At 39.7% G+C, this 54818-nt stretch overlaps 1 protein-coding gene across 2 annotated transcripts; it reads right to left on the bottom strand.

The window, feature by feature from the left end:
* Positions 1 to 204: 204 nt before the first annotated feature.
* Positions 205 to 52098, bottom strand: Zc3h6 (zinc finger CCCH-type containing 6). Of its 2 annotated transcripts, XM_028893380.2 has the most exons (12): positions 50963 to 52097; positions 29875 to 30055; positions 29549 to 29671; positions 19142 to 19382; positions 17198 to 17334; positions 12770 to 12886; positions 12097 to 12208; positions 8597 to 8706; positions 6787 to 7040; positions 3718 to 4220; positions 3142 to 3384; positions 205 to 2640 (listed from the first exon to the last, which is right to left on the bottom strand). In XM_028893380.2, exons 1-12 carry the CDS (start codon positions 50992 to 50994, stop codon positions 1160 to 1162), a joined length of 3534 nt encoding a protein of 1177 aa, XP_028749213.1. In that variant the 5' UTR covers positions 50995 to 52097; the 3' UTR covers positions 205 to 1159. The 2 variants fall into 2 exon arrangements, with proteins under 2 accessions (XP_028749213.1, XP_037061106.1); XM_037205211.1 differs by lacking the exon at positions 3142 to 3384 and having other exon boundaries at positions 50963 to 52098.
* Positions 52099 to 54818: the final 2720 nt, after the last annotated feature.

The following is a 54818-nucleotide window of genomic DNA, read 5'->3' as shown; positions in this document are numbered from 1 at the left end:
TCTCTGTGTAGTTTTGGTGCCTGTCCTGGATCTCACTCTGTAGCCCAGGCTGGCCTCGAACTCACAGAAATCCACCTGCCTCTTCCTCCCAAGTGCTGGGATTAAAGGCGTGCGCCACCACCATCCAGCCCAATTTAGAGTTCTAAGCTATGAGGACATTAAATAATTAAAACACAGGTGATCTCTGTTACAGAACCAGTCATGTGAGATCTAAAGACTGTTTATTGGTACCATATACAGTGGAATATACCTGCCATCTCAGTGGGAATTTTTGCTATGCAAGAAAAAATACAGAATCTAGACATTAAAAACATTATCAGCTTAATATTTACTAGTCTCACTTTGAAAATTCTGTTAAAAATTGCCACAGTCATGATGAGCACAATTATTGCAGTTACATCATTTGAAAGACATAAAAATTATGCTGCTAAAGACAAAACAATGAAATACATAATTATCACAATGTGACACAGCAATAAACTCATAACTATTTAATATGAAAAATTAAATTTTAAAAGTTCTGTTAGAGAACTTGGAAATTTTTTACTGTAGCAAAACATTTTATTTATATTCCTTCAGCTTCTATGATACAATGTACAATAAAATACTTTTAAAAGATACAACATTCAAGTGCTTCGTGTACACAAACAGTGTTGCCAGTGCTAATAAAGTGATGCCCTTCAACATGAGCTGAGCTAATGATGGTTTTCACCTTGCATTTTACTTAGCAGTTGGCGCTACACACTAATCAGTTTTGTGCTGACAGAGAGGATCCTAATTAAAATACTGATTCTCAAAATTAATGTATATCATATTGCTTGAAACTAAACAACCATATAAAAGTGGTAATTGTTAACCTAAACAATGATTATGAAATACAACTGGCATATACTTGGGCTGAGTGTTGAGTTCATGATGATTCACTTACAATAAAAGTACTTTTACTAATGCTAACGTGATATGTATTTCTATACTATCTCTTGAAGTTATAAAAATATTATATAAAATACCACAGACTTTAGAGGATATAAGTTCATGTGGTTCTGATACTAGCAGCTGAAAAATGTTTATAATTTAAAAAATAAATAAACTATCGAAGTAAACCAGTTACAAAACAGCGGAGAACTGACAGCATGAAAAGAGCTTAATCACACAACAGCTAACAAAATGGTGATGCGGTTGGGTCAAATGTCTTAAAAACCTCTTTCAGAGATTTGTCATCTGTGTCTCTACTTGGACCATCGTCTGGGCTTGGGCTTGCCTGTCCTGGCTCTCTTGCCTGCCTTGGATCACTGTATGGAGGTCTCATTAAGCCTGTTAAGGCCTGAACAGGAAGACTGTGCACGGCGGCGGGGACCTGAACCGTCGTCTCATCACTCCTCAGAGGATCTGCCTGCATGTCCACTGGCCCCTCAACAGAGACTTCCATGTCCGCAGGAGTTTTCTGTAGCATCACTTCTCCAGGGGAAGGCTCATTTTTATCACTATTTTTTAAACCACTTTTTTCCTGGTTCTCGGCATTTTCTTCTGAAGAAATGCTTGCTAGCTCTGATGAAGACAATGAATGCTTCTCCCTAGGATCATACAAACTAATGCCACTAAGAACTGAACTTGAAGTTCCCAGTGGGAGGCCAGCTGAAGAAGAGAGTTTGGGGGCATATGGAGGAAGAGCCACAGGACCAGCATTGGTAGGTGATGCTGTTGAGGGTTGTGACAGAGCAGGGGTTGATCTGGCTAAGTTTGGGGCATTCTTTGATACATGTGAGTCCTTTATAGTCACCTGATGTGACTCTGCACTGGGCAGTCTGTGAAGCCTAGGGTCAAAATTCTTTTGCAGCCGAGGGTCCCCTAATTTACTTCCTGAACTATGTAAGTCTCCACATTGTTCTAAGTAGCCCTCTCTCTGTGTTAGATTCATTTTGGCTTTGGCTGCTGATTTTGGATCAAGGGACAGGGCACTCTGATGATCACCTTTTGTATTCCATAACCTACTAAGCCTCTGGTCAGCAATAAGTGGAGGCAGAGGTAAATTGATTGAAGATACTGGGTCAGGTTTCGGTAAAGGGACCGGAAGTAAGTCTTCTGGAGCCCACACGATGTGTTTTGCGAAGTTGGGTTTGGATAGGATAATGTCCATTTTAATGTGACTGAACTGTCTTAACTGTGACCTTGGGTCCTGGAGTACCACTCCAGGTAAAGACTCCAAAGGTATCAAGAATGCTTTTTCTCTCAGTTCTCTTTCTGTATCTTCATCATCATCGTCCTTTCTCTTGAGTTTGCGATTCGCACCAGTGTTTGCATGGTGTAAATCAAACTTGGCTCCACTAGCAGCAGAGCCTCCGGAAGCACTTCCGTTCCCTCTTAACTTCCTGGGATCCCATGCAAGTCTAAGATCCACTGGGACAGACTCATGCGGCTTCCTAACGTCTTGCCTTGGGACAGTGCGAAGCCTTGGGTCAACCACTTGACTTCCTTTCCTCTTCTCTCTGGCAAGTCTTGGATCAGTAGGAATGCCAAGCTCCGTGGGAGGGTGTGGCTGACTTCTTAGAGGTCCTGTTTGTTTCTGCAGTGTTCTCAGGATCGACCTGACGCCACTTCCTTCTTCCTCTTCACTGCTGGAGTACCAGCTAACTGGGTCATCTAGATACAGACAGAAGCTTGTGGTTAAAAATAAAGCATTCATATTTGACCTTAAATAAGACTAAAAGCAATACTATTTCTGAACTTCGTATAATCACTAAAAGGGATCCCCACCTATTTGGCTACATGTACTCTTGCCTCTGAACAATAGTGCTGATTCCTCCACTCCTAGTAATGATCAAATTTAGACAGTTTCTATCCAAGTATATTCTCAATGTTTGGTACGGAAAATAGAAGGGCTGATCCTATATCATCTGGTTTTAGATACATGCACAGTAAGACAAACTGTGACTTCAAGTAAACTTTTAGGAAGGATACTCTATCCACCATCCTTTTTTATACTTGTCTAGAAATATAACCTTTGCCAACTGTTAGTTAAAGCCTGTCATGGAAGCCAGAAGCAGTTCTAAGATGAGGGCTACAAGGTAAACTGGAGGGGACGGTGCAGAGGCATTCATTTTCACATCTGAACCTATTTCAAAAGGGAAGAAGCTATCCAACCTTCTTCCTTGCTGGATGCTCTCTGAGGCTGGCTGCCAGCTGGTTCCTCATCCTCTTGGTACCTCTGAGTCAGGCGGATGAAAAGAGCTCTCTGCACTGCAAGAGGGAGCCCCGAAGCAGGCAGAGGGCAGTGCCCCGGCACACTGCTGCTGGGCTCAGGCCCACTCCCAGCCTTAGGGGAGTCATGAGCCATGGGAGGCTGTTGCTGCTGCTGCTGTGCAAACTCTTCCTGCCACATCTCATCTACAGACACAACACAAGAGACACTGTGAGCTCAAACTCCACCAAAGTGTGAGAGGCTGAGTCTCTCCTAATCACCACACTGGATTCCTAAGTTGTTGTATAATTAAATATTTTTTAAAAATTTTAATTCTATTGTTTTAAATTTTGCATTTTTAAATGTTATAAAAAATCTATTGCATCAATGGTTAGCTAAAGTTTTGTTTCTGTAGTTTTGAAGAAATCGAAAACATTTCAAGGTTTTAATTTCATCAATTTTACTTAACTTAAAAATGCATGTTTTAATGAAAAGCAAGTCTTAATATTTTAAATAGAAATTAGTTGCTTCCAACTTACCAGCACAGTTATCGGGTGGTTGAAAATTCTGTGCAGCCTGCTGTGAGTAGTAATCATCGTAGAACTCAGCTGGGACTTGCATGGACTCAGAGTCAGTGTTAAGCTGCATCTCTCCAGGCATTTGCTGGTATAGTGAAGCTGGAGAGCAGTGATTCTCTCTAGGGACTTTCATCACGTGTCCTGGAAAGCTTGGGGAATGATAAGCTCCACCCACAGCTGGTAGTGTGTCTAGCTGAATAAGCCCTCCAGCTTGACTATGAGGGCCTACAATTTCAGATGGACCATGTGGCAAAGGTGGGTTCTCTTGCACTGGTGGACCAGGAGGTCCCACACATGGATGATGGCCAGGGGAGCCTGGGTGCCTCACAGGACTATCACCTCCTTGAGGGACATTAGGTCCTGGGCCTGGACTTGACTCAGAACTGTACATATGCTGTGGACAGGGACTGCCTTCCTGAAACTGTGGTCCTGGTGGTGAGGCACTGTTGTAATATGCTGGTGGTCTGTACATAAAAACAAAACAAAATCAAACAAAAACAGTATTTCAGTTCAAAGCAAAGAGACAAACAAAACTGTTATACTCTCAAATAGACACTAGCTAAAAATGATCTTTTTTTCTTTTTTTTATCCTGTTTTTTTCTTTTATTTTACAATACTTTTCAGTTCTACATAACAGCCACAGATTCCCTTGTTCTCCCACTTCCTGCCCCCTCCCCTTCCCCCCAGCCCACCCCCCATTCCCACCACCTCCAGATCAAGGCCACCCCGAGGACTGAGATCGACCTGATAGGCTCAGTCTGGGCAGGTCCAGTCCCCTCCTCCTAGATTGAGCCAAGTGTCCCTGTATAAGTCCCAGGTTTCAAACAGCTATCTCATGCAGCGAGCCCAGGACCTGGTACCACTGCCTAGATGCCTCCCAAACAGATCAAGCCAATCGACTGTCTCACCTATTCAGAGGGCCTGATCCAGTTGGGGGCCCCTCAGCCTTTGGTTCATAGTTCATGTGTTTCCATTCATTTGGCTATTTGTCCCTGTGCTTTATCCAACCTTGGTTTCAACAATTCTCGCTCATATAAACCCTCTTCTTTTTCGCTAATTAGACTCCCAGCGCTCCACCCGGGGCGTAGCTGTAGATGTCTGCAACCAGATTCCTCCGTCCTTGGATGGGGTTTCTGGCACAAAATGATCTTTTACACTCAATGAGAATCCCGTGTATTTAAGGGATTACTTATTCCACAGCACTGGCAGGTTAAAAGCACGTGTCTCTTGCTTTCATTTCAGATATGGTTTTCTTTCTTTTTGGTTTTTCGAGACAGGGTTTCTCCGTGTATTTTTGGTGCCTGTCCTGGAACTCACTCTGTAGACCAGGCTGGCCTCGCACTCACAGAGATCTGCCTGGCTCTGCCTCCAGAGTGCTGGGATTAAAGGTGTGTGCCACCACCGCTGGCTACAGATATGGTTTTCTTAATTGCTGCTCATTACCAGCTGTTTGGAAAATACAGAAAACTGCAAAGGTAAATAAAAGTCACCTTGAAACCCAGCACTAGGTTTCTCTTTTGTTTTTCTACTATCTAAACATAGAGCTGTGATAGTGATTTCCAATGGAAGCTTATTATGTTGATGGCATACGAAAGACTTCATTTTTAATGCTGACTTTATTTATCATTCCTAATAGTTTTGTCAGTTCATTTTTTGGAAAGAAACTTCCCAGTGATGAATCTCCCATACACTGCTAATCTTGGCGTATTTGTATCTTTCCTTCACTTCATTGCTTATGATATAAAATACACAAAGTGATAGGTGTTCCTACCCTTTTTAAACTTGAGGCAAGCCGGGCAGTGGTGGCGCACGCCTTTAATCCCAGCACTTGGGAGGCAGAGTCAGGCGGATCTCTGTGAGTTCAAGGCCAGCCTGGGCTACCAAGTGAGTTCCAGGAAAGGCGCCAAGCTACACAGAGAAACCCTGTCTCCAAAAACCAAAAAAAAAAAAAAAGTTTGAGTTTAAACTTGAGGCAAAGACTCACTATATGGCCCTTAACAGTGACTTTAAACTCATAACCCGCCTCCTTCATTCTCCTACCCTAGTTCGCTCTCCATCTCTGTGATGAACCTGGGGAAGAAAGGGTTCACTTCATCTTATAGCTCAGTCCATCATGAAGGGAAGCTGGAGCAGGAACTCAAGACAGGAACGGAATCAGACCATGGAGAACATCACCAACTACTGATTTGCCCCTATAGCTTCCTCAGCCTGCTTGCTTGTACAACCCAGGTCCACCTGCCCAAGAGGGGTATCACCCTCAGTGGGCAGTATCATCCCACATAATCAAGAAAATGTCCCTTCAGTCTTGCCTATAGGCCAATGTGACAAAGGCATCTTCTCTAAGGTTTCCTGTTTCAGATGACTCCAGCTTGTGTCAAGCTGGCCAAAAGCAACATACTTCAGAACTCGCAAGTTCTGACATTACAAGCACATTTACCACCATGCTGGTTTTCTTAACTTTAAATGAAATAATCTTATTGGTTCACATTAGTTGTGATGTTTATTCTAGCTTCTTATTTGTCTGCTGAGATGTCATTGCCTCCCTGGGTATTCAGGATTAAAGAATAATAAAAGCAGGGGCCTGGGCACACATTCACTAAAGGATGGGAATCAAGACTGTAATAGCCTTGCTAGAAAATGAAAACTGGATGTGGCTTATCCCGGTTCTTTTCTCTAATACCCGAAGGAAATACTTTCGGAAAGAACCAAACGTACTGGAGACATAGTATCAACCATTTGAAAATGCAAGCTCATCCCCCGGTAGAAGGAATGCCAAAGCCATCCTGGCAGTGCCCCTCGGGGTTACCATACAGCAAAGCTTCTCAAGTCCTGCAAGAGTTCTGCAGAGAGAATCACTGGGGGCAGCAAAGAAGGGTGAGGGCAAAGAGAAAAGGGAAGCAGCAGCTCCCAGCCAGGCCAGGTAACTGCTTCTCTGCCAAGTCCAACCACGTGAGGGACCTGGAATGTCCCTTGGTATCTTAATGTTGAGCTTTAGGGGGAAATGCTGCCTTATTGATGGTTTTAACTTACTTCTTCCCAATTTTATGTGCTAAATCCACAGTAGGTTTTACAACTATTTCAAAAAGAGATGGAATTTTCTTCAAATCGTCAGGAAGGTCTGTCTCAAAATCATCTTCAGGATCAGAAAAGGGAAAGTGCTCTGATGGGGTTGGCAGAAGTCCGACTCCTGGGGGTGGTTTGGGGAGAGGAGTTATGCCACGCTTCCTAAGTTCTTCTAATTCTCTTTTGTCTTCGTTTATAAGTTCTTCATCGGCATTCAACACCTGGACAATTATAAAGGTTAGTACGTCAGAACAAGCTTTCTTCCTCACATTTAAAACTAAAAACCTTAGTAAGCTACTTTTGTTAAAAGAAAAAAAATTAAGATTAACATTAAAGTTTAAATGGATCAGAGATTTTCTATATAACTATTTCCAATATACAGAATGAGATTCGAAATGGTTTAAAGTAGTCAAACACAGAAGGTAATTTAGTCTGGAAACCTCTTTGGTTTTTGGACACATCACAGACACAGACACACAGTCTACACACCTCTTGTATACAATGCACATGGAAGCCTAGCTACTTTACCTGCATGTACGACACATACACAACCCCTCTCCAAATAATGTACCTAGCAACCTCAGAACCCTCTAGTATGCCCACATGCTCGGCTACATATACTTTCATCTCTGAACAATAGTACAGATTTCTCCACTCCAACTAACAAATTCAGACATCTTTTATTCAAGTATATTCTCAATGTTTAATATGAAAAATAGAAGTGCTGATCCTGCATCAGCTGGTTTTAGGTAGACATAGACAAACTATGTTTTTCAAGTAAACTTTAGGGATAACTGTTTATTTACCATCTTATTTATGTTTATGCATAATTGAGTATGTATATGATTAAAATCAGGTATATTATAGGAAGAGACATGAGCAATAAAAAATTATTATATGACTAAACTACCAACCAAAATAGAGAACTATGGGCTGGAGCAATGGCCTAGTGGTTAAGAGCACTGGCTGCTCTTCCCAAGAATCCAGGTTCAGCTCCCTGCATCCACAGGCAGTTCACAACTGTCTGTAACTGTAGTTACCGGGGATCTGACACAATTTTCTGGCCTCCAATGATACCAGGCACACCTATTGTGCATGTATGCAAGACACTTATACAATAAGGAGATATAGCAACAATTTATACTACCATATGCTACATCCTCCTCTTGAGCCCCATGCATGTGACTCATGTCAGTCCTGACAAGTGCCCTCTCAATTCAACTCTGCTCCAAGCAACAAAGTTAACATGCTACTTTGGCAACTTTGTATGTGCCCTTATTTCCTTTTTATCTTTTAAATTAATTAATTTATTTATTCTTCTCTCATATATTATACCCCAACCACTGTTTCCCCTTCCTCCCCTCCTCCAGTCTTGCCCCCCTTCCCTTCCAGATCCACTTCTCTGTTTCTCTTCAGAAAAGAGCAGGCCTAGCAGGGACATTAACCAAACATGACATAACACATTACAGTAAGACTAGACCCTTATTTTCAATCTTTAGATAAAAGGCCAAGTATCTAGAAAAACCTGATCCCTAGCAACAGTTTGGAGTATTGCTCAAAGTAAATTATTTCTTAGTGTCAGAATAGGGATCAGATTAAAAAATTCTCAAATTTCTAGACCAATCATTCTATTTTCTAACAAATGATATTAATAGAAAACCTACAAGAGTTCCTCAATTTCTTAGCAACTTTATAAAATACTCCTTATAAGATATGATTCAAATAAAATCTGAGGAAAGATCTAGCAATCAACCAACAGTGCAAAAGCACTACTCACTTTGTCCAGAAGTTTCTTTGTCTCTTTGGTCAGATCATCATGGGAAAACTTACAGTTGTCTCCTTGGTAGCACTTTGCTCCACTATGATAGAACTTGCAAGGAAATTCACGTAAACAAAAATATTAAGGAACAGGCCAAGTAAAAGCAAGGATAATTGTGTGTGTGCTGATCTGTTTGTGCACATGTGCACACACACGTGCCTGTATACATACATACACACATACATACATATGGCAGAGGTCAACATTGAATGTCTTCCTCTATCATTCTCAACCTTCACTTCTGAGACAGTTTGTCACAGAACCTGGAGCTCACCATTCAGCTACACTGACCCCTGGGGATATGTCTATCTCATCCACCCTCCAGTACTACATACACATGCCACTGCTGGAGATCTGGACTCAGTCCTCATACTTGAATAGTAAGCACTTTACTGAGCCATCATCCCAGGCTCAAAGTCTAGTCTTTTTCATTTGAAAAAGTAACTGATATAAAGATGATTCATTTCCAGATATCTGCTGTATAACATTGTACCTACAATCAACATTTATGTTATACCTTCTTAAAAATTGCTAAGAGACTCTATCTTATATTAAGTCTTCTTACCACAATAAAAAAATGCTAAATCAATACAAACTTGCTAGTACTTGCTATATTGAAGAACTTGTAATCACATCTAATAATATATTTTAGATCAATATTTTAATAATGTAAACATTAAAAAATTAAATTCTTATTCTACAACTACAAATGTACTTTTTTTCATTTTTTAAAAATATTTTTATTTTATAATTTATTTAACTTTACATATCAGCCACGGATTCCCCTGGCCTCCCTCCTCCCACCCCCAATTCCCACCTCCTCCAAGGCAAGGTCTCTCCTGGGGAATCAGCCCAGCCTGGTAGATTCAGTTGGGGCAGGTCCAGTCCCCTCCTCCCACCAAGGCTGAGAAAAGTGTCTCAGCATAGGCCCTAGGTTCCAAAAAGCCAGCTCACGCACTAAGGACAGGTTCTGGTCCCACTGCCTAGGTGCCTCACAAACAGTTCAAGCTAATCAACTCTCTCACTTATCCAGAGGGCCTGATCCAGTTCCAGAGGGGCTCCTCAGCTATTGGTTCTCAGTTCATGTGTTTCCACTAGTTTGGCTATTTGTCCCTGTGCTTTTCCCAATCATGGTCTTGATATCTCTTGCTCATATAATCCCTCCCCTCTCTTGCCAATTGGACTTCTGGAGCTCCACCTGGGTTTGGCCGCGGATCTCTGCATCTGCTTCTACCAGTCACTGGATGAGCAATCTATCATGACAGGGTGTTTGGCCATCCAATCACCAGAGCAGGTCAGCTCAGACACTCTCTCGACCACTGCCAGTAGTCTATACTGGAGTTATCTTTGTGGATTTCTGGGGACCTCTCTAGTACTCTGCTTCTTCCTATTCCTATGGGGTCTTCATTTATCATGATATCTCTTTCCTTGTTTAATAAAAAGCTAAATGGCCGGGCGGTGGTAGCAAACGGCTTTAATCCTAGCACTCAGGAGGCAGAGCCAGGCAAATCTCTGTGAGTTCAAGGTCAGCCTGGGCTAGAGTGAGTTCCAGGACAGGCTCCAAAGCTACACAGAGAAACCCTGGCTCCAAAAACAAAAAAAAAAAAAAAAAAAAAAAAAAAAAAAAAAAAAAAAAAAAAAAACCCGGGGTTGGGGATTTAGCTCAGTGGTAGAGCACTGCCTAGCAAGCACAAGGCCCTGGGTTCGGTCCTCAGCTCCGAGTGGGGAAAAACCCCAACAATTAAAGCCACAGACTGGTTTTACTTGAATTTTTAGAGTCTAATTTCTAAAGAAAATACAAAATTTAGATGTATAGAGGCAATGTACTATTTGGGAGGCATGCATTTGGGGACAACCTGTGTGGCTTTAAAGCCATCTGATATGTTTGGCATGGTGGTGCACACCTTTCGTCCTAATCCTTGGGTGGCAGAGATAGGTGGGTCTTTGTGAGTTCAAGGCTAGAATAGTCTACATCCTCTTGAGCTCTAGGGCAACACAATGTCTCAAAAACAACAAAACCCAAAACAAAACATAATGAGAAACTCAAGGGAGAAAAATCATATGACTAATTCTGGCTAATGCAAAGAACATTGCTAAAATTCAAAACCTTTTTTAAAATTAATAAAAATCTTAGTAAAATATACTTATTTTGATTTAAATATATATATGTTAACACAAATATTATGTCTGCCCCAATCACTATTTTTAAAATTTATTTATTTATTATGTATACAGAAGAGGGTGCCAGATCTCATTACAGATGGTTATGAGCCACCATGTGGGTGCTGGAAATTGAACTCAGGACCTCTGGAAGAACAGTTGGTGCTCTTAACCTCTGAGCCATCTCTCCAGCCCCCCAATCACTATTAACATTACTGTAAATGTATACTGAGTATAATTAAAATTATAAAAGTCATGGTGGCAAACATTTGCAATCGCATAAGGCCAAGAGAATTCAAGACCACCTTGGGCAATACAGTGAGTGTAAAGCCAGTCTGGGTATACAGTGAAACTCTGTCTCAAAAACAGTAAACAAACAAACAAAAAAAAAAAACAACAGAATAACCACAAAGTATAATGAAATATAATGAAAGTGAATGAAATAAAATATCATTTATTTACAAGTGAAATGAGACCCTAAGAACAGAGTAGAAAGTTTTAAAAACAGAATTTGATATCTGGTTTCTAAAGAATGCTATTGATTTGAAAACAATATACTTGTATTTTCTTGACTAAAACAAATTATATTTTAACAAAAAAATGAGGTGTTATTTGTGATTAAATATCAAATACACTTTTTGAGACAGGGTTTCTCCATGTATCCTGGCTGTCCTTGAACTCACCCTGTAGACCAGGCTGGTCTCAAACTCACAGAGATCGCCTGCCTCTGCCTCCGGAATGCTGGGATTAAAGGTGTGTGCCCAAACCAGCTCAAATACACTCTTCTGGAGGACAAACAGCACAATAGATAAAGGTGTGCCACTGTGAGCTCATCAAAAAAATTCTAGTGTGTCTCTCTGTCATAGCCTTGCTAATAACAAATGGGGTTTTTGAATATCTGATGGCTGTTATCTTGGTGTGGCTTTAATTATATTCCTCTTACTATGACCAAGATAAAACATCCTTCCATTTGAGTTTTCACCATTTATGTTTCCTTTCTGTGAATTATCTTTCTCTCCTACTCCCAATCTTCTCAATTTTTAGGAAACTCTTATAGAAGTTACAGAACTCTTATGTATTTATTTATATAAATTATATAAATAATTGCCATGTTTTAATGTGTTTACTTAGCTTGTAGGTTTTGTTGTCAAATTTTTAGTCTTTTCATTTACTGATTCTGGATTGGAGTCACAATAAGGTTGTCCATTCTCCTGGGTTATAAAGAAATGCATTCCTGAGCACTTTGTTTGCCTGAAATACCAGTATGTTGGTTGACACACAGTTTCTATAAAGGATATCATGCATATAAATGCAATTCTCTCCTTTGGTACAATATCCCTGTAAATAGTATTTGCAGATCTCCTTTTTCTTCTCCAATTCTGCATCATGATCAAATTTACAGTGGTCTCCCTGTATGAACAGAAGGAAGCAAAAGAAAGAATTCAGGTCCCCTCTCCATGTGTCCCCGTAGGGCTCCAGTCATTATCCTTAGTGTTGGATACTGAGTACTAACGATGCAGACAATCCCTCCAAGTCCTGCCCAAGCAGTGTTTGTAGCCTCAGGATTCTGCCAGTGTCCCGCCAGCACCCACCATTTCTAGATGTAGCGTGGGAACTTACTTAACCTCTTGGTGTCATGTCTAAATCAGAGCTAATAGCAACAAGGAAGCAGTGCACCAGTTAGACCACCAAGGCTTTCCGTTGCACTGTCAGACAGCCACAACTGCATCTGTCACAAACGTTAACACATCTGCAAGCGGAATCTGTTTCCTACCCATTGTTGCTGTCCCAGAATGTAATTAAGTAAGTTTCAATATACAATAATCTCATCCAAGGTACATTTTTTAAAAAAATAGCGTTATTGCAACTATATGAGTAATGAAAGAAAATAACCACTCCCCAAAGGACTAAATTCTAAAGATTACTTTGAAAGTTAGAATGATCTATCATACCCTTCACGGGAACATTTACCTTAATACACCTCCCCTCCAGGAAGTATTTACAGATCTGTTTTCCTTTGTGCTCCACTGTGTGCTGGTTAATAAACTCCTGAGTCATAACTTTCCACTTTTTCCCTGGTTTACCGTACTGAAAGAAAAAAATGACTTGAATGTAAGATATGAAATATCACTACATGTTAAGACATACTTACATGGACCTGGAAAGCAGTATAAATTGACTATTGATAGTAATCAAGGTTAGACATCCTGAGTCTATTCACTTAACTGGAGAGAAATGCTTCTGGTGGTCTTGTTTGTTGCTACTAATGGCTGCAAGGAAGCCTTTTGTCTTTTAAAGACATAGTTTAAAAATAAAATCATAAAAGGCTTGAAATTTCCAGCTGGGCGGTGGTGACACATGCCTTTAATCCCAGCACTCACAAGGCAGAGGCAGGAGGATCTCTGTGAGTTCGAGGCCAGACTGGGCTACAGAGTGAGTTCCAGGAAAGGCGCAAAGCTACACAGAGAAACCCTGTCTCGGAAAAACAAACAAACAAACAAACAAACATCTTGAAATTTCCTAACACTCCTCAGGCTGGGTAGAGGTGCTATAAAATATAAACTCTTGTGCTCTGCTGACAGCTACATGATAAACAACTTTAAGACATCCACCCTGATGCCAAGGCTGCAGCTCAGCAGGTCAGCATCTGCCTAGCATTGCACAAGGTCCAGTTCAACCCCCAGCACCACAAAAATAAACAAATACTTAAGTGTTAAATACAGAATTTTGATTTTTCAGAATTAGTCTAAGAGTGGGGAAGCACACACAAAAATTTATTTACAGTAATTACTGCAAAATCACTTAAAACTGGAAACAGCTGACACACACAAAATGAGGATACAACAAACTATGGTATGCTGCACTAAAGTGGCAGAATATTACGCAGTCATAATGAAATCAAGTTACAGAAAAACAACAAAAGACATGCTCACAGTCCTTATGGGACGAAACCTGACCTAATTTACAGTAAGAAAGGCAAAGGTAATGATGAAAGCGATCTCTCTTCCCATTGGTGCATGTTTCCAGACAGTGGGGATGACAGGCTCTGTACAGTGTGGTTTCTGTGCACTTTCTTAGATAAGAAAGCACAGAAGTCACAAGTCACCTTCAACCTTGAGGTCAGAGAAAGAAGTACATTAAGTGAAGAAGAACTTCACAGCCCTACTTCTTTCCATAGTTCCCACTTCCTATTCAACTTTGGCCCTAAGTATAAGAAGGAATAAGGAGGCAGGATACATCACTGAAGCAGGCTAACTGTAATGGCTTATAATCACAAGTTTTATATGATAATCCTTTTCAAGCATGAACACAATATGAATCCAGTAACTATTTATTCTTTCTAATTTGATTAGTTTGCCTTTTCCCTTGGGTGTTATGTGATATTTTGATTGTGTTCTGACAAATTAAGCTTGCTTGGAGTCAGAGGGCAGAGCTAGCCACTAGCTGACCATAGAAGTTTGGAGGACTGTAGAGAGAGGAGACAGGAAGTGGTAAGGCCAGGCTTTTGGACTGAGTAATTGAAGAGGTAGGAAGCAACTGGCGGCTGCTCCTGGTTCTCTGATCTTTCAGGTTCTTACCCCAAATTGACTCCTGATTTTTTTATTGGTAAGATTAATTAGATTTATGCTTTCACTTGGGCTCTTGCATGCTCGTAGAATCCTAAGTATCTCTGGGCTTGGGAGATGCTCGTCAGCAAAGAGAATGGGGCACAGGCCCCAGAACCTGTGTAAAAAGTCAGACGTGGTGGCTTGTGCCTGGAATCCCACAGTTGGGAAGGTAGACAAAGACAGATTCCTGGGGTCCCTGGACAGCCTGCCAGCTTAATCAAGGAGTTCCTGGCCAAATGAGAAACCCTGTCTCAAAGAAGGTGCCCAGCTCCTGAAAAATACATATAAGGTGATGTCTGGTCTTCACATGCATACACATGTGCACCATACATAAACACATACTAACACATGCTTGCATGCACACAAAATTTCTCTCATTACAGCCAATTAACTGACACATTTGATAATATATTTTAATCTTAATTGTCCTACTGAGTAACAATGAAACTGAGTTAGTGCCTGTATCTAGAGGCATTTAAATATTAGTGTTTGTAGGCATCCTCAAGAGTTAACACTATATACCTTCATTTTACAGATTCAAGTATAAACAGAGAGTAAGCTGATTGAAGGCACTTTGTTGAGAACTAATTATTTTTAGGCCTATTGTATAAGCACCAGGAATGGAGCAAACTTACTTTAAAAGTTTACCTTACTTAAAAGCAAAGCATTCTAAAAATCTATTATGTCTAGGAAAATGAACAGATATAATAACAGTGAAAACTATAATAAGAAAGCTCTTATCCATGGAACAGGAGAAGCTCAGTAAACATTAGGTGAGGAAAGAGGAGGCTGAGAACGATGGAGGAACAAAGTAAAAGAGGCCTCTTTATGCCTAATCTGCTCACCACTTTTCATACATGAAATGCTGGCTGATATCCCCTAAAGCAGGATGGCATTACTGCATCTTACAAACAAATCTTGGCATGAACTTTAAAATTTTCACATTGATTTATTCTTATGTATGACTGTTTTGCCTGTATGTCTGTCTGTATACCATGTGAGTGTCTGATGCCCAATGTCAGATGAGGGTGCCAGAGGCCCTGGAACTGGATTTTTGAATGGTTGTGAGCCACTGTGTGGATGCTAGGAACCAAACCAAGGTCATCTGCAAAAACAAGTGCTCTTAACCTCTGAGCCATCTCTTCAGCCTGAACTTTTATTTTTTTTTTTAAACTCTCTATATAAAAAACTTGCATATAGGGCCGGAGAGATGGCTCACCAGTTAAGACCACTGGCTGCTCTTACAGAGGACCTGAGTTCAATTCCCAGCAACCACATGGTGGCTCATAACTGTCTATAATGAGATCTGGTGCCCTCTTATGGTGTACAGGCACAACACTGTATACAAAATAAATAAATCTTTGAAACCAAAACCAAAATCAAAAAAAACCTTGCAAATAAAATGACACACTGAAATTAACCAGACCCAGTCTTCACTATAGTGAATAAAATAGCAATAAATATGGGGGTACAAATATCTCTATGGTATATTTTATTTTTAGATCAAACTTGTGAATATATCCTTAAGGCATATGCCACCACTGAGCCGGGCAGTGGTGGCATATGCCTTTAATGCCAGCATTCGGGAGACAGAGCCAGGCAGATCTCTGTGAGTTTGAGACCAGCATGGGCTACAGAGTGAGTTCCAGGAAAGGTGCAAAGCTACACAGACAAACCCTGTCTCAAAAAACAAAAACAAAACAAAACTCTGCCCATTATCTAAATACCCACCAGAAAATTAAGTATATTCATTTCTTTTTAAAGATGTATTTACTGTATGTGTATGAGTGTCTTGCCTACAGTATGTATTTACATCATGTGTGTGCCTGGTGCCTGAAGAGGCCAGTAGAGGATGTCACGTCCCCTAGAACTGGAGTTATAGGTGTGGCTGTGAGCTGCCATGTGGGTGTTGGGAATTGAATCTGTGTCCTCTGAAAAACAGCAAGTGCTCTTAACTGCTAAGGCTTCTCTCTAGCTCCAAACTAAGCATTTTCAAACTAGAGTCATGTAGTTTACTCAAGGTTGCTGTTTTTAAAGTCAACTCGAGGGCCTAGGAGATAGCCTGCTGATCGAGGCACCTGCACCAGGACCTATGGGATCCACCTGGTTGTCTTCTGACCTCCATGTGTGCTGTTCCTACATAATCACACATGAGCCCAAAATACATAAAATGTAATGAGAATATTTATTTAAAAGTCCACTCTTGCCTCTGTCTAACTGAATCAAAGCTAGAAATATCATAGAATACAGGAACTGGATAACTCCAAGTCAGAGCTGCTGAAACGTACATGTTCAGAATTCAGCTCAAGTGAACGTGCATTTGCTGAATAACTTACATAAAAAGTATTTAAGTTCATCTTTCTGGCCATTTATATGCCTTTCCCCGTTTCAGTGCTTTCGGGTCTGATAAATAACTTACCAGCACCTTCCTTCTTGGCCCACTGAGCCATATCACCCTGTTATTGCTATGTGCACTGGGGAAAAGGCCTCTAGGAGAGGAGAGCACAATGGAGGAGGAACAGGGGTAAGGTTTGGCTTAGAACACATCAATTTTATTTTGAGGCTTTTCACATACACTTATTTTATTTCTAGGTCTCTTAAATGTGTAGCTATATACTAATACTATGACTAATTTAAAATTTTCTTTGGAGAGAATTTTATTTATATTCACTGAATCTTAGTGGTAAATTTTTCATTTATTCAGACAGTAAGATTACAATCACAATGCATTCTTTGTAAACAAATGATTTAAAAATGAAAAAAGGCCTTCCCCTCCATAAGTTCTCAGTACCTCTTGAAAGTCATCCATTCCTGAAAAGACACTAGGCCCTTTAGTGACTCTTGCCCCACGGTGTTCTTTTCTTTTGATTTTCTTCGGCAAAACACGTCCATGACTAGTATTAAAATTTTTAATCCGGTATTCAGAACCTAAAAAGTTAAAATGTACTTCAAATATTATAGAAAAGCAATGTAACTGACATCAATTATCTTACAAATACCAATATATTTTAACAGTCTACAGCTATATACTAATACTATGACTAATTTAAAATTAGGGCTCTTTCCCATAAGAGCCAGTGAGAAAGTTAACCCATCTCCACCTTTTGAGTACTGCTTCTTTCTCAGAAGATGGTGGTGTTAGCTACATAGGACACAAGGCTTAAGAGTCTAGAGAAGCCACTTGTCTTCCCAATCCCCATCTTAGGATAAGATGATTAATGAACCTCAGTTTTTAAGAGAACTAGGCATTATAGTCATATTTTAAGAAAGATACAGATAACAGCAGTTTATCTGTAGCAAGCCAGATTTCTCATGGTAATGTTGTTTCCATATATCCACATATATCTTCACTGGTTGTTTGTTTTTGAAAACACTGGTATTTTAAAGTGTCTCCCTAGCACTGCAGAGGCTGAGGCAGGAGGAATGCATGTTTGAGACTACACTGGGCTACATGGTAAGATGCTACACCCAACAAAAGTATCTAAAAGGGTGCTCCAGGGATACAGATCAGTGGTAGAGTGCTTGCCTGGCATACATGAGACCCTGGGTTCAATCTCCAGTATCGCAAAAAAAAAAAAAAAAAAAAAAAAAAAAAAAAAAAAAAAAGCATCTGAAAAGATATCCAATTTAAAAAATTGTATGTTGGTACTTGGGAGGCATCGGCAAGAGGACTACCATAAGTTCCAGGACAGGTAGGGTTACATACTGAGACTATCTCAAAATAAACACCACAAACAGGGTACTAGGTACAATACAATGCAATTGTTACATTTTATCAAAGTTATACAGAATTAATAAGATTTTTTAATGACCTATGAAACAACTAATGAATATGTGAAAAGTTTCCCTTTACTACAGGAAATCAAGAGGGCTAGAGAAATGGCTCAGAAGCTAAGACCACACACTGCTCTTGCAGAAGACCTGAATTCAGTTCCCAGCACCCACGTTAGGCAACTCACAACCATCTTTAACTCCAACTCCAATGATCTGATGCCCTCTTCTGGACTCTGTGGGCATCTGAATTCCTGTGCACATACACACACACACACACACACACACACACACACACACACACACACACACTTAAAAATAACAAATCTAAAAATAAAGAAATTAGCAAAAAGTGAACACACTAATATTGATCTCAAAAAAATATAAGAATTGGTACTGATAGGAATTTAGAGGATGTTACACTTTTATATGCTGAGGAAGTACAGTTATAAACACTGGTATATCATCTTTTCCGATGTCAACTTGACATACAGATAAAAATGTATGTGTTTGGCTATGTCTTTAAATTGTGGAAGTTTTTCATAATTAATTATTTTCATTTATCTTTGTTTTGAGGCAGGGTCTCACCCTGTAGCCTAGGCTGATCACTCCCAGTGATCTTCCCATCTCAGTTTCTCAAGTGCTGGGATTACAAGCACAAGCCACAACATCTGGTTCATAATTCATTCTTTTTGTTTTGCTTTATTTTGAGACTGGATCTCTATGTGATCCTGGCTGATCTAGAGCTCACTATGTAGACCAAGCTGGCATTGAATTCACATATATTCTCCTGCCTCTACCTCCCTGATGCTGGGGTTAAAGGCATGCACAACCACACCCCTTTTAAAAGCTACACCTTTTTTAAAAAAAAATTAGATTTACTCTAATTTAAAGGAACTAAGAAATTTGTTATTGTAAACCGATATGGTTCTCATATTCTAAGATAGACTAACTTTAAACTCACCTGGCGGGCTTCCTTTAGTTCTCTGTTTTTTCCCTGAGGATTCCTGAGATTGTCTATAATATTTCAGCTGACTGGAAAAGTCGTCTTCTTCCTCGTGGTTGTAATTACCAAAGTTGTCATCACTGTAGTTACCAAAGTTGTCATCACTGTAGAAGCTAGACTCAGCATATTCTTTACTGTGGAATTTTTTGTTATGTTGACTCTTCTTTGATGTCATATAACTTCCTGATATATGTTCATGCTAGGTAAAAATGGACAATCATTATCAGAAATGTTCAACTAATAATAGCAATTGATAGTAACACAGAGTATCTTTTCCCCTAACAGTTGACAGAACAAAAGATAAAAGACAGTTATTAGTTCTGACTACATTAGTATTTCCTTATGACCATATTTAACACTAAATTCAGTACACTAAATGCCACTTACATTATTAAACACTGTACTTTTATTCTTAGCTTTTATTTTCCATGTTCTGTGTCTCAATAGTCATAGGCATACAAATATTTTAAAATTCATGCCACCATATGTAAATTTGTTTTACACAGAAAAAGGTGTAAACCCCTTGAGGCATGCAAGTGATCAGGACCCACCCCTGAGGATCTCCAACTGTCAGGCTCCACCCACAGAACCAGCCCCTCCAGACACAGACAGCTAAGCTCTTCCCTTTTTATACAAAGTAAAAAAGCCTGAGCTCAATTCTGGGGCTTGAAATCCTACCAATCCCTGAGCTCAAAAACCCACCAATGAGCTTGCCCCAAGATCAAGAAGAGAAATCCCACCAATCCCTATCCTGGAAATCACCTCTCTGGAAAGCTCTACTCCAGAAATTCTACATAAAGCCTGCCTCCAGCTCAGTTCTTTGCTGCTTGTCACCCAAACAGAAGCAACTATCCTCATTGTGTCTTTCCCAACAAATCTCTTTGTGTAAGGTTTGCTGTGCTGTGTGACTTTGGTATTCCTTGGCTCCAGACTGCCAGGAATATTATTGTAATGTTATATACATTTAAAAATATAGAATTACCTTTCTAGTTGAAATATTAAGTTATCATACAGATGGAAACAGCTGTAGCACTTGCATTGGAGAAACCCTTCCCCTCATAGCTCTAACACTTAAAAAGGTCTTTCTAAAATTAAAGAAAATAGTCAAGCAGCTTAGGAATAATATATAAAATACGCATATATCAACCACTGAAAGATTAAATACAATAGGAGTGGACTTCAGGTGGTTGGGGAGGGAATGGGAGGATCAGGTGGGGAGGGGAAGAGGAGATAGGGTTGAGGTAGGGAGGATTGCAGGAAGAGACAATTGGAATTGAGGGACATTTGAGGTATGATATGGAAACCTAGTACAGTGGAAACTTCCTAAAATATATGAAGATGATCCTAATGAGGTCTCCTAATAATGGGGGAGACAGGGTCCCAACTGGCCATCTCTTGTCACCAAACAAGGTGTCAGTATTGGGACTGGGTTGCATTCAGTTGAGTTGTTGGCCAAGGAGGCCCAGTGGAAATCCCCAAACAACCCAGACTACTGCTAAGACAATGGGGTACTCTCTGCAAACTGACAGCAGGGCCCACTGCCAACGACAACACCCACACACCTCACTGAGCATGAAGAAGGTCGAGCTGGGGTTAACATGGAGCCTTCACCTCTAAGTTTTAGTGTCTTTGGTGCAGGAGGGTACTCTGTAGACTACCAAAAGAGAAACATAAACACCAACCGAGCTACAAAACCTTTGACCTATGATCTGTCCTGCCTGCAAGATATGCTAGGACAACAGTGGCACTGACCTGGTGAGAATAGTCAACCAATGTCTGACTTGACTTAAGGCCCACATCCAACAATGCTTGAGTGACCAAAAACCAGAGACTAGATATCCCAGAGATTTAAGGAACAACCAAACACTACTAGACTCAAAACAAAACAAAACAAAAAAACCTATCAATAAAATGACTCCTAATGACATTCTGCTATACTCATAGACCAGTGCCTTATTAGTCATCAGAGAAACTTCCTCTGCAGCAGCCAGGAACAAACACAGAGACTCACAACCAGACATTATATGGAGAGAGAGTCCTTGGAACACAAAACTTTAAATGGGATGTCTTCATCAAATCCCTCCCTTCAGTATAGTGATATTTTATTTGTGCTGAAATGTGATTTTATTTGTATGTTAATAAATAAAATTGCCTGGGGGTCAGAGCTAATAGCAAGACATAGCAGAAGTCTGGCAGTAGTAGCACATGCCCTTAATCCAATCACATGACAGGCAGATCTCTGTGTGTTCAAGGACACCACCAACATGGAGACACACGCCTTTAATCTTAATACCAACCATAGAAGACCTGGAGGTCTGTATAGACAGGCAGTGGTGAGGAGGTCATGTGGTTGGGTTTACAACCAATGAGAAGGCAGAACAGAAAGTCAATAAAAAGACAGATACACAGGAAGTAGGTCTCTTTCTCAGGGGAAGGACGGCAGTGGCAGTGGGTAAGAAGAAGGGTTTTAAGTCTCAGCTCTTAGCTACTGCTCTGACCTCTTGGGCTTTTAACTCTGCATTTGGCTCTGTGTTTCTTATTTAATAAGACCGTTACATCTACACTTCAGATATCAGGGGACCCCATGAAAGAGGAGGTATAATGAATATAAGAGCCAGAGGTAGGGGCTGAAGAGATGGCTCAGTGGTTAAGGGCACTGGCTACTCTTCCAGAGAACCTGGGCTCAATTCTCAGCACCCACATCAGTTTCATAACTGTCCGTAACTCCAATTCCAGGGAATCTGGTACCCTCACACAGACATACATGCAGGTAAAATATCAATGCATATAAAAATAAACAAATCTTTAAAAATAAGAGCCAGAGGGGATGGAGGACAGCAGGAGAATAAGGCCCTCTGAATTGACTGAGCAAGGATCATATGAACTCACAGAGATGAAACAGCACACACAGGGCCTGCACAGGTCTGCACCAGATCCTCTACACATAGATGACAGCTTTCAGCACAGTCCTTTCATAGGACGCCTGAGTGTGTGAACAAGTGGGTTTCTCATTTTTTTTTTTTCCCAGACAGGGTTTCTCTGTGTAGCTTTGCGCCTTTCCTGGAACTCACTCTGTAGACCAGGCTGGCCTCGAACTCACAGAGATCCGCCTGCCTCTGCCTCCGAGTGCTGGGATTAAAGGCGTGTGCCACCACCAACCGGCAGGCTATTATTTTCAAATGAGAGATAGAAAGGGAGTGGATCAGGAAGGGAGGAGAGGCAGGAAGGAACTAGAAGGAGTAGAGGGAGGGGAAATGGTAATCAGAATATATTGTATAAGAAAAGAATATTTTCTTTTTTGTTTTTTTTGAGACAGGGTTTTCTGTGTAACAGCCCTGGCTGTCCTGGAACTCGCTTTGTAAAGCAGGCTGGCCTTGAACTCACAGAGATCTGCCTGTCTCTGCCTCTTAAGTGCTGGAATTAAAATCATGTGCCACCATACCCAGCCCAAGAATCTATTTTCAATAAAAGGCAAAACAAAAACAAAACAAAACAAAAAAAAAGAAACAACAAAAAAAAGTGTAAAAGTTTTATAAAAAAAAAAGTCAGAATATACAATCTTTTTTTTTGTTTTTTTTTTTGTTTTCAAGACAGGGTTTCTCTGTGTAGTTTTGGTGCCTTTTGGATCTTGCTCTGTAGACCAGGTTAGCTTCAAACTCAGAGATCTGCCTGGCTCTGCCTCCAGAGTGCTGGGATTAAAGGTGTGTGCCACCACCGCCCAGCCGACATACACAACCTTTGAGTAAAAGAATTAAAAAGGTTTCCCAAGAAAACAGAAATAGGAAATATGCAGGTAACACTGTCCTAATATCTGATCAAATAGACATCACACAAAAATAAGAAGAGACAGAAAAGGCCATTTCTTAATGAGTAAGGGACAAGCCATCAAGAGGCTCTTATAATCCTAAAGGCATACACACCAGACACAGGTGAACCTAATTTCATAAAACAAATGCTACTAGATGTAAAGATAGAAGATTAACCTCAACACAGAAATCGTGGGTGACTTCAATACCATACTCTAACCAGTAGACAAGTCACTGTGACAAGAAAAAAGAAAGACATTTGGGTTAAATTACATCATAAATCAAATGGACCTAAAAGACAACTACAGCACACTCCATCCAAATATTGCAAAATGCACATTCTTTTCAGCAGTCCATGGATTTTTTTCTAAAATAAATCATGTAAAAGAACATAAACAAAACCTTTTTATTAATTTATTTATTTTACATCCTGACCACAGCTTTTCCTCCCCTCTGCCCTCCTCAATCCACCCTTCCTGCATCATCACTCAGAAAGGGACAGGCCTCCCATGGGCTTCAGCAAAGCATGGCACTCAAGTGCCATAAGATCAAGCATCTCCCCCTGTATTCAGGTTGCACAAGGTAATCTAGCATGAGGAATAGGTTCCTAAGAGCCAGCCAAGGCACCGGGGATAGCCTTGCTCCCGTTGCCAGGAGTCCCACATATAGACTAAGCTACACAACTGCCACCCACATATATACAGAGGGCCTAAATCGGTCCCATGCAGGTACCCTGGTTGATGGTTCAGATTCTATGAGTTTCCATGAGTCAAGTTAAGTGCATAAACCAAATCTTAACAAATACAGGAAAATTGAAATAATTCCTGTACCCTAATTGAACACAATGGAATAAAACTAGAAATCAATAAGAGAAACTAGAACATACACAAATTCATGGATACTGAACACCACACTCCTGAATGATGGATGAGTCATCCAGAAATTTTAAAATTCCTAAACTTGAACTAAGTTATATCATAATATATCAAAATATGTGTCCTAATTTTGTTTCCTGTTACTATGATAAAAAAAACATCCTGAAAAAAAGCAATTTAGGGTTTATTTTAGCTCAAAGTTCCAGATTAGAGTCCATCATAGCAGGAAGTTCACAAGAGTTTCAGGGAATTGGTCATATCACCTCCATAATTAGGACAAGAGAGCTTAAGAATGAATGAATGCATGCATACGTACATGCTTCTAGCTTCAGCTTGCTCTTTCCTTTTCATTCCAAGGTCCTGTCCATGAAATGATGCTGCCCATATTTAGGGTGGGTCTTCCCAACATCAATTCACTCAACTAAGAAAATCCCCTAAAGGCTAACCTAGCCCAGATAATCACTCACTAAGACTCTCTAGACTGTGTCAAGTTGACAATTAAAACCATCATATGCTGGGTGTGGAGGCATACATCTTTAATCCTCTGCAGAGTCAGAGGCAGGCAGGTCAAGAATATTCAGTCTCTCCACTTCAATATAATACATGAAGTCTCAGCTAGACCAGTAAGACAAAGAGGAAAATAAAAGAAACAAATAGGACAGAAAAAAGTAAAAGTATTTTTATTCACAGGTGATAGGATTCTATACATTAGAGACCCTGAAAACTCCACCAGCAAGCCTCAGATCTGATAAACAGTTTCAGAAAAGTAGCATAGTAAGTTAGGAAATTAACACACAAAAATCATTAGTCACCCTATATACCAATATCAAACATGCTGAAGATGAAACCCGAGGTACAATCCATTCATAACTGTTTTCTTAGAAGCCAAAATTTGGAATAAATCTAGCTAAGGAAGGCTATTTGTACACCATGTGAAGATGTGCTGCTGTGATTGTTGTAATAAAAAGCTGAACAGCCAATAGCTAGGCAGCAGAGTAGAGGTCAGACTTCCAGGCAGAGAGAGAACTCTGGGAAGAAGAAAGACGGAGTTGCCAGCCAGATGCAGAGGGAGCAGGATGGGCAGTACAGAGACGAGGTAACGAGCCTCGTGGGAGAACACAGATTAAAAAATGTGGTTAATGTAAGCTATAAGAACTAGTTAGGATCAAGCCTAAGCTAAGGCCAAGCTTTTACAATTAATAATAAGTCTAGGTGTTGTTATTTGTGCGCTGACAGTCTGAAAAGAAAAATCCAACTACAGTACTCTACAATGAAAATTCAAATGCTGGATAAAGAAACTGAAGAATACCTCCTATGTTCACAGATTAGAAGACCTAATATGAAAAGGCTATCTTATCAAAAGCAATCTACAAATTCAAGGCAATCTCCTTCAAAATGTCAATACCTAATTCTTCACAGAAACTAAAAAAAAAAATCTTAAAATTCATACAGAAGCACAAAAACCTCTGAAGGATTATGTTGATGATAGCAACAACAATGACTGCTTAGCCAAAGGAGTCTGAATCAGCAGATCACAGAGACACCCACACACCCGTGTCTACTGTAGCACTGTGCACATTAGCTAGGTTACAAAACAAACCTAGGTGGCCATTGACAGAGAGATGGACAGTGTTTTTCAGGTATTAAAAACAAAGTTTTGTCATGTGTAGAAAATGTATGCAACTGGAGATTATCATATTAAGCTAATTAAGCCAATTTCAGAAATATAAATACTGTGGGTTTTTGTGTGTCTTAGACTTTGCACAGACACATAAACTCATGTGTCTGCATACCATGAGAGTAGAAATAAAACCTGTTTAGGGACAAAGTGGACTAAGTGGGGACGGTGAGGAAGGAGAAGGTGGGGGTATGGAAGGGAATATGTTAAGTTTACAAGGGACACTTATGTGAAAATGTCCTTATAAGGGATATATACAATAAAATTGTAAAATTTTTTGCAAAAAAAAAAATCATTTATAGCTGAGGTCTATCACAAATAGAGAAGCTTTCTTTAACAGTGAAGTAACACTGAGTGAAAAAATTGCTTATAAAAAAACTGTTTACAATAGACATCAATTTCATCACATCCTTACTAAAAGCATGAAAAACAAATATATAATTTAGTCCTAGAAGTTTATTTAATGATAGTATTCATTTAAATCTTTCACTCAAGTACTTTATAATTAATTCTATCATATCTTCTGTCAATTTTAATGAAACAAGAAAAACTCCACATAATTCTGCCTTGAAGACCAAGAAAAAACAAAGACCATACCTTGTTATTAGCTTATTGTATTTTAAATTTGGTGTGGTGTGAATTCTTTTTTTTTTTTTTTTCTTTTTTAGAGACAAGGTTTCTCTGTGTAATCACCCTGACTGAAGTAAAACTCTGTAGACCATTTTGGTTTCGAACTCACAGAGATCCACCTGTCTACCTCCCGAGTGCTGAGAATAAAGGTGTGCATCACTACCACCCAGCCATGTGGTATTAATTCTAATATTTGCCCAGTTAGATAAAATTATTAACTATGATTTAAAATTTTTAAAAGAAGGCAACTTAAACATTTATTGATAGTCATTTAGCAATACCAACTATAAAATAGGCAACAGGGCCTGGGGTACTAGCTCATCTGGTAAAGCATGGAAAACAGAGTTCAATCCCCCAAAACTCATGTAAACTGCTGGGCAGGGTAACCCCAGTGCTGGAGAGGCAGAGACAAGGAGGTTCTCAGGACTCCTTAGCTAGCTAACCCAGCCTATTTGACAAGAGGCCAATGCAAGACATTGTCTTAAAAACCAAGGTGAAGATAATGGAGCAGAGAGAGATGAGTCAATGATAAAACTCAAAAAAAAAAAAAAAAAAAAAAAAAAAAAAAAAAAAAAAAACCAAGGTGAGTTGGAGCTGGAGAGATGGCTCAATGGTTAAGACTGCATTCTGCCCTTCCAGAGCTTGAGTCTGATTCCTAGAACTCATGTTTAGCAGCTCACAACCACCAGGAACTCTAGTTCCAGGAGCTCTAACACTCCCAGCCTCCATGGGCACCTGCACATGTGCACATACCACCCCACATACACACCATTAAAAACAAAACAAATCTTCAAACAAACAAAAAAAGCAAGGTGACAGTGACTGAGAGCGACAGTCAAGGCTGTCTTTTGGCTTCCACATGTATACACACAGGTGCAAATGCAGCTGCAACACTTATACATTTGTGCACAAACACAAAAGAATCTGGGGCTGGAGAGCTGGCTCAGCAGATATTATCACTAGCTGCTTTTCCAAAGGACCAGTGTTCTAACTCCAGCTGTTCTATCTCCAGCACACACATAGATTCTAATAATCTGTAACTCCAGTCCCTGGGGTTCCAGTGCCCTCTTCTGGCCCCTGAGGGCAATGCATGAACACAAAAATAATAAAAAAAAAAAGACAACAGAGCGATAAATCACATAATCAAAGAGACTAAATTCACAAAAGATTAGTACTATCAAATTAAGAAAGAGAGTAACGTTCCTGTAGAAAAGAATATTGCTTTCCTAGTATAAGATTAAGTAATACTTATATAAGGACTTTGTTCATACAGTACACATATTTAAAAAAGAAATATAATGTTGCCTTATGGCTGTTTTCTTTTCTAGTGCTAGGGATGGAACCCAGAGCATACTAGGCAAGTGTTCTACCACTCTTGCATTTTTAAAACATTGCAAATGATTTTTGTGTTTACAGAAGCCAATGTCGCCTAGTGGTGGTGGCACAGGGCTTTAATCCCAGCACTTGGGAGGCAGAGCCGGGCGGATCTCTGTGAGTTCGAGGTCAGCCTGGTCTACAGAGTGAGATCCAGGCACCAAAACTACACAGAGAAACCCTGTCTTGAAAAACAAAACAACAAAAAACAAACCAAACAAAAAAAGCCAATGTCACATATATTCACAAGTCACTGAAATCATGCTGAATAAAGTGCCTTTGAAAGGTGCACTACAGGTTCAAGGGTAATCTCCAAAATTCCTGTTCAGAGCCCTAACCCCAGCAGCTCAGAATCTGACTTCATCCTGAGGCAGGCCTCAGAAATAACCTCTAATATAATTTGATGTTCTTTTGTTGTTGTTTTTAAGACAGGGTTTCTCTGTGTAGCCCTGGATGTCCTAGAACTCACTCTGTAAACCAGGCTGAACTTGAACTCAGAGATCTGCCTACCTCTACCTCCCAAGTGCTGGGATTAAAGGCATGCGACACCACCACCCAGCTTGACGTGTTTTTTTTTTTTTTTTTTTTTTTTTTTTTTTTTCACATTTCTTTTTTTTTTCTGAACTCACTGTACCCAGCTGCTCGAACTCACAGAGATCCGCCTGGCTCTGCCTCCGATCTGGATTAAAGCGTGCGCACCACCCCGCAACGGTGTTCTTATAAAGAGGAGTAATCTGTGCATTCAGAGACACCAGGGGTTGCTATACACAGAAGCATAGCCATGTGAGGACAAAGCTGTGGGAAGGCACCCACCCATCTATAAATCAGAGAGGAGGGCCTAAACAGACACTTCCACATAGCTGCCATTGGAAACCAACCCTGCTAGCATCTTGAATAGGGACTTCTAGCCTTTAGACTCAGAGAAAACATCTAATATGTGATCCAGACAAATAACAGTGCCAGTAAACTTGATATATATTGCATTCTTTATCTCAAAGAATTGGGAATTTGTAGCATGTATCTGACAAACATATGCTAGCATGACAAACAGATTTTCAGGTATTTCTAAAAAACAAAAAAATGCAACTTAAACTTGTATTTGACACCTTTAAAAGGCAATACGAAAAAGCCACAACATGGATGCCACCCGAACACCTCTTTTCTACTTCTCACGGCCAATGAAAACAGAAAAGAACAAGCCCTGGTAAGGATGCCGAGAAGATGCCTCAAGCATTCCTGATGGGAAGGTAAAACAGGACAGTCTGTGCAAACGGCTTGCTGGTTCCTCAGAAAGTAAAAAAGAACCACCAATAACTTCATTATTAGGCATATGCTCTAAGGAAATGAATGAAAGGTTTTGAAGACAATTTTATACCCATTTTAATAAATTGGATTATTCACAACAGACAAAAAATGCAAACAACCCAAAAGTCCCTCAACAGATAAATGGATAAGCAAAAATGTAGCATATACAACAATGGAGTATTATTCAGTCTTAAAAAGAATGAAATTTTAATATATGCTCAACATGAATGAATCCTGAAAACATGTTGAGTAATGCAGGCCAGATCCTAAATGACAAAAGCATAAAGAGCCCTAGAAGAGGCAAATTCATAGACCAAAGTGAGGGCAGCAGTTAGAGGGGTGAGGAGCAGGCTGATCCCTAGGTACAGGATATCTGTTTCAAATGAATAAGAAGTTCTGGAGATGGATGGCAGTGATGATAAATACTGCAGATATAGTTAATGCCACTAAATCATACTCTGAAAGGCAGTTACATGGTATATTTTATGTTGCACATGTTTTATCGTAATAAAAAAGACAATACGCCGGGCGGTGGTGGCGCACGCCTTTAATCCCAGCACTCGGGAGGCAGAGCCAGGCGGATCTCTGTGAGTTCGAGGCCAGCCTGGACTACCAAGTGAGTTCCAGGAAAGGCGCAAAGCTACACAGAGAAACCCTGTCTCGAAAAACAACAAAAAACAAAAAAAAAAGACAATACCTGAGAAAACGGAATGTCATAATCCCTGTAGGAGCTCCTTCTTTTCTTATAGGAACTTTCCATACGTTCAACATCTGAATCCAGGCTGTAGTCAGAACTGTCATCACCAGATGGAGAGTTATGCTGAAAAGAAACAGAGAAACGTGTGACATTCACAAAAAGGAATTCCTTGCACCCTTGAGTGATATTGACAAATTCTTGCTCTAGGCTGGAGAGATGGCTCAACTATCGAATGACTTACAGCTGGGTTACATGAGATACCGTCTCAAACAAGTGAGCAAGCAAACAGCAAAAAGGAATGGAAAGTTGATGTTATCTTAACTAACCTTATGTTTCTCATGTTTTCTCCTTTTGGATTTTTTCTTTTCTCTTTCTTTTTTGTGTTTCTTTCTTGATTTTCTGTAGGCTTTCTCATCTTTCTGCTTTTCATTCTCTTTTGCGTCCTGATCCTGTGTTTCTTCAAATCCTGCATCTTCTATCTCGCCATCCTCTAATTCACCATCTTCTCTGTAAAAAATAAACATTTTACACTTCAAATGTCAGTTCTAAAACAAATTTTAAAAATTAAAAAAGAAAAAAACACATGTATCAAGAACTTAAATTATATTTATATAGATAAGAGACTAGAAGATTTCTCAGTAAGGGGCCAATAAGTACGTATTTTACTTTTTTAAGAATATTTTTGGTTTCTGTTACAAATTCTTCCCTTAAAAAAATTAAAATATGGGCTGGAGAGATGGTTCAGCAGTTAAGAGCACTGGCTGCTCTTCCAGAGGACCTGAGTTCAATTCCTAGTACCCACACAGTGGCTCACAACCATCTGTAATGAGATTCTGGTGCCCTCTTCTGGCCTGCAGGCATACATGCAGGCACAACACTGTATACATAATAAATAAATCTTTAAAAAAATGTAACAATCATTCTCAGCAACCAAAGTTTGTCAATCTCTAATTTAGATTCAGATCACTGGTTCTCCCAAAATGTATGAATGAATATAATGTTATCACAAACTATTACTATTATTAGTGACTACACTACTTTCAAGGAAAACTAAATTATTCAAGGAAATCCTCTAATTACAAGAAAGTATTTTTAATTTGTGGCCTGTAGGCAGCTTTAATTGGCTTTAAAATAAAGGCAATCTATAGTATTTTTTTTACCAAAAGAGTAAACTTCAGTAAGCAAATGGATTTAATAAAAAGATGATAAAATCCAAGCCACAAAATATTTATAAATTCCTCAACTTTCATTTATAAAATATGTAAAATTATACATATAATCCACTTTCCAGTGACTAGTGTCTTTCCTATTATCAAAACTAAGTCCTAGAAACTAACTTTTAATTCTTCACATTTTTAGTTATAGAAGTCAAAGTTTTAATCCTATTTTAAAATTCAAACCAAATGATAAACACAAAATTATGATGTGAGCATCTTAAAGACAAGTTGGAATTACTATGAATGTTTAATGTGTAAAATATAAATTGTTCATGTCAGTCTCCTGTTAAAAATCTTCAATAATAATACAGTAACTCAAAGTTTATCACCTTTTGAGAGAGGAAGTGGTCTCAAGAGGACTGTGAATTGGTACTTAATGAAACTGTTTTTTATATATTCAAAGTCATCTTTAATAAACAGTCTTCAGTGGCTCCCTTCTGGCCTGAGGCTGATATCAAATCTCCCTGATATTTATTATTCAAAGGCTTTTAAAAATTGAGCCCCCACTTGGCCAGCTAATTTTAGTATTTGAAAATGTCATCTAAAATTTCTCATTAACTTACTCACCTCAATAACAATTCCCACTCTGTCACAGAGCTAATTTCAATATATTTAGAATACAAATTAGATGCCATTTCCTCCAAGATGCCTCCTCTTCCAAACTCTAGTTTAGAGATACTCCAAGTACTGCCCTGTTTGTCCCATTATTGCATTCTTAACACTGTACTGTGTTCTGATCACTTGTTCATTGCTTGGTGAGTAAAGGGTTTGACTATCTTTCATTATGTGTATCTTTTTTTTTTTTTTAAACAGGGTTTCTCTGTTTAGCTTTTCGCCTTTCCTGGAACTCACTCTGTAGCCCAGGCTGGCCTTGAACTCACAAAGTGCTGGGATCCGCCTGGCTCATATATGTATCTTTAGCATCTAGCATAGTACCTACTATTACTCCATCACTGAACATGTAAAAACCATACAGAATAAGTATAGGGCACCATCCTAAATGGTCACTGTTATTTCCCCCCAGCTCAATTATAAAAAACTGAAATGGTGCAGTATTTGAATGAGAATGCCCCCCTGCCCCCGCTCATATGTTTGAATGCTTATTCACCCAATGACCCAGGCTCGTGTATTTGAATGCTCATTCAACAGTTGGTAGAATTGTTTAGGAAAGCTAAGAGGTGTGGCCCTGTTGGAGGAAATATGTCACTGGGGATGGGCTTTGAATTTTAAAGAAGGCCCATGCCATTCCCAGTGAGCTCCTCTGTCTTTCCGTACCTTTCTACCTCCCGCTCCTCTCCTTCCTCTCTCCCTCTCATTCTGCATACGCCTCACTGTAATAGCCATGGCTTCACCATCTGAAACTGTAAGCAAGCTCCCAATTAAATGCTTTCTTTTATAAGTTACCTTGGTCATGGTGTCTACTCACAGCAATAGAAAAGTAGCTAAGACAATGGTGTATTTACATGTACTTAAAATTTTCTGTGAGACAGGCTTGACATTCTGCTATCTTAATGATGATGATGGCAAATGATAATGTATTTATTATTGTTGTTATGTGTGTGCATGATGCAAGGGGAGAACATTATGCTGCAACATGTATGTAGAGATCAGAGGACCACTTTGTAGACTCAATTCAGTCCTTCCTCTTTTGAGTGGGTTCCAGTATCAAGCTCATGATACAGGCTTTACAGCAACCCCCTTCACATACTGAGCCATACCACTGGCCCCATTCTGTTCAAATTAATTTTTCTGCACTTGAAAACAACTATAGAATTCTTTGGCCCAAGAAAATTAGTGAATATATTAACTAAAAGGCAAGTATAAAATGTTTTAAATAACTTTAGTCATAAAAAATAAAAACCTGTAGACACACAAATCTCTACATGTGAACCAATATATAAATTGGTTTATGTAATACAATAAAGAAAAACTTGCTGACAGAAAAACAATATGGGTGAATCTTATAGACATAATGATTAATCAAAAAAGCCTGACACAACACCACTGTGTCATTCCATTTACATGTACTTCAAGAACAGACAAAATCTGTAGTGACAGAAGCCAGAATAGTTCTTTTGAAGGAGTATACATGACAAAGGGGCTACGTCAGGGTACCGAAATAGTCAGAATACTGATCTGTTCTGTGATTACTACATGGAAGTGTAAATATATGTGTGTGTGCGTATGTAGTATGTATGTATGCATGTATGTATATGTATATATAAATTTACCACACTGTGCAGTTGACAATTGTGTACTTTATTTTAAAATAATCCCCAACTCTCTGGGTATGTATCCCTTTTTTGCTATCTTTCTATTCCAATTTGAGCTCTTTAAAGCATTAAAATTTGTATATGTGGAATTCAGTAACTCATTTGGCATTTTGACTACAGCTACTTAAAAACAAAGTAAACAAGCTGAAAATGCTATATGAGTCTGTTCCCTTTTTTATACAAATTCTATACCTGTGAAATATTGGATATTTGCTGTGGGATATCTTTCTGTATGCTGTGAATGTTTTATTACCATTTGTTAATAAAGAAGCTGCTTTGGCCTATAGCAAGGCAAGATAGAGCCAGGTGGGCTATCCAAGCAGAGACACAGGGAGAGGGGCAGAGTTGGGGCAGATGCCAGCCAGCCGCCCGAGGAGCAAGATGTATTAGAACACAGGTAAAGCCACAAGACACGTGACAAAATATAGATTAATAGAGATGGGGTGAATTAAGTTGCAAGAGTTAGTTAGTAATAAGCCTGAGCAATAGGCCAAACAGTTTGCAATTAGTATTAAGCCTCTGAGTGATTATTTGGAAACAGCTGCAGGACGGGGCAGGACAGAGAAAAGTCTCTGTTTACAGATATTGAAGTCACTGAAAGTTTTTTTATTCCTCTCTGTTCCTTTAGCCTATTTATGATTTCAGCTTCCACATAAAAAACAGATAAAAATTTGGACAGTTCTGTGGTTATAAAAATGAGAGGAAGGGGAAATAATTCACATTCCTATGAACTGCTTCCAAATACTTTAAGAAGTCATCATTGGACACATATGAAAAATGTGTGGCATAATGTGAAGAGGAGAGGCTTAATGGGAGGAGAGCTAGATTCCTCCTCTGTGACATTAATAAAGTTTTCCTGACTGAGCACCAAAAATATATCAGACACTATCCTGTTTCCATAGTCTTGAGAAAACCAACAGTTGAGAACAGAAGTAATTAAGAGTGTGTGACATTCTCTAGGTCTCCAACTATGTCAACACTTGTATCAGAGCTGGCTTGTTTAATAAATTCAAGACAGCTTTTAAATCTTGAATTAGCATAATAACCCTAAGGAGCAGTAGTGGCGCACATCCCTTAGTGGTAACAACCAACACCTCTCAACATAAGACCCACTCAGTAAGAGGGAAAGCATGCCCAGTACTAGAACCTAGCCAACTACTCAGTGCTGGTGAAGTCATGGATCTTAGAAAAGACCAACAACTAGCATTTTACTAAACCAGCATAATCCCTAAATACATCTAAATATTTGTTCTTATACTATGAGATAAGAGTAGTCCTCACCCCGCATCAAGAAAACTTCTCTGCAACAGATGGAGACCATTACAGAAAACCACAACCAATCCAAGTGCAGAGTTGTGGAGCCCCACTCAAATGGATACATCTACAAAACACCTTGAGGACACTGCCGAAGAGGGGAGGAAAGATTATTGTAAGAGCCAGAGAATCTGGGAGTTTGCTGTGAGACTGTGTCTCCAACTAATGTCAGAAGCTACATCATAATGTCTCACCAACATGACTGCCTAAACATGAGCTGAACAAGGGCAATAAGAGACCTGCCGAAGTGGACAGAGGAAAGCCCATGAGGCCTCTAATTCCAGCACCTGGGAGGCAGAGGCAGATGGATCTCTTGAGTTCAAGGCTGGACTGGTTACAGAACTAGTTCCAGGACAGCCAAGACTACACAAAGAAACTCTATCTCAAAAATTAGATATGTCTCATGCCTCAATAATTTTACTTTCTTCCATTATGACATTTTTACTACTAGGATAAAGTAACCTGAATCATTCAGCTTTAACTCCACAGTTTCTGTCTTTATGATGTTTAAACGCTCGTTCATTACAAGTAAGATCAGAAATTGAGACTTCTGAAAGAAACAAAACCCTCAATAAAACACTAGCGAAGCACTCCTAACAGATTTTACCAACATTACTCATGACTACACACATATGCTGATATAAATACCACAAAACATTGTTTAAATGCACTAAGTGCCTGCCAGGATGTCTTCACAGTGCACAAGCAGAGACAGAGGCTTGATTCCACCACCCCCCCCCGCCCCCAACAACGGGAATCTTCTCAAGACGTGACACTTCCACTTAACCAACATTTACCTTTCTGCTTTGTATTAATCCACGCTGTCATTTCTCCCTACCCTGAATGAGAAGGTAGGACACTGCTCTGTGCTGGTGTCTTTGACCTTTCATGTCTTTAGAGACCATGACATAAGAAAGGCTGAACCTCAACAGCATGTCCTGTGATCCCTAAAATAAGGAAAGACAGGCAGTGCTGGGAGATGATGCCAGAGGGCTTTTTCTCATCCACCTCCAGATTTTGAGGGAGGTTCCTATGAGGCAGTTTCTTATCCACCTTCCAAGGTCTAATCAGGTCTAATTTATTACCTTCCCTGCTCCTCAGATTGTAGCTTCAGGTTAAAGAAAAATTGCTTGGCACGCTATTCAAACAGTTCCTCAGCTACCACATGCCTGCCCCACCCCAGTGCTGTTTCCCATCAGTCCTTCTGTCCCAGTGCTATCCTGGGGACAAGGAGCATGAGCAGAATCAACTGATTCTACCAACAAAGATTCTGTCAGTAGGCTTGGCAGATTTGTTTGGGTCTGAAAGCTTTTCTCAGGCCTACTCTTACCTTCTGTCTCAACCTAGACAACTGTGTTACACTGAATTACACACCTAGACCAGTTATTTCCACTCAAGCAAAACCACTTGGCTGGTCATCCTGAGGCTGGTATTACTAGGCCTTATATTGTATAATCCTAGATTTGGACCTTAGAAGTTTATATCCTGGATAGTTCATCTTTTAAGTTACTTTTTAAAAGGTAGATTTACTTATTTACTTATTTACTTACTTACTTATTATTTATTTATTTATTTAAGAGAGAATCTTACTATGTAGCTTTGGCTGTCCTGGAACTCACTCTGTAGAACAAGCTGGCCTTGAACACCACAGAGATCTGCCTACCTCTGCCTCCCGAGTGTTGGGATTAAAGGAGTGTGCTACCATGCCTAGCTTTTTTGAAAATTATGTGTGTTTGTATGGGAGTAAATGCATACTTAGTGCAGGTGCTGTGAGTCCAGAAGAGGATGTCAGGCCAAACTTGTGTCCTCTACAACAGCAGTATATACTCTGAACTACTGAGCCATCTTTCCAGCTCTTATTTCTTAAAAACAAAAAACAAACAAACAAAAAAAAAAACAGTTAACAAAACAACTTTGTGATGTATGTGTGCTAGTGCAAGAAGGTTAGAAGACACTTTTCAGGAGTTGGCCAGTTCCTTCCTTCTACCAACTGGGTTGCAAGTATCAAATTTCTTCTCTTTACAAATCTGATGAACACCTACAACCTGTCCATTCTTGTCCTTTATCCAATATATTCCTACACATTTTCAAAGTCATTTAGTTTCCAGGAACTCCCTTTACCACCTTTTGTTTTTGTTTTTTTGAGACAGGATTTCTGTGTAGCCCTGGCTATCCTGGAACTCATTTTGTAGGTCAAGCTGGACTTGAACACAGAGATCTGCTTACCTCTGTCTCCCGAGTACTGAGGTTAAAGGCATGTGCCACAAACGCCTGTTTTTTGTTGTTGTATTTAATTTTTTATGTATGAGTGCTCTATCTATTTTTTATGTATGAGTGCATGCACACCTGCATGGCAGAAGAGGGCATCCAATGACATTACAGATGGCTGTGAGCCACCATGTGGTTTCTGGGAATTGAACTCAGGACCTCTGGAAGAGCAGACAGTACTCTTAACCACTGAGCCATCTCACCAGCCCCCCTTTATCACATTGAAAACTATGTCTAACATTTTATTTAAATGTTTTTATTTAAGATTTAACTTTATTTTATGTGTATAGGTGTTTTGCCTGCAGGTATCTATATGCACATGTAGGGTCTGGTGCCCACAGGGAGCAGAAGAGGGTGTTTGATCCTATGGAACTAGAATCATGAGCTCTTATAGGGGTGCTGCCATCCCGACAGTCCCTGGGGCAATTTTTATGTTTTTCTTTTTTTTACTTTATTGTTTATTTTACTCCTCAAGCTAATCTCAGAATCTGTTAAAGCCTAAATCAATCCAAATGAAGCTTACTCTATGAGTGGAACTGAGTACAAAAACATGGATCACAAAATAAATTTTCATTAATCCTAATCTCCATAGTCCTAGGACCACCTTTGAAAACTTCACTTAAGTCTATGTAAAATTATTTCTATACCACAGATAACTGGGAATTCCTTTCTTGTGTTACAACTAATAACTTTTACTTGCTCAGTCAGTAACATACTTACTCAACACCTAACTTGCACAGTAATTGTTAAATAAAAACACTATGTAACAATTCAATAATTGTTATCCACCCATGGTTCCCGACCCCTTTGAGGGTCATATATCAGCTATCCTACTTACCAGATATTCATATTACAATTCCTAACAGTAGAAAATGTATAGTTATGAAGTAGCAATGAAATAATTTTATGGTTGGGGGGGGGTCACCACAACATGAAACCTTATTAAAGGGTCATAGCATTAGGATGGTTGAGAACCACTAAATTAGACCATTTTAAATTATTTCCTTCTCAACTCAGAAAACCATGTTTTTCTGGGAGTATCTAAAAGGACATTTATCTTATTGGATGGATTGTGTAACTTGAAAAACTTTATTAACTAAAACTTTATTGACTAAAAGTGTAAACAGAAACTGTGTAGCGCTAGAAACACAACAAACCAATCTGAAATAACTGATCTAATACTTACAGAAAACAGTGCAGCCAGCAAGGGAAAAATCTGCAATGCAGCTAGTACTTTCTGCTGTGTAGGTTAACAACACAGGGAAGGTTACCAGTCAATGGTCAAACCAAAAGAAAAGACAGCATGCCTATCAAAAGCAGACAGAACTGACACCTGACCTGTACTCAAGATGGGAAATCTTCCTTTGTTCATCCATCTAAATGCCTTCCAGTGTCTACATGATAGTTGTAGCTATTTTTAATATTTATTAATTTTTATTATCTCTGGATGTGTGTAACTCTGTTAAAAGTATGTGGGGGTGCCTGTGGAGATCAGAAGAGGGTGTCAGACCCCAGCTGTGACCCGAACTCTAGTTCTCTGCAAGAGCAGCAAGTACTCTTAACTGCTGAGCCATCTCTCCAAGCCCCACTTAAGGTTATTTTTGTCTTATAGTCTGGCAATACCTGCTCTCCAGAGTCACATATGCTACTGTAAGCTGTTAATTTATGACACAAAAAAATGTTTTGCAGAAGATATGGCTCATCAGTTAAGAGCACTCACTGACTGCTCTTCCAGAGGAATGGGGTTCAATTCCCAGCACTCACATGACAGCTCACAACTGTCTGTAACTCCAGTTCCAAGGTGATCAGGCACCTTCTTTTGGACTGAGAATACTGCACACATATGGTATACAGACACTAACAACATGCTAACAACACACACACACACACACACACACACACACACACACACACACATACACACACACAAAATGAAAATGATAAGTAACACTCAGAAAGTTGCTTCCTAATATAAGGAAACAAAGGGGCTGGGGATCCCCAGTCAGGGCTCTAAAAGCAAGGCTTGTAAGTCAGAATTCCTACAGAGGTTCTAAGTCATAAAACAGCGGGTGTGTAACTTTCTCTTCTTGATCTGTATGGCTGAGGATCAAAGGGGTTGAAACTATTCAAACCAAGTTCTAATGTATATACCTCAGTGGAGAGACACACTGAATTTGTTTTAATATTTTATCTTTTATTAAAGCTCTAGTGACATCTGTATTATTGCCAGAAACGTATTTATAAAATTAGAGTTAAAATTCCAAAGTTTAAGGTAAGGCTAAACAAGCTTACTGTACACTGAGGCTAAGAAGTAAGGTTAATTATCTGGCCAGGTGGTATAGACCTGTAATCCCAGGTACTTGTGCAGCTGAGGCAGTTTTGCAAATTTAGTGCCTGCCAGAACTGGAGTTAATTCAAGAATGGTTTGGTTAAAGATGGGCAGTGGTGGCGCATACCTTTAATCCCAGCACTTGGGAGGCAGATACAGGTGGATCTCTGTGAGTTCAAGACCAGCCTGGTCCACAGAGTGAGTTCCTGGACAGGCTCTAAAGCTACACAGAGAAACCTTGTCTCAAAATTAGAAAATACAAAGGATGGCTTGGTCAAGGTAACAAAACCTTGACCAATTCCTCCCCTCCCCGCCAGACATGTTTTTTCTCTGTAACCTTCCTGTTTGTCCTTGGATTCGCTTTATGGACCAGGATAGCCTCAAACTCACAGAGATTTGCCTACCTCTGATTTCTGAGTGCTGGGATTAAAGGTGTGTGCCACTATGCCTAGCCAATTTTTTAAATTATATTGAACAGTTTTCATTTTAGAGTAATTTTTTTAAAGACTTGCTTTATTTGAGAGAGAGAGAGAGAGAGAGAGAGAGAGAGAGAGAGAGAGAGAGAGAATGAATATATCTATGCACAAGAGTGTAGGTGCCCAAACAGCCAGAGATATCAGATCCCCTAGAGCTGGAATTACAGGCTGTTTTGAGTTGCCATGTAAGTGCTAGGAATGTGTCTGTTGGAAGAGCAGGCAATGCTTTTAGCCGCTGAATCGTCTGGCTAGTCCTGCGGTTCACAACCTGTGTGTCATGACCCCTTTGTGGGTAGAATAATCCTTTCACAGGGGTCACCTAACACCATTGGAAAACAGAGATATTTACATTACAACTCATAACAGCAGCAAACTTATATTATGAAGTAGCAACAGAAATAATTTTATAGTTTGGGGTCACCACAACATGAGGAACTATATTAAAGGGTTGCAGCATTAGGAAGGTTGAGAAGCACTGCTCTAGCCCATTTTAGAACTCTCTTTTTTTTTTAATGGCTGGAGACATAGCTCAGTAGTAGAAGTACTTGCCTAGCATTACAGGTTCAATCACCAGTACCACAGGAGAGAAATTTACAAGTATATGAGAAAAAAAAACTAAGTTTAGCTGCAAATTCAGCCCTGAGCTTCAAAAAACAAGATCAAGCATAAGCAATAGCAATGCTCTCAGGACCAAAAAAAAAAAAAAAAAAAAAAAAAAAAAAAAAAAATCCAGGATCCACTTCTCTCTTTTTCTGAGAATAAGATCAAAGAGAAATTTTACCTGAGATAATGGACAATACCCAATACAATACAATGGACACTGTCTTCAAAAGTATTCATAAAACCAATATGACAGCTTATTGCTTACAGCATCATATTCCAATTTGAACAAGAACAAGATGCCAAAATTCAATTAAGTAAAAGCAATTACATCGGGAAACAAAGTAAACTGTCTAAGTATACAACTGTCTAATATTCTGACTTAATCCAGGGATGAAATGCACATCTGGAGCAACAATTCTTAAAAACCGTATAACACTTTTTTCCTCTCCAGCTTAAAAAACAAACAAACAAACAAAAACAAAAAAACTTCCAATCATTTAACATGTATTTATTTAGCACCTTCCAGTAGAACTACAAAAGAAAGCAGATGCAGGTTTTTCCCTTCTGGAAGGGGTGTGGTGTGTGTGTGTGTGTGTGTCTTCTTCCATGACTTTGTTCCTTAAATATTGAGGCAAGTTCTCTCTCTCTCTCTCTCTCTCTCTCTCTCTCTCTCTCTCTCTCTCTCTCTCTCTCTCTGTGTGTGTGTGTGTGTTGTGTTGTGTGTGTGTGTGTGTGTGTGTGTAGATCAAAGACTGGCATCAGGTGTCTTCTTCCATGACTTTGTTCCTTAAATATTGAGGCAAGTTCTGACTTAAATCCAGATTCAGCTAGCCAAGAGCTCTGAGAATCCCGTCTCTGCCTCTCAAGTGTAGATATTACATGTAGGTGGCTAGACCTGCTGGGCATTTTCTTGGATGCTGGGGAGCCCAAGTGTGGTCCTCATACTTACATGGCAAGCATTTTACCCAGCCCTACTACTGATGAGTGAGACAGGCAATTAAAAAAAAAAAATCGCACAACAGATAAAACTATCCAAGTACATGGAGGAGGTAAACAATGCTGTAAGAGTGTGCTCTCATAGGGTAAAGCCATCATCATCATAGGGTAAAGGGCAGTCTGGATGGCACTGTAGGGAGTTGTGAAAAGTGCTAGCCTGAGAGATGGGCATAGTCAGGGATCTCTGCAGACAGAGAACAAGTAAAATTTCTGTGGAGAGAGAACATATAATGGAACTGAAGCTAACTTAGTGTCACTGGGCCACACAGATCCATCCCTCAAATGTTTGGATATTTTAGTGTTTGTCAGGAAATGCCTCCAAGGCAGACCACTTGGGCTGATAATAAAAGACTGAGTTGTAAGAGTCTAGGGAATTTTCTTTTCATTTATTTTTCATTTATTGTGATTTCTCTGAAATATACAAATCTGAATAGAAAATATTATGTTAGACTATATGTATTTTCACAAAAGGAAATTAAGAGAAGTTATAAATCAAGCAGCAAGGATTCTAACAAGAAGTTTCCCTTCTGAAAATAATGAAAAGTTATCTGGAACAGCTAAAGCAGCAATGAAGCTGGGACACACCAAGCTCCGAGTCTTTGCCTGAAGATGTTTCTATTTGATTTTATACAACCTCAGCAGCAGCAGTCTGTCTGAATGACTATCTTCCCAGAGTCTCCCCGAAGTAACCAAAGAGAAGATGAAGTGTTCATCAGAACTATCAGGATGTTTACAAAGACCCAAAGAAACTAAAAGAGATAAAAGTAACTTCAGTAAAACAGGAAAGGAAGGCGCACATCTCATTCAGAGTTTTTTCAATGTGTCTAAAAATTGGCTTCTGGACAACGAAGTATCTGTTAATGCCAAATTCTCTGACCCATTTCATTTTGTAAGAAGATAGAGGGAAATACTGCTGTGCCTTTATTCTAGGAAACTTATTTTTATTTACTTTGGGATTTTCTGTGTGTTCATGTCAGGGTAGGGTGTACATAGGCATGTGTCACGTGAGTGTGGAGGCCAGAGGCCAGAGTGTTATTCCTCAGGCACCATCTACCTTTTCTTTTGGAGACAGGGTGTCACTGGTCTAGAGCTCACCGAGTAGGCAAGCCATCTCTGTCTCCACAGCACTAGGATTACAAACTTGTTATCATGTCCATTATGTCCCTAGCCCCCATCTTCTGTGTTTTTTTATTGTTATTTTGATTTTTTGTTTGTTTGTTTGTTTGTTTCTTAAAGCCTATATAACCCTAGCTGGCCTGGAATTTGCTATGCTGCTCAGACTAGCCTCAAATGTATAGTAATCCTCTTGCCTCAGCTGGGTGCTGGGATTACAGTTTTGTGCCACCATACCTAGCAAGCCTTTAAATATATACTTAAGCTCAAATCTTTAAGGTTATGAAAGAATACAGTTACATTCCTCAAATATTCTTTAAAATAAGCAGAAACAGGGCAGTATGTGAATAAATCAAAAATTTTAATTACCTTGCTAAGTTCTTTGAGACTTAATAGTTATATATATATATAACATAAAATATAAAAATACATATTTGTATTTTTATATGTGTGTATTTTTATATTTAACTATGTATACAATTAATTAAATTAGATTTATTTTCATTCTTCATTTTATCCTTTTCATTTGACTTGATTAAAAATGCAGAAATCCACAGAAAATATTCATCAAATAATATTACCAATTTTCACACAGCAATTCTTCAGAAATCTTTTTGGGATGGCTTTAACAATGAACCAGGGTGAACTACCTGTCATCTGGTAATATACCCAAAGCATTAGTTCTGTAAGTATCCAATACCCCAATCCACCATCTGCTATTAGACTGTAAATTTGAGGTGCTGAGACTATGATTTGAATGTGTGAGAGGAATGCTTTTTTTTGTTGTTGTTGTTTGTTTAAGGAAATGTTTTACTTTATACTTTGGCCTAAGTTTTCAACTAAAATGTACTTTTTTCTAATTCTGCTTTGGTCAAGTCATTTCTTATATTCCTGGATGTCACATGATCAGAAACTGCCTGGTCATTTTACTAGTTTAATCAGTATAGTAAGGTAAATCTATACATGTGCATGACATTTAGATTTGCTGCACACATGTGAACATTCCAAATTAAGAAGGTGTTTTAGGTACAAGGTGGAAGGAAAATCTTGTCTTATTTATTGAAATTTTACCAATTATATGAAGTATAAATGTATATTAATGAATGTAGAAAATGTTACAAGTAATATTTATGGAAGCTATCTTGTGTAAAAAGAAACTAACCACTAGATAATGATTTTGCTCCCTCAAAATTTCATAAGGAAACTTCTAAAGTTTTGTTTAATCAAATAGCTTCTGTTCTGTATCTGGGGATATATACACATAGATGACTAGGTACAGAAACAAGTTCTTCCAACTGTCTGGTGTCCTACCTACCTTGAGTGAAAGTAACCCTAGTGCATGAATTAAAGCAACAACTAGACTAATCTAGCAATGAGCAGTGCTGAAAAAAATATCATTACTGTACTGTTATGACTTACTTTTAAATGAGACCACTAAAACTCGTAACAAGGACTTCAAGTGTATGTTCCTACTTTTTTACATATGCTGGAGGTTAGTTCAGATGATGATGATGACATTGGCTTTGGCTCCTGCTTTGGTTGGCTGTTGTTTTTCAGACTTGGCCATTTGACATTCAGAAAAAAGTAAAGAGGCATTTGGTACAACATATGCACAACCAAACCATGAAGGTGTTTCTTATGACAGTAGAGTATTCATTTGCACTTGATTTGCTTTACAAAAATAAAAATTTAAGATAGAATTATATATCTTAAGGTCACAGCAATCAAGTCACAACCTAGAACTCAATGCCCCACAGAAGTGCAAGTGTTCCAAGACATTTCTCAAATGTCTGTAGAGATTAAAAACTTAAGCAAAAGGAGAATTAGGGATCTTTGTGCATCAATGAATTCCCTTAAGAAACTGAAATGTATATAAAAGAGCAGAATTTCTATTCTCTATAGCTAAAAATGCAGTTTAGTTGGCTGACTTTCTTTAAAATGTAATATGAAAATAATTAGTCCAAGTAACTGGAGGTTTTGATACTTTAAGATTTAGAAGAAGGTGTATTTTGGGATTTAGAGAAAGGCATGATAAAGGATGAATTCATAACTAACTAACACAGTAATTTCTACACACGATACAGCGTGACCCCATTCTAAAGCAATGCCACGCAGTGACACGGAAGACATACCACAGACAGGTGTCCCCTCCCTCAGCCATCCAGTCTGCTCCTCAACCACGACAGGGAGTGGAACACAGATTATAAACTGTGATCCAGGGACAATTTTGAGGAGCATTAGAATTCCAAAACCAGGTTGTTTTCTATCAACTTTGGGGGGGGGGCTGTGCTCCAGTTTTATGTTATACTTTTAATAATTAACTTAATACTCTTTAAAAGCTACTTGGGACTGGCTTTAGTCATTTATTTTCCACTCAAAAATATACGTACAGTGAATGAAAGTTTAAGTATTAAGACAGTATCAGTATCTGAAGTATTAATGTTAAGCCAGAAAATTAAAAACAAAGCACATACAAAACCAGTTATAATGGAAAAAGTCTACTTTGCCAAGAGTAAATAACCTGCTAAAACTGTCTTTGTTAAAGTCATGTAATTACTATTTTCTTGGTTAGTATGTGTTCACACTAGTCAAGTAACACCTCCCAGAATCCAACCATCCTCCACTGCGCGCACGTGTGTGTGTGTGTGTGTGTGTGTGTGTGTGTGTGTGTGTGTGTGTGTAGAATAAGAATGTTCTTTTAAAAAAAAGAAAAAAGTGTGTGTGTGTGTAGAATAAGAATGTTCTTTAAAAAAAAGAAAAGTGTGTGTGTGTGTGTGTGTGTGTGTGTGTAGAATAAGAATGTTCTTTAAAAAAAAAAAAAGAAAAGAAAAAAGAAACCAACCATAAAACCTAAAGATTAAACCATACCAGATTAAGGAGGACCAAATGGAAAAAACAAACAAACAAACAAACAAAAGAGAACTAAATTTAATAACTGATTTACTTAGTGCCTTTGAGAACTTTTAAGTCTTCATTTTTGTTTTCTCACCTCTAAAAGGGAAGACCAACAATAAGACCTTCTACCTGGATTGTTATGAGAATTAAATGATTCATATGAAGGAATGAAGACACTAGTTTTACACAGAAAGTGATCTATGTTACTAGTTTTGAGCCTAAGTTAGTATGTCTAAATCTAAACAGCTCTGAGGTGAGTCTACTTCTGAACCTGAAAAACTGATAATACAGGGTCACTCTGGAAAAATCACAAGGCTTGATCTGGTGAATTCAAGGTCAGCCATCCCTGTGAGATAGGCATCCTATCTGTCCAGGAGAAAACCTTGTTTAATACATAGCAAAGGGTTACAAACTTCAATTGTCAGCCCATGCCTTTTATCCCAACACTAAGGAGGCAGATCTCTACGAGTTCGAGGCCAGCCTGGTCTACATAGTGAGTTTCAGGTCAGACAGGGCTATATAATGAAACCTTGTCTCAAAAAAATCACAACAAAATAAATAAAAAAAGCAGAAAACAAGCTCCAGTTGTAACCAGATCACCTACATGACCAAGGCACACCTTGGGTGGTGAGTCTGCAGATGTAGAAGTGATAAAAGACTGTACAAGGCAGAAAACATTAAGTCAAATCTTAAATGCATTCAAGGAAGCCTATTTTCAAACAAGCTAACTCTGTGGTAGAGTATACGTAGCATGTGAATGACTGTTGGTTCAATATCCAATAAAGAAAAAAATCATCTAATCAAATGTGTGTGTAAACTTTCAGGCTAAAGGCCATCAGTTTACAGCACCTTTTATTTTAATTCAGTACTAAAATGTTCTAATTTAGAATAATGTATATCAAAGGACTTTTAAAACAAAAAACAAACAAAACCTCTTTCTTTCCTTCAGTGCTTTGATCTTCACATCCTCCTTTGGTTTTTAAAACACTATGTTCTTTTCTTCGTGGCCTATTACAACACATATCGCAGTTAATCTCAATCATTTCATCTAACATCTCAGACACTCCTAATCCATCAAGAATTAACTGAAAAATAACTCATGAATCTTGCTTTGTGTCTGCATCATTGCCGATATCCAGTCTTCACTTAACAATTACGAGATGTCTATCCTAGCTCTGGCTCATTCTTTCTCCCACTCCATTTTCAACCACAGCCATCCATCACAGCTATCATCAACTAGTACCTAGATTACTGCAGGAATTGCTTTTCCTCTGCTTCCAATGCTTCCCCCATCACTCAAGCGTCCTTACAATGACTTGAGGGCTCAGACACACCCAGGTACCCTCTAATTCTACTTCTACTACTATCCTGTGCTCACTTTTCCTGCTTGCATGCTGCTTCCACTTTCTTGCTTTTCCCTTCATCCTACCAAGCTCATTCCTGAGTCCTGGCCTTTTTCATCTCCCATTGTCCCTCTGGAATGCTTTGGCTCCCAAATGTCTCTTGGGTGTGGACTGCTCTCCTATTCCAGTTTTGAGAAATGCTACTCTTTTAGTAAGTGGTTACCTAATAACCCTACTGAAAACAGAAACATCCCACAGGACTCTCTCACCTTCTGCTCTATCTAATATGTAAGTTGTTTAAGTTATGTCTCTCCCAAGAAAATATTAGTCATGTTTTATTGCTGTATACTCCATGTCTAGGATAAATATTAAATACTACATGATTGAAGTTTACCAAAAACGACTCAATCGCCTTCTCACTTTCCTATAGCCTGCTTTTCTCTAGACCTGAGGTAGCACACCAACAATATGCAGTTGATTATTGTCCTACTTATAAATTTTGATGTGATTCCCAATATCCCATTCAGGATGGGTCTGGCCCCAAGTTTATTTAAGTCTTTTCCTCACTTTTCAAAATAATTCCACAGTGTCTACACATTAACACTTTAATCACGTCTGAACCTACTGTTTTACTTAATTTCTCTGTGCTTTCTACATGTACCTATCTTTACTTGGCCAAAATCTGGTGCAGTCTCTTAGCCAAGTTTTCAATCCACTGGGAGACTCTAAGAAGTGGTTAAACCACGACTACACTTCTGACTAGCTGGAGTTTTGCTGGTGGTGCTTTAGAGGAACGAAAGCAGAAGGGGAGGGAAATAAAAGGTGAAACCGTTCATAAAGAACAAAGAATAACCTCCAACTCCAGAAAAATAGCCATATCTCCTATTAACTAAAAAAAAAATGAATAAATAAATAAACTTTAGGGATCACAAGGTCTTATACTAGGATCATGTTAAAATCATCTTTTCCTCCATTGTAGGCCTGAGTAACTTTTTACCATTAGCATATTTCAGAAAACTCTGTGATCGTTATTAGGGTTCTGTTTATCTTTTTCTATTCTGCTGTGGAAGTGTCAGAGGCAGAACTGACATTCAACCTTTAGAAGCTGCTTATGGGGATGGGAGTGTAGCTCCATGGTAGAGCTCTTACCTAGCATGCATGAGGCCACAGGGTTGATACTAAGCATCATACAAAGTTGTTTAAATTGGGTTAATAGTCAGCTGAAGGCTAAAGTTAGAAGGGTAAAGCTGTGCCTGAAAGAACTGAGTGGAAGGGGAATATACCTTTCTTTAACTTCCTCACTGTCTCTAATTTATGTCTAGAACTAGGCTCCAGACTTATGCACAACAACGCATAAGAACATTCTACATATCTACACGTTTATTAGTATTACTATATTAACAAGTCCTTATAAAAATACTTTTTTCTCCAGGCATGACAATATTAAAGAAAAGTACACCAAATGGATAGTTTTATTTCTTTGTTACAGGGGGATTGTTTGTTGTTTTGAGACAAGGTATCACTATATAGCTCAGATTGGTATTAAATTCATTCCAACGTTCCTGCTTCAGTGTCCAGAGTGCTGGGATTATAGGTGTGCACCAATAACGCCTAACTCCCAAATGGATATTCTCAAAAGGGGATTTTTCAAGCACATGTTTTTTTCAAAATATAGCAAACAAATTTATACAAAGCACTCACCATATAAAACATATATAAGAAAATAATTTTAAAGCAGAAAGTTATACATTTTATGAACTTCACTTAATTTAAAATTTCCTTCTCCTGAAAATTATATTTTAATTTATATAAAGTCAAAGCAGTTATAAACGAGTTTTCACTATTTTCCTGAATGTGTATTAGTTTTCAAAAGTGATATAAAATCTTTGTGAAAATAACTAGTTCTATGCCAAATTTTACATATTCTCCACATAATTCATATAAACTTGTATTAAAGTATAAAATAGTTATAATACAGAAGCAGAGAATAGTTGAGGAATCCATAGATTATTTCCTCCCAGGTTTCTTTAGAATCAACTAGAAGCCTATAAAAATACAGAGAAGCACAAACCTACCTAGAGATTTCTATGAAAGTTATTCTGGGCAGTACACAGATCTTCATTTTGTATCAAAGCAGGTCAGATTAGATAAGATTGAGAAACATTCACCTAATGGTTTGTAATTACATGAGGCACTTCTAAAACTTAAACTTGGGCCCAGGGCACATCAGTGGAAATACCATGCATTAAGAAGCTCTCTAAGGCAGACTGAAAAAAATGCTTTGGTAAGGTTTAAGAATTTCTGAGGATTCTGTTGTCAACTAAGAAATTCAGTTGTTCAAGTTCACAAGCTAGATGGCTGCAGTGCTGGAGCAAGGGCCATTTCGTTAGGTGCCCTGCTCTGTTGGTTTTCTTCCTTCTTTCCTTTAGCCCAGGCTGCCCTCGAATGGCAACCCTCCTGGGCATCCAGAATGTTAGAATCACAAGAATAACCCCCACACACTGATAGTGCCCTTTCTTGATGTAGTTCTTTTCACATAAGTGGTTTAAAAAAAAAAAAAAAATCTGTTTCATAGCACCACTTAACACTGGAAATACTTTTGGGTCCTAATTTAAAACAAAACTACTGCTACTAATCATCCATTCCTATTACTAAGTTCTTAATCTATATCCTTCAAACTGAAGTTTCATTTTAACTTCTGAGTCAGCATTTTAAAACTTCAAATTTGACTTTAAAAAACAGGGTCCTGTTGTTTAGGGTAGGCTGCCATGAGCACACCATCTTCCTGTCTCAGACTGAGTGTTGGGATTACAGGTGTGCACTCTCACACAGGGTCAATTCTACTAAAAGTCTGATAGCAACCAGACATGGTAATGCACATCTTTAATCCAGTTCTCTGGAGGCACAGACAGGCAGATCTCTTTGAGTTCAAGACAACCTGGTCTACATATCAAGTTCAAGTTCCAAGCCAGCTATGGCAAGTGAGATCGTGTCTAAAAAAAAAAGAGAGAGAGAGAAAAGAGAGGGGGGGGGGGGGGAGGGAGGGAGGGAGGGGAAGGGAGGAAAGAAAGCCTTGATATCATCATTCTTTAGTAGAGCATTATTTTGCTTTCTAAATTTGGTGATTTTTTTCATTATAGAAAATGAGTTACTCTGTCCACCAACAAATGAAAACAAACTTCCTTTCATATTAATGAATTTTAAGTCCATTAACAAAATCTTATCATTGGCTTATCAATAGACTTTTTAACATTATTGGTTAATTTTAGGAACTTTCTTTTTAAAAAAAGGTAATATTAGGCTATGGATTATGGATGTAGCTGAGTGTTAAAGAATATTTGCCTATCATACCAGAGTTCCTAGGTCCATTTGCCAGCATAAAAAACCACAGAAGTATTAATTTTAAAAATTATGAAAAATGTGTCAAGTACAAGCTTCTGCACATATAATTTTAAGGGTACATTTTATTATCTAAAAATTGCTACATGCTTGATTCATGTCTTTCTGGAGAATTTTTATTACATTACTGAGGTTGTTCCACTTTTTTAATGCCTTTGAAGGTCATCATATATTTTGATATTTCAAATTTCAATGAAATTTTTTGTTTTGCTTTTGTATTACTCAGCAATTCTTAAGTCTTAAGGGCCAAACTTGAACACAGTGTATCCTTCTGCCTACTTCTATACAAAAGCAATGTGAGCATGTGGACTTTCAAGATAATATGCTAAGTAGGAATCAGATGCATGAGATCTGCACCAGGAATTTTAATAAAAGTCTTCCTCTGCCCCTTTAAAAATGACTTGGCTATGAGTGTAAATTTGAAGTCTAACTAAAATTTAGGTCTGCTAGAGTATACTCTGTAAATTGCATGGCACCAAGATCCTGCCTCTCGGAGCACAGCAAAACTTAACAAAAATAGAAAAACCAGACTCTCAGCTAAATGATCAAATGGTATCTAGCACCTAGGAAACCAGGTTAAGTTAAAAATCTGTAGCCTGTGTTAACATAGTCTATTTGAAAATTGCCATTTCACATTCCTGGGGGGGCGGGAGGGTAGACGACTGCAGCAGACACATGGCCTGGGGGGGGGGGATGGGAGGGGGAAGAGGCGGATTTTTTTTTTTTTTTCCTTTCCTTTTTCCTCCTAAACACTAAATTCTGTGTCTTTTCAGAGGTGGACTCGGGTAGGAGGCAACCATTTAAAAGGCCCACTACTGAGCCTTCGGGGCCGGTCCCCACGGGGCTGCCGAGGTCGGTTCCTGGCCCGTGACGCCGCCGCCGCCGCCCGCGCGGCGCCACCGCCGCCGCCGCCGGAGCCGGAGCCGGGCCGGGGGCGGGGGCTCGCACGTGCCCGGCGGGGGCGGGGCGGCGAGCGGCGACCCCGGCTCCGGGAGGCGGGCGCGGCCGGGTCGGCCTCTCCCCCGCGGCGGCGGCCGGCCGCGGGGACGCAGGGTGCGCGTCCCGGAACCGATGGGGGCCACACAGAGACGTCTAAGTCATGCAGGAGGCGCCCGGCCCCGGCCCGCTCCCCGCCGCCCCGACCCCTCCTCTCATCCGACAGAAAGACAGACAAGAAGGGTTCCCGACCTGTCGTGCCCTGCATGTTCAGAGTCTGTCATGTTTGGTCAAGAACGGGGCGGGGCTGGAGGGCAGGTCTGGAGGCCGCCGGCGGCGGCGGTGGCGGCGGCGGCGGCGGGCGCGGGAGGACCCCTGCGCCGCCTGCGGGCACCTGTCCCCGGCCGCCGCCGACAGGTGACGAAGTGGTAAAAACTCACGGTTACTAGTGAGCGACACAGACACAGACTTTTCCAGTCTATTAACAACCACGCCAGAGAGGTGGGGCTCTAACTGCAAAGACTGGGCAACGGCCCCCGCGCTGCCGGCGGCGCCGCCGCTCTCTAGTCTGTATTCGCCGCCGGAGGCCGAGGCGTGGGAGCCGGCGGCTGGCGTGCAGCGACGCGGGGATTTGGACAGTGGCCGTAACGGTGATTTCTCCTCACCAACATGGCGGCACCCGAGACAGGCGGCTCAGAAAATGGCGCCGGCCGCAACACCTTGCCCGGGACTAAAGGGCGAGTGAGATTCCTCCGCCAGCCGCAGCCCCTCTCCCTGCCCGCCGGGGCTGAGCGCATCGGCCATTGGTGGAAACTGCCCGTCAATCACCCCCAGGGGCGGGCCTGCAAGGTCCTTGCGGCAGCGGCGGAGGCAGCAATCTGATGGCTGGGCAGGGTGGCGCCCGCAGGCACATCGGGAGGGGCAGGCTAGCCCCGCAGTGCTTGCTGCGTTCACCAGGTCTTCTGTGCCTGTTTCTCCTCGGTGTTCCTGCGGGACTCGCCGTTCAAGGGCGTCGGGGTTCCGGACGCCTCACACAATCCCCTCTCCTCCGCAGCCGTTTGATAAAAAAGGAACTGTCCATTATCTTTGTGGAAAGAAAACCCTTGTTGCCCACATAACTTGGAATCCTCCTTAGGCCCTCAAAGTTGCTGCTGTTATAATGTTTAGTGCGCATTGGCATTGTAAGGACGACTAGTTGGCATGCAACTTTTTCTGATGATACTAATTTCACTCAGTCATTACTTGACAGAATTAAAAATAGCTGTTGATGTCATGAAAATGTGATCTTAGTTTTATATATGGGATACATACGAATATTTCATAAAACAAGAGCAAGACAGTGCAACTTTTCATACATACGTGGCCTTGAGAAATAATCTTGAAATTACGAGTAGTGTGCACTTAGTTCTGAAGGAAAGTTAATTGCTTTTTATTAAAATGAAATTAATGGGCTTGTAGTTGATACCCTTTGTCATGTTCCCATTACCCTGAGTGGGTCTTGTTTCCTTGGCTGGTGGGTAGCCCCTTGGAGCACAAGTATTGTTGCTTGTGGTAGTGGTCATTTCTGTTTAGTCATAGAACACAAGATGTTATCCCCTACCTTGCCTAAGAAAGAAATTGTTCTTTCTAGACACGTTTTTAGTTGACCTCATTGTGTGGCTGGGATGACTGAGCAGGTAGAGGTATACATCATCACACCAATGGGAGTCGTTCCTTTCTCCCTATTGATTCATGGGCCTGATGAGCCCGACGTTGACAAATGTCATACCCTTTAATAGATACCTTCCTGCTTTGGGAATTGATTAATCCAGAACCAGTGCCTTTGGACTAGGGATGACTCTCCTCCGGACACCTCTCCATATTTGTCACGGAGAAATTTCTGCTTGCTACACCTCTTATGTTGGTATTGGTTTGATGTCTAGACCTGTAAATGGATATGTTTCATTAATTCTAGCAAAGTGTTAGGCCTTTCCTCAATCTTCTCTCATCAGCCTGTCATTTTTGATGTCAGGAGCAAGTACTACTGACCTCTAGTGGTAGAAACAGCTTGCTCTCCTTCAATGCACAACTGTCCTCCATAGCGAAGAATTGTCCAACCCCCCAAATGACAGCTGTGCTGAGGTTGAAAGACCGATTTAAAATCTGCAGCTATGAGAAGGAAAGTAAACTGTTTCCTGAGGCATTACAAGGAGCCATGCAGAGCATCAACCCCCGTTTGTACCCTAGATTCCCAGGATGGTGAGGAATGCAGCCTTTGTTGATTACATACACCCTCAAGACAGTGTACCTAGCAAATGCTGGAACAAAGTCTTCAAGGGGCGTTGCACCCGCTCATCATGCCAGATACGTCCTCTCACCTTGTAGAACGTCATAAAACTCGCCCTTCCATCCATTTTGTACCACATAATGCAGAGCTATTGGTTTCACTCACTATTGTGCACCAATCACTATTACCTGTTTCCAGACTTTTCCATCACCTCAAACAGAAACTGTAACTACTCTTCAGCATCTACTGTCCCCATTTTACTATAAAGTGGAATATTCTATAAGTACTCAATCTAGACATTTGTCCCCTTGAGATCTGTTTATTTCATTTAGCATACTGGTTTATTTGGGTGTGTGTGAAGGTTTGAGACAGGGTCTCATGTAGCTCAGACAGGCCTCAAACTTTCTAGAGTCAGCTGACCTTCAATGCTCTCTCTCTCTCTTAGATATATTTATGTGTATGGATTTTTGCTTGAATATGTTCTGCGCACCACTGAATGTATGCAAACCCGGTGCCCTCGAAAGTGAGAAAAGGGCATCAGATCCCTCGGAACTCAAGAGCACAGAAGCTTGTAAACTGCCATGTGGTACTGGGAAATGAACCTCGGTCCTCTGGGAGAGCAGCCAGTGATCTTAACCACGGAGCCACATGGGATCAATCTACTGCATACATATGTAAACTTTTATAATCTTTTGAGAATACTAATATCTGATGCTTTTGCATGTCAATTTTTATGCCCACCCCCATTTGATTTCCTTTGTGTCTGATTATCTTTCATTCTATTATGGGCAGTTTAATTTTCTTAAAAGTTTTTTGAAACAAGGTCTCTTTACATAACCCTGGCTGTCCTGAAACTCACTAAGACCAGGGCATTTCATTTTTTTTAAAATCACATTTATTTTATTTATGGCGAGTATGTGGTGGTGAGATGACAACTTTTTGGGAGTTGGTTCTGTCTTTCACTCTTGCAGGTTCCAGAGATCAAACTCAGGCCATCAGATCGGCTTGGCAGCAAGTGCCTTTACCCGCTGAGCCTTCTTACCAGCCCAAATTCTGGACATTTTTTATATATGAAAAAGTATGTATAGAAATAATGATCGTATGAGTTAGTATTTTCCTCTAAAGAAGGGATATTATTAGTTTTTACCTCCTTAATTTTCTCTCATAATATTTAGTAACCATTCAAGTGCAAAAAAAAAGGCGACTGTCCATATAACTGGAGAGGCAGAATTGTCCTCTGGAAGAGGTCTGACCTAAATTCATTTTCTTCATTTGTCTGTGGAGTGGTCCACAAATCATGCTAGGAATCAAATAATCTCTTCAGTTACAGCCGAGTCAGGTTTCCTGTCCTAGCCCAGAACATAGTTTGAGTTTTTCTTTCTTCTATTTACTTGCATTAATTTCCTGTTTTCCAAACATGATCTATTTTCCGACCTTTGCAGTTCTCCTTGGGGAACCAATTTAACTCCAACTTCATCCTTTCTTATCTCCAGACTGAGCCCACCCCCTTTCAAGCTTCCCCAACCAGCTTGGGGCCCCTCCCTCTTCCGAATAGTCTTAACACTTAGTACTTTCTAATGAAATTGCCTGATTGAAACACATTTATGTGTTTACTATTGTAAAGTGACTGTGTAAGTTCCTTTGCATGCATTTAATTTTGTTTATTTACCTGTTAAATGTGCATTTGAAAAGTACCTACAAGAAACACTGTGATCACAGCCAGTGGGTTTTCACCACCTGAAAGAGAGAAATAAAGAAGGGCTGGAGAGATAGATGGCTCAGGAGTTAAGAGAACTGAACTGCTCTTGCTGAGGATCTACATTCGGTTCCCAGCACTCAGGT

The sequence above is a fragment of the Peromyscus leucopus genome, chromosome 4, assembly GCF_004664715.2.
Source record: "Peromyscus leucopus breed LL Stock chromosome 4, UCI_PerLeu_2.1, whole genome shotgun sequence".
Taxonomy (NCBI): domain Eukaryota; kingdom Metazoa; phylum Chordata; class Mammalia; order Rodentia; family Cricetidae; genus Peromyscus; species Peromyscus leucopus.
This window is presented reverse-complemented; position numbering and strand designations above follow the sequence as displayed.

Coding starts and splice junctions, on each gene's coding strand:
- Zc3h6 (XM_028893380.2), bottom strand. CDS start 50,994: ATGACAGACTCTGAACATGCAGGGCACGACAG. Junction 12,887..17,197: donor GAATGGATGACTTTCAAGAG/GTACTGAGAACT, acceptor TTTTTCTTTCAG/TACGGTAAACCAGGGAAAAA. Junction 4,221..6,786: donor GCACATAAAATTGGGAAGAA/GTAAGTTAAAAC, acceptor TTTTATGTACAG/ACCACCAGCATATTACAACA.